At 39.3% G+C, this 64,377-nt stretch overlaps 11 protein-coding genes and 3 non-coding genes across 16 annotated transcripts; 4 read left to right on the forward strand and 10 right to left on the reverse strand.

Annotated features, from left to right (window-relative positions):
* Positions 1–20,555: 20,555 nt before the first annotated feature.
* Positions 20,556–27,512, reverse strand: LOC108051593 (splicing factor 3B subunit 3). Of its 2 annotated transcripts, XM_044457479.1 has the most exons (11): positions 27,398–27,512; positions 26,869–27,129; positions 25,779–26,144; positions 24,965–25,439; positions 24,519–24,853; positions 23,651–23,958; positions 21,504–23,478; positions 21,262–21,315; positions 21,029–21,063; positions 20,787–20,839; positions 20,556–20,723 (listed from the first exon to the last, which is right to left on the reverse strand). In XM_044457479.1, the coding sequence occupies exons 2-7, from the start codon at positions 27,092–27,094 to the stop codon at positions 21,505–21,507; spliced, it is 3,684 nt and encodes a 1,227-aa protein (XP_044313414.1). In that variant the 5' UTR covers positions 27,095–27,129; positions 27,398–27,512; the 3' UTR covers positions 20,556–20,723; positions 20,787–20,839; positions 21,029–21,063; positions 21,262–21,315; position 21,504. The 2 variants fall into 2 exon arrangements, with proteins under 2 accessions (XP_044313414.1, XP_016989228.1); XM_017133739.2 differs by lacking the exons at positions 20,556–20,723; positions 20,787–20,839; positions 21,029–21,063; positions 21,262–21,315; positions 21,504–23,478 and adding an exon at positions 24,235–24,339 and having other exon boundaries at positions 23,843–23,958.
* LOC123037354 lies at positions 20,909–20,984 on the reverse strand. The gene has a single exon (XR_006417464.1). It is a non-coding gene; the product is annotated as a small nucleolar RNA Me28S-Cm788 (small nucleolar RNA).
* LOC123037353 lies at positions 21,134–21,214 on the reverse strand. The gene has a single exon (XR_006417463.1). It is a non-coding gene; the product is annotated as a small nucleolar RNA Me28S-Gm3113 (small nucleolar RNA).
* Positions 21,386–21,466, reverse strand: LOC123037352. Its single transcript, XR_006417462.1, has one exon. It is a non-coding gene; the product is annotated as a small nucleolar RNA Me28S-Gm3113 (small nucleolar RNA).
* Positions 27,513–27,938: 426 nt separating the features above from the next.
* On the forward strand, positions 27,939–29,478 carry LOC108051584 (UPF0415 protein C7orf25 homolog). The gene is made up of 4 exons (XM_017133723.1): positions 27,939–28,171; positions 28,228–28,554; positions 28,687–29,238; positions 29,310–29,478. The coding sequence occupies exons 1-4, from the start codon at positions 28,013–28,015 to the stop codon at positions 29,385–29,387; spliced, it is 1,116 nt and encodes a 371-aa protein (XP_016989212.1). The 5' UTR covers positions 27,939–28,012; the 3' UTR covers positions 29,388–29,478.
* A 169-nt stretch (positions 29,479–29,647) lies between these two features.
* Positions 29,648–30,688, forward strand: LOC108051609. The gene is made up of 2 exons (XM_017133755.2): positions 29,648–29,836; positions 29,901–30,688. The coding sequence occupies exons 1-2, from the start codon at positions 29,813–29,815 to the stop codon at positions 30,513–30,515; spliced, it is 639 nt and encodes a 212-aa protein (XP_016989244.1). The 5' UTR covers positions 29,648–29,812; the 3' UTR covers positions 30,516–30,688.
* LOC108051607 (protein DPCD) lies at positions 30,689–31,506 on the reverse strand. Its single transcript, XM_017133754.2, has one exon. The coding sequence runs from the start codon at positions 31,373–31,375 to the stop codon at positions 30,707–30,709; it is 669 nt and encodes a 222-aa protein (XP_016989243.1). The 5' UTR covers positions 31,376–31,506; the 3' UTR covers positions 30,689–30,706.
* A 344-nt stretch (positions 31,507–31,850) lies between these two features.
* LOC108051596 (B-cell receptor-associated protein 31) lies at positions 31,851–33,863 on the forward strand. Of its 2 annotated transcripts, none has more exons than XM_017133742.2 (3): positions 31,851–31,966; positions 32,062–32,623; positions 33,366–33,863. In XM_017133742.2, exons 2-3 carry the CDS (start codon positions 32,120–32,122, stop codon positions 33,546–33,548), a joined length of 687 nt encoding a protein of 228 aa, XP_016989231.1. In that variant the 5' UTR covers positions 31,851–31,966; positions 32,062–32,119; the 3' UTR covers positions 33,549–33,863. The 2 variants fall into 2 exon arrangements, with proteins under 2 accessions (XP_016989231.1, XP_044313420.1); XM_044457485.1 differs by lacking the exon at positions 33,366–33,863 and adding an exon at positions 33,218–33,296.
* Positions 33,864–34,052: 189 nt separating this feature from the next.
* On the reverse strand, positions 34,053–35,837 carry LOC108051595 (bifunctional peptidase and arginyl-hydroxylase JMJD5). The gene is made up of 2 exons (XM_017133741.2): positions 35,084–35,837; positions 34,053–35,033 (listed from the first exon to the last, which is right to left on the reverse strand). Exons 1-2 carry the CDS (start codon positions 35,354–35,356, stop codon positions 34,107–34,109), a joined length of 1,200 nt encoding a protein of 399 aa, XP_016989230.1. The 5' UTR covers positions 35,357–35,837; the 3' UTR covers positions 34,053–34,106.
* Positions 35,838–36,140: 303 nt separating this feature from the next.
* LOC108051597 (FGGY carbohydrate kinase domain-containing protein) lies at positions 36,141–39,636 on the forward strand. Its single transcript, XM_017133744.2, is given in 7 exon segments — positions 36,141–36,161; positions 37,052–37,276; positions 37,722–38,537; positions 38,539–38,739; positions 38,801–38,875; positions 39,135–39,353; positions 39,415–39,636. Coding segments are annotated over 6 exon segments (1,647 nt in total). The 5' UTR covers positions 36,141–36,161; positions 37,052–37,090; the 3' UTR covers positions 39,565–39,636.
* On the reverse strand, positions 39,562–41,429 carry LOC108051599 (mitochondrial E3 ubiquitin protein ligase 1). Its single transcript, XM_017133745.2, has 4 exons — positions 41,255–41,429; positions 40,616–41,199; positions 40,356–40,563; positions 39,562–39,807 (listed from the first exon to the last, which is right to left on the reverse strand). The coding sequence occupies exons 1-4, from the start codon at positions 41,357–41,359 to the stop codon at positions 39,688–39,690; spliced, it is 1,017 nt and encodes a 338-aa protein (XP_016989234.1). The 5' UTR covers positions 41,360–41,429; the 3' UTR covers positions 39,562–39,687.
* Positions 41,430–41,717: 288 nt separating this feature from the next.
* LOC108051586 (mitochondrial E3 ubiquitin protein ligase 1-like) lies at positions 41,718–43,152 on the reverse strand. The gene is made up of 4 exons (XM_017133725.2): positions 42,982–43,152; positions 42,357–42,928; positions 42,105–42,300; positions 41,718–41,985 (listed from the first exon to the last, which is right to left on the reverse strand). Exons 1-4 carry the CDS (start codon positions 43,084–43,086, stop codon positions 41,866–41,868), a joined length of 993 nt encoding a protein of 330 aa, XP_016989214.1. The 5' UTR covers positions 43,087–43,152; the 3' UTR covers positions 41,718–41,865.
* Positions 43,153–43,322: 170 nt separating this feature from the next.
* LOC108051585 (fork head domain-containing protein FD2) lies at positions 43,323–45,863 on the reverse strand. Its single transcript, XM_017133724.2, has 3 exons — positions 45,304–45,863; positions 43,886–44,141; positions 43,323–43,820 (listed from the first exon to the last, which is right to left on the reverse strand). The coding sequence occupies exons 1-3, from the start codon at positions 45,663–45,665 to the stop codon at positions 43,323–43,325; spliced, it is 1,116 nt and encodes a 371-aa protein (XP_016989213.2). The 5' UTR covers positions 45,666–45,863.
* A 15,456-nt stretch (positions 45,864–61,319) lies between these two features.
* Positions 61,320–63,692, reverse strand: LOC108051582 (MIT domain-containing protein 1). Its single transcript, XM_017133720.2, has 3 exons — positions 63,189–63,692; positions 62,561–62,766; positions 61,320–62,290 (listed from the first exon to the last, which is right to left on the reverse strand). Exons 1-3 carry the CDS (start codon positions 63,552–63,554, stop codon positions 62,137–62,139), a joined length of 726 nt encoding a protein of 241 aa, XP_016989209.1. The 5' UTR covers positions 63,555–63,692; the 3' UTR covers positions 61,320–62,136.
* Between the last annotated feature and the right edge of the window lie 685 nt (positions 63,693–64,377).

The raw sequence follows: 64,377 nt of genomic DNA on the forward strand, positions 1-64,377 counted from the left end.
ATCAGGCCCAGCTGACACTGAAAAATACTACATATACCCACGAATATAGCAGACCGATCGGCCACATCGGGGCATCGACTACAAGGCACGCACAGCAACACGAGAAACACAACATCGACATTGTTGACATCCGGAGCTGCTTTGTCGCATGACAATTAGAAAAGGTTCGGCCACCACAGACTTGGCCACAAAACGGCCGAACGCCCCCGCATTTTGTGGCTTGGGAGACCAGTTAAGACATTCACCAGTATCTCAGACAATCCTTGCTTACCAATCGCAAATCGCCAGACAGTCTCTGCGGCGAATGAACCCTACCTTTGGCTCTAAAACTCAATGCAAATCGATCGATATGCGAAAATGTTTTTACCACGGCCAACCGACAAGCTTGTGTACTTGCACATGCGAATCTGATTTCTCCAACTCCTTTTTTGGTGAATTTGGACACTGTTTAGATTATGCTATCCAGAATTAAATAGCCCTTTAAAAGTTTTTCGAAAAATGCAAATAGTAGAAATAGTTCGAACCTAATGAATTATAATATAATGCCTTTTTTTATTCAAGTCAAGATGACACCATTGTATTGCATTTTTGTATGATTAATGCGCGTTAACCAGTTTATTAATTATAATTTTTTTTAGGTCTTATCATCATCTGAGTGTAGGTTAGAGAGATGGTGTAATAATCGCTTTTCCAAGATGACCAAAAGATGCCATCTATATTGGGTGTTGTTCCGTTCTTATAATATACTCCATTGAGTGAACTGTAATTACACGATTTTTAGCATATATTTTTCCAATTAATTATGTTTAATGTATACCTCTTAGCACAGTGATAAAACCACCAACCGCCTAATCGAGTTGCGCAATTTTCTTCAGGATCAGTGTCATTATCCCTATCGAATGTCGAGAACTTCATTGGAATACTTCTTGTCAGTGAGTCTCCGGCTGTTCCATAAAAATTCCCCAACGATTTTAGATAATATGCTTCGGTCTCGTTGCCAATTTGAAAATTATCGTAATGTTCATAGCTAGTGGATCCATTAACATCCTTAAGATAAATGCGAAGTTCGTACTGTTGAGATTTAGTCAAAAAGTGCAATTTATCCAATCCGATGAAATATTCTCCTCTTATTTTTCCAAATCCATCTTTATATTCACTCCACGAACGATTAAACAATACACTTCCATCAAATCGTTTTTGGATGGTTAACCATCCACATTTATTGCACAAAGCTTTAAATGATACCGATTTAGGCAATTTAGATTGATACGTTTCTAGTGAGCTTTCCGTAGGGCAAGTGATATTGGGAATATATTTTGAAAGCCGATCTGTTAATACTTTAATTTGCGTATCCTTGTCTTTAATAATGTTAGCTTGCTCTTTGATTTGATCATCTTTGAATTTCATAATTAAATTCTTGTTAATTATTTTAGTCAGCAAATTTGTGTTAATCAATATTAAATTATTTGTTTTATTATTTTGTTTATCGTTGGTATCGGTTACATTTTTTAATTGATTAGGCTTCAGAACAGTTAAACTATATTTATTACACAGATTTTCAGCTGTAGGAGAAGACTCTACGCCAAGCGAAAGCCACATATAAATCACAATTACACTCAATTTCATCATGACGAAGATGTGAAATAAACAACAGTCGAATGCAAACTAAACTTATTTTATATGTTGAAATAAATATTTATTTGTTTTCGTAATTTCTCTCCCATAAATAATATTTTTTTTTTGCTAAATAAATAAATTTATAAATAAGTATAAACTCATTTAGATTAAGGGTGATTTAATTGTACATGGAAGTATGAATAGTTTTGAACTGCGTCACCGTTAATAGGGTCCGTTAAGTTTTTTTATGAGAACAATCTACTCAAATATTCGAAAAAACCGCAGGTCATTGAAAACAAAAGATTAAATTGCATGATTTTCCCTTCTAAAATAAGCTAAAGTAATAACCCCCTTGTTTGTTTGTCACAAATTTAGCAAATTAGAAAAATGAAAAGCCATTTTTATTTTATTATTTTCCCAAGTGCATACTATACTATATTATAAATCTTATATACATTCTACTTTTCATAAATATTTAATTTTTTTATATTTTTTAAGTTTATTTAATATCATAACAAGCTTACACTTATATTAATAAAATCTTTTTATAACACTCGATAATTTTATTCCCCCAATTGTTTTCTAGTTGCTAATTTAAGGATCTTCCCCTTCCTCAGCTCATCTTATCTCATTTGGCAATTAAGCAAACTGCACTTTTGCTGTTAAAATATTTGCCCACTCACAAGAACAACACACTTAAAATGTCCAAAATTTTGACAGCAACTCCCACCTTCACAGCCGCCCCCCTGCAAACAGGCACACGCATTTAACAAGAGCGCCAAATTAAGCCATAAATTTAGACGCCTTGGACCACCAGCCAAGTGGCAAAGTCAGATGCAAAAGGGGAATGGGGCTATATAGCTATATATGTAGAGCTCTACAGCTGGGGCCAATGCAAAAACAGCAATGCAGGGAGCCAGGTCCAAGTTATCTGCGGGCAAAACGCCTCTGCAAGTGTGTCTTTCTTGGGGATCTCGCATAACATCTGCAGCTGCGTTGGAGTTGCGGCTCGAATGGTCGTCTATGGGCCACCTCCCCTGAGTCATCATCATCCCACTCACTCTTGCCCGTTTAATACAAAAATTCAAATTTAATTAGTCTTCAAGTGAAGAAGTAATATTTATACAATCTGGTAAATTTCGCAGCTGCATCATCTACATCCAAGGAAGTGGGAAGTAAAATTGTGGAATGGGAATGAAATTGGAATGGGAATGAGAATGAGATTGAGAATCGCAAATGGAATGGGGACGACTGCTCAGATGACGACTCCTTGACTGAATGCCCAGCGTTGTTGATATAAAACTGTTGAACAGCAATTGGGTTGAACACTGATATATAATTCTTTGTCAAAAAAACCTCAATCTTGATATTTAGGAAAAGTTGAGGTTCTTTTGCTAAAACATAAACAAGGAGTAAGGATAAGAAGTGTACAAAAAATAGTCTTTAAAAGTTCTTCTGCCTATTATTTTTCTGTTCCCATGTTATCTGAAATTTTGATTTATTGTTGGTTTACCATGTTCTATTTTATCAGTTTATATTTTTCTTCGCAATCTTAATCAAATTTTCCCTCAGTGTTAACCACATGATTGGCCGTTTGTCCGACTGCAACTGCACACATCTGCATTCCAGACGAGTCAACGGCAAACGGCAGACACCGCCGCAGACTCGGCCTGTAAACGATAGATATTATGGTATAGCTGGATCCAAAGCCAGACCCAGACCATGTGGGATTATGACGCGCCGGCACTTAAGGAGGGGCGATGGCAGTGCTCAAGTCAATTGCAGTTTGTCTGCAGTCAAACGCAGCTGATGATGAGTTCTTCTGTGCAAGTTTGCGGCATCTCTACAGCATCGTCTCCACATCTCCAGCTCCATTGGGTTCTTGATTGGCTGCGAAGACGCCTCCGTTTGTCGTTTTCAGCAGTTCGCGACCCCGAGCATCGCGTGTGACATTTGCTGCCCCTGCAATTGCAACTGCAACTTGCAGATGCTGCTGCTGCTGCTGCACCACATTCATTAGCAGCCACTAAATGTTCGCTTAATCAATTCCCCCGCCATTCTGTCACAGCGTCTTTCCGGGTGCTGGCTTACAGGCGGAAAAACTTCTTTCAATCTCACCAGCAAAAACAAGTCACAGGATTATGAATCTTTAAATATGTTCCCAAAGATTAACTTATTATAAGGAAATCAAATTTACTTGAATATCAATTGTGTCAAAACAAAGCATTGAACCAATATAATATTTGGCAATTGTATCAAAAATTCAAAACAAATTAAGAAATATTGCTTATTTACTGCAATTTACTAGTTTTTAAAAGAAGATATAATTGCACACCAATTTTATGTGTATAACGTCAGGATCAAGAATTTTTAGAATTTGTTTATTTTCCCTCAGTGTGGAACTCAAGTGTCCCCCAGTTGGAGTTGGAACCCAAGTTAGACTCGAAGTCAGAAAGTCATAGTGGATGGCACTGTCTACAAATTGCCATTGGCGGAGCTTGTTGCAATCTTAAGTGAATTTATGTGGCAATCTGGTGGCGTCTCCGGCCTCCAATTTCTTGCTCACTGCCTGCCACAGTCCATGATGACTTCAATTAATCAGCTTAATGCGCTGCAAATGTTTGGGACTGAGATTTCAGGATGCAAGAGGATGTAGTTCTTGGGATTAATCTCAGGGGATAAACAGGATTCTAATTGGGATTTTCAACTTCCAAGCACTCTAAGTCTAATTGAAAATGTCTGTGTATTATTTTTTATTACAGTATTGGTTTAAAAATCTGATTTGAAAAATAATGACTTGTTATCCAATGAATTTCTATCTAAATGATTTATCGAAATAATTTTATCTTTGACCAGATTTGGTGTTTTTACTTAACTGTTTTGTAACTATATTAATAATTTGTAGTATACGTTAATATGGAAAGTTGCCTTTTTTTGTTCCTTAAATTTACAATTTTTTCGCAACCTTTGCCTACTGGCACATTAATCACCTGTTTGCTTTGTCTGCCCTAAAACCGAAAGTATCTCTCATAAGTATCTCGGTATGAAAGGTTATGTCAGATTGTGAAAGGTGTAAGGCCTCCAACACCAGCTGCAGGAATTATATGATTATATGGACTCCGCATGGCGGCAGCTGGCTGAAATAATTCGCCAAATACGCAAGCCGAGAAAACGAAAAAAGCAAACATAGTATATATTTGAAATATCGGTCGAATAGCCATATAAAGTCAGAGACAGCGCCGCCATATGCCGCTTTATATGGCGGTGGCAGGTCGGATCGGATCGGATCGCTACGGATCGTGGCCAACTGTTCGCCCAATGCTGACCATTTTGGCTTTGTTATTTATTTTTCCTTTTTTTTGCATTTTCTGCGACATCTACAGCCATTGACAACGCACTTGTCGTCGTTTGGGCGTGTTTTATGCACTTGTCGGCGCTCGTTGCACTAAACAGTTGCCTCAACATGGCCAACAAGTTTGTTAAATGTCAATTTTGTGTCAAAACGCATTTTAAATGCCCGAAAATTGCCGGGGCCTAAATTGTCGAAAATTCATTTGACACACAGCACACAGTTTTAGGGGCCCTGAAATCACACTGGCATTTTAAATTTAAGGCTCATAACGTCGGAAAAAGTGTCCCCAAGAGCACGCCCATTTCGAAGACCATGGTGTATCATAAAATATGACACGCGGGTTATATCAAGAAGCCATAAACAAAACTAAAATATTGGGCAACACTTGGTGGGCTATAACAAAAAATTTTACGTTTAATGAAGAAGAAGAATTTTCATATTCTCTGGGGATTTGAGAACTTGTGGTATATTTTTCTGAACACTTTTTATTTATATTAAAAAAGTAAAAAATATTATTTTCCCTAACTAAATATACACTTTTTTGTGTACATAAAAAATTAATAAAATGTAAACATATTTTATTTTTAGTTTTTTTACTTATGTTTTTATCTAAATAAAATTTTTTTTATAAAAATGAAAATAATGAACCGATTTTGCATTTTGGTTTTAAATGTAAGGTATAGGAATAAACAATCGAAAAAGCCCACTTAGGTGAGTGTATAAACAAGAGTTCTGTCTGCCTCGAAATAGATCACAACACGCGTTTTAACCCGTTGGCATCATTAGCAGCTCGTCGGGAAAGTCCCCGCCCACATTCCGCCCCCTCGGGGGAAGAAAGAGAACAGTGACATGTGGGTACCATTCGGGCAACCCCGATCTTCCAGAAATAGCGTGATAATCGCGGCACGCTCATCTGCCTTCTGCTGGATCTTGATTTCCACTTCCGATTTAACTGGAAATGCATAAAAATTTCCCTTTTTTTTGGGCCAGGCCATGTGTGTGGTTTTCCGCCCCAGCCGCCCCCCTTTTTTCTGAAAATTTCCGCTGTCATGTGTGCCAAATGTGCAGCTGCAAAGGGGAAAAATATAGAACCAATCGACTGGCTACCTTATGTTTGATTTCATAAATACACGATATTCTCTTCGAATCGGCGGCTGGGAAAAAAATGTGGTAACATGTAACAGATGCGCGCCATATTGCGGCTACGGATCACGGACTGTTTTTGGACTCCGGACAACGGACCCCGGATAGCAGACTACGACTACGGTTTGCCCACCATCGGCATTGTTTATGAACTGCATCCGCAGTCAATAAAACATATACATTTTGATACTTATTCGTATACAAACAGCCATTTACGGGCCTTTGATCAATTTTTCGTATACCAGGAGTCGGGTTCTCCGTTTTATTGATTAGTTGAGGTGGAAAATTATTTGATTGTGGCTCTGGTAACGGGAATAAAAAAAATTCTATTGTGATCTTCTAAAACATTTTGTTTTTTTATCTGGAAGATTCACTATCAACAAAAATTTGTTAATTTTAAAATACTTTACTGTGGAAGCTTACATTTAAACTGACCTTGTTAGAAAACTTTGTTAATATTAGGCGCCAGCCTAAGGTTATTCGCCGCAATTCAACAGCATCATTTACACTCTCTTCTTCTTAAATGCAATCAGTGGCGAATTGAGCATCGCCGATGTTGACATCAAAACACGGCAAAATGGAAAACACGAAAAAATGGAACACACAAAAAAATGGAACACATAAAAAAAATTAGAAAAAAAAGCGAAATGGAATTCACGGCGAATTGGCAGCCACGCCAATACACTCACAACCGCGCGACACCTGTGTGAATGTATTGGTGCAAGGAATCGAATTTAAAGCATTAAAATTACATTTTTTATTGATTGCACAGGTTGCACCCTTTAGATTTTGCGATTATTGACCGATTATGCTTTTTTTAAAGCAAAGAATTAAGCCGGAATGAAATGAATTTGCCATTTTCCAGGCTCACACACGTATTAAAGCGTGGACACGTAATTTATTCGGTAACTCGGAGTGTTAATTACTTTACATTGCAAAGATCACTTATTCAGAGGCTTATAAACTATTACCACTTTGATTTTAACACAATTTTTACTTTTTTTAATGTTTATTTCTTGAAAAACCATTAAAAGACGTGCTTAGACAAACACACACGTCCGGCGGTTGAAAAGCGATGCGAAGAAATGGCAAATGGCGGCGATTTGAGGGAAGTCGAGAGAAGGAAACGATGAGGATATAACGGAACTTTGGTGCGCTCCGGACTCACAAATGAAAGCGTGGGCACGTGCTTTATTCGGTAACTCGGACTGATTATTACTTTAAATTGCAAAGATCACTTATTTACTGGGGTTTAAACAATTACCACTTTGATTTTAACACAATTTTCACTTTTTTTTTTGTATAATTACCGAAAAACAATTAGAAAACCTGTTTAGACAAAAAGACGCGTCCGGCGATTGAAAAGCGATGCGAAGAAATGGCAAATGGCTGCGGAGATGATGAGAGGATATAGGATTTTCGAAAAGATCAAAAAGAGGCTTGTTTATATAACGGAATTAAATATAAATTTTAAATTATTATTTGCTGAGGCATAACTTTTTGAAACATAACTTTACAAATTAGAAAATTTCAATACTTGTTTAATAGTCACGCAGCTTTATTATATATGTAATTATTCTAGTTTATAGTTTTAACAACGAAAATTCAAATATGTACCAGATATTTTGAAAACATTTTGTAAATTCTAAGCCACGTTATTATCAACATTTAAAATTTGTTAAGTTCTAGCCATCAAAATTTGATGATCCCACACTTAAAGCCCTTGGTTTGAGTGTCCAACCATTACCACTAATAGCCTTAAAACTGCCTGTGACCCCTGGGACTTCACGATCTGCATCTGATGCCAATCCCCGAGCATGGCAAATCGATCCACTGATGGGCCAAAAGACCGCCAATCAGAGGTCTCCGGTCCAAGACCCCATTTCCCGTTCCCCACTCCCCATCCCCCGATTCCCTGCCACAAAGTGCGGCGCTTCAGGTTCAAAGAGAAGGACTTGGATCAAAGGAACCAGCGAAGCGAACTCAACTTCACCAAGACGAACGAGGCAGGGCCAAATACATTTCGATGGTCAGGGCAAAACCTTTCGAACTTTAACTAAACAGACAGAAAAACATAACTACAATCATTCAAAGTATTAAAGTTTTCTTATATTTTTATTAATCATAATGTTTTAGGCACCTTAAATATATCATTATTTGAGACATTCATTTGTTGCATTTTTAACTCCTAAAATAAAATTAATCCATGATAGTTCATGATTATAACTAATACCATTTGCCAGAAACAAGTATTTACAATAAAATTTTAAATATTTTTTATAGACATCTAGTTTGATTATTTAAACAGCTTTGGGGCAGAAATTAATTTCATTATATTTATACATTAGGGCACTCCAAATTTATACAAAATATACATACATATTAAAGTAAAATTAAATTAGTAATTAAATCACCATATTAAAGTTAAATATATAAACTAATAAAACTATTATAACTAATATTAATATTAATATTAAAATATTCACTGTGCTGCGATCATCTCTGGATTTGTGAGGGCGCTCAAGGGTCAAGGGGGCGTCCCACAGGGGCAGGGGGAATGGCAGCTGTGCTGACCTTGTTGAAACATCAAAACGATATTATTTCCATGCCGACGTTGTTTTTGGCCGACTCGCGATCTTTAATTTTCGCCTGCTCTTTTTTGCTTTTCGGTTTTTGGTTTTGAAAAATTGCACAAGTTAAAAACCATTTCATTGCATTTACAGGGTTTCACTTGCCTCCATCGGCGGTTGCGGTCCGCTGCCATTCGATTTGTTGTTGCCTGCCGCTTTTCATGTTGTTGTTGCTGCCTTGAGTTTCAGCCGCTGCATTGTGTAATTTATATGCGCCAGGCCAAAACGAAGGCGTTGGGCCGGCACTCTGAAAAATATTCCTTATAAAACAGGAAAATAATTTTTTTCCTATTAAAAATACTTTATAGTCCGCAGAATAACAGGAAAACTTAGGTATATTTCAATATACATTTAAAAAATATATGTTTTTTATTTAGTGATCATTGAAAATATAACAAAAAGTATTTTCATAGAATTTACAAATTTTTTTGGATTAAATGCTTAGAAACAATATTCAGAATACATTTATTTAAATTTTTTCAATTTATTTTTCAACTATTAATGTTCTTAATAAATATTGTTAAGGCTGTTTAGGATTTATTTTCTTAACAATATTATAGGTACATATATAAGTATATATATAATAAGTATTAATATTAATACCTTAAGCCAAAATTTGCGAACAAACTTTTTGATTGTTTTTTCCTAATTGCAATTAACAATGGAGGTATCTCTACCTCCCATCATGGATTTCCAATTTCTGCGAGTGTGCTGCACTGGCCATTGCTGCGGACGACTACGTGACCTCCAATTCGGGATCAGTTTCATGTGCGTTAAAGTGCACATGTTGCCCGTGTGCCCGTACCCGTGCCCGTGCCACTCCCCCCGCGATTCGGTGTGGTCCGCCTTTGATGGATGCCGCCTTCTACAGTGGGACACCCGAGCCAAGTGGAGGAAAAAACCAAGCCGATGCAAACTGAAACGAGCCAAAACACACGAACACAGTGCCGCCCAAAACTGTATTCATATGCTAATTTTGCTTAGCGTTAAGACACCGAAATATGGACAGTCCGCCGCACTTGTCGCTTTTCTGACGACTTGTGGCTTTTGCAGAGGGGTTTCGGGGGAACAAATATCCAATTAAAATGGCTCAACGCCGCGACAAATATTGACTTGCGGCTTTTCGGCTCTTTTATGTGGATGGCACTCCCTTCGACGGAACAAAAAGAGGGACAAATTGGAAGGGGCGATCGGTTGATTACTTTCATATGGAAATCGACTGACAGTCCGCCAATTGGGTGCCACAATCCAGAGCTTAAGATCTATAAATCTTCGATCTAGGTGGTGTGGGAACAACACGTGAGGTTAATTAATGACTCACAAAATAAATACCACATTGAAAACATTTTCAAAATTGTTCATTTATTGATTGGATTAATATGGTAACATTTTTAAATTGAATTATAATCAAGTGTAAGTAAATACTGTTTAATCCATAAATAAAATACATAATATAAAAATAAATTGTATCCCTATTTCTCCTATTTTTTGTACGTTTTTCAACAATGAAGAAAACGAAGCTGAAAATGTCTATACAAGCGTACAACTCTTTCAACCGCCGCTCGGAGGTCCACTAATTAAGTGTGGAATGTTACAGCAATCAGCCTGGTCTATTCAGTCCCCACAGTTGCCCCTCAAATCACTCGAGGTGGCCACAAATGGTCATTGAATGCGAGGGTCTTAATGAGGCCCCCAGCCAAACAAAAAAATTATATAAAAAACAAGAAAGGAAAGCTAACTTCGGACGGAGCCGAAGTTGATATACCCTTGCAGAATATTCTGTAAATTATATTCTTCAAAATTATTCATATGGTGTATTCTTAATACTCATAAAAAGTCCCTACTTCCTAACTTTAAAAACACCAAAGTTATGGCATTTCCAATCGTTCAGTTATATGGCAGCTATAGGATATAGTCGGCCGATCCTTATGAAATTTGGTAGGTCGGATTGATTGGCCAAAAATAAAACCCATAGAAAATCCCAACTTGATAACTTTACAAACACCAAAGTTATGGCATTTCCGATCGTTCAGTTATATGGCAGCTATATGATATAGTGGCCCGATCCGGCTCGTTCCGACTTATATACTACCTGCAATAGAAAGACAACTTTTGGGAAAGTTTCAAGCAGATAGCTTTAAAACTGAGGGACTAGTTTGCGTAGAAACGGACGGACGGACAGACGGACAGACGGACGGACAGACGGACAGACGGACAGACGGACAGACGGACATGGCTAGATCGACTCTCCTGGTGATGCTGATCAAGAATATATATACTTTATAGGGTCGGAAATGTCTCCTTCACTGCGTTGCAAACTTTTGACTGAAATTATAATACCCTCTGCAAGGGTATAAAAACAAAAGCTGGTCGAGCTCACATATCAACGCTCATGTGCGTGGACCCATGGACCACGTTGCGGGTGCGTAGATCCATAAAAAATATTACAGGCAAGCTTGCTTAAATAAGCCTTTAATTATTTATAGCCTATTATTTCATTAACTTAGTATTCGGCAAAAAAATTATTTCGGAATTTTTTTTACCGATTTAATGAGTGACAATAGATAACACAAGTTTGTAACGAGACTTTAACTGATACTCATATTTTACAATAGATTATTATAATATTGTTGAATTGATTTTAATGGATAATTCAAAGATTTTATTAGTATTTTTTAAACTCTCTGCAGAGTCTTTAAAATAAAGCACATCAAAACCTTATCAGTCTAAATTTCTGTAGAGCTCCAGTGACTTTGTATGAACTTATTTTCGGGTGAAACCCAAATCCGCCTTAGTGAGATTTAGCCTATCGGATTTCCACTGTACTGCAGGGGCTATAGACGAATGGGAGCCCAGCTGAGTGTGATTATCGTGGCCATTGTTGCCCTCCGGTTCAATGTGATCTCATGTTGATTGATTGCGCACACCTGTGTGAAAGACGAACTGACGAACTAAATTCGTTCGTTTTTGTTTCAATCTTTTTTTGTGTGTCTCCCAAAAAACCGATCTTGATGGATTGGATTGGTAGAGAAAGCTTGAGGCTTTCATCCCGGCCTTTGTGTTATGCAATTGTTAACACAGAAACAGGAAAAAAAAAACTATACCAAAGAGGGGCAGAAATAATTATTAGGGGCCAAAGCTAAACAAAAGCGTAGCGTTTTTGCTCTATTGCGCTTCGCTGACTTTTTGACGGACAGTTGGCGTAGTTGCTTTTTATTGTTACTACAGTAGCTGCCGGACATCGTGGAGCTGCATGGGTGGCTCTTTCCACCGATCCCAATCCAAAGCCATTGTTGCTGCGCCCTGCAATTTGTATGAATTTCAAATTTCTTCAACATTGAATATGAAAAAAAAACTCGGTGAAACGGCGGCAGCAAGAACAACAACAACAACTGGCAACGCAGTCAAGCAGTTTGAATGAATAATTTCCGCAGTCGTCGGTCGTCTTCCGCTGGGCCCCGTCTACAAAGATTCTGCCGAGCACTCAAAAAAAATATTTCCATATTTATAGAAAGCTCGGAACTACATTTTAAATCAGTTTTTAACTATTCAGCAGCTTGGAGAATACGTAATATCACCTTTGAATAATCAAAAGCAAGAAAAAAGTTAGATGAAATATTTGTATGCTGCCAATTATTATCTTTCCATATATAAAACTTAAAATTGTTTATTAAATATTCTATTATAGATGAAACTTAAATGATTTTATCCATCAGAAAATGTAATAATAGCTGTGTGCACTTTGGAACTCCGTTTTAAAGAAAAGTTAGGGTAATAATTGGGATTCTTTTTAAACCTATTCTATAAAAATCTATTCTTATACATTTTCATGTTTGTCAAAATTTAAAAACAATTTTCCCCAAGTGCATGGCTGCGGCTGTTTATCGTTGTTGGGTTCTCTGCGCCAAATGAAAATGAACACGTGCGTCCGGTTGCTGCGGCTCAGCTGCTGCTGTTGAAAATAAACACAAGTATGTGGATACTGTGCGGCATTCATGTGGACCCTGTGGCAGCAGCAGAAGCAGAAGCTCTAAAAACCATCCAGCAAATTTCACTTTATTGATGAGCACTGCACTTGAATTGCGGGGCCACCTAAGCAAACACAAGCGATTTGCAACGCTTGGCCGCACAACGAGGCGTATGCGCGATTTGGCATTAAACATTAGCATTAGCAACAGCTGTTCAATCCAAGCCAAACATCACAAAACTGGCACCACCTGGATTTCCAGCCCCATTGCGGTTCGCCTTGTGCGTTCAAGTCCACAATTTAAATGCTAAGTGGGCAAAAATGCGTTGGAGATGACATTCAAATTGCACTGAAGCAAAACCAAAAGTTGTAGTTTGGAACTGAAACACTTTTGAGAGAAAAAATGGCTGAAGAAAGTGAATATAAATTTCCATAAAAATTTGAGGATAGTGTCGATATCTACAAACGTATATACACAACGCTTTTCGAACTTTACCAGCCTTAATTTTAGAAAACTTTCGATATATACCGAACCCTTACCAGCTACTAAAAATAAATAAATAAATTGTTAAAACATTGCTTAAAGCTACACCAGCAAACGATGTTTAAATTACAGGTTAAATCATTTTACAATTTGAAGACCATAAACATAAACTTAAAACAAACCTTTTAAAGACTATGCCAGGCAATTCTTTGCTTTAATTTTTTACATATTTATTTGATATGCATGTGGAGAGACCCAGAAACACCAGTCAGTCAACTGTGCGAAGAGCAGAAGAGTTTCTGTATGTAGTAACATTTCATTCATTGTCCGACTGGCAACAATAAAACCATCGTACACTTGGCCGCAATGATAAAACCCCGACATCTGTAGGAAGTGGCTATTGCATGTATCGCACATAAATGACTGTACTCGGGGTACGATGGATGGGGTACGAGTACACTCATATCCAAAGACCCCGCCCCAAAAAGCCCCCATGTTGATTGCTCAGCGGAGCTTATCTCGAGCGAAGTGACCCCAAAAGTGCGATGGCAAAACAGCAACAAGGAGCGTTTTCGTCACGGACTCAACCCTGAATTTAATGGTTCACAGATTGCCATTTGCCATGGCCAAATTATCTGCATATTAAATTCAATTATTTAAGCATAAAAACAATGAAAAGGAATGCAGATGGTTTTATGATTACTATCCAAAAATATAAACTTTTCAGCATTGATAGTTTTTTTCCTTTTACATAATTAAAATCCAGAAAAACCAAACCCCATCATAAAATAGTTTAATTAAATTGGGTAGCCAACAAATAGAGCATTTTAAGCAAAATCTTGCACAATTCAGGAATTTTGGGAAAGGCAATTCCAAAATTGAAAAGCCAACTGGCCGCACATGTTGCTCAGCTGTTTGCAATTACTTTTTGGAAGTAGCAGCGACCACGACGTCAAAGATACAAATCAAAGACATTGCCACAATTGCGTAACGGCCGACACAACCCCATCTAGATACAAGATCTTCGGTTCTGGAACCCAGAAATGTGTGTTTCAGGTGGCAGGAAAATGCAGATGGACTGCGAATGGGGCTGCCATTCGCCGGAACTAAGCGACTTCCGCTCCACTCGAACAGCCGTTTACCTTCTGGGGATTTTCTGCAGCGATGCACTTAGCCAAAAGTGTTGTATAGTAAATCAAAATGAAAGTATAGGTCTTTTTAAGTCTTTTTTATTTTAGATTAGATGAGAGTTAGATTAGATTTTAAATAAATATATAAGGATATTTTGAAATATGAATATAATTGCATTTGAAAATATAAATATAAATATATAACTTCAGAGATATGTTTTCTAAAAAATGATATTTAACTGGAAATTTTGAATTGAAGTTTTGTGCTTTTCTGACCACTTTTAAAGTAATTTGTGCTTTTGAGTAATTCTTTCTTTAATAGTTCATAGTATTTTTTTCGGTGTAAAAGTGTGCGATCCTCATGCTCCAGATTGACAAACAACACGTGTGACTGATGGAGTGAGCGAGTGAGTGAGTGAGTGACTGGCTGGGCAAGTGAATGAATGAATGAATGAACGAACGGATGGAATGGACTGTGAGTGGAGTGGAGTGGCATGGAATGGGCGAAGTGTGCAGCGAGTGTGGGGCAATGGCAATCAATGTAATGTTTATGCCGACGCTGGGGCCTGGGATCCAAAGATCTGGGGACAGAAGACTGGCGACTCGAACCAGATTCAGATTCAGATTCAGGACCACAAATTGCTTTCAATTATGTTGCATGCGGCTGTGCTCCCGTTTTTATGCCTTATTGTTGACGTGTCTCCGTTGGCAAGTTTTTGCCCTCCTCCATTAACCATCCAGCGGATCCATCGGTTCCGTCCATCTGGGCCATGTTTCGTGTTCTGTGTTGATGATCTCCGTGTGCGACTGATCAAGTTGCCTCATGTATTTATCTTGCGACTGTGGCAACTGCACTCTCGACAGCACCATTATTGTCCCCATCATCGCCGCACTATGGTACTGAATGTCCTGAAAAGCTCACTAAATTTTATGGTAAAAAACTTTTCAATTTTTTACTGTAGATCAAAAATAGATAAACCAACAATACAGACCAAGGAATTTCACAACAAAATATGAATTTTAAATATATTCTTTTGGAGAAAAAAAAAACACGAATTTTGGAAAACTTAAAACAAAGATCAAAGATGAATTTGGATTTTATATTATGAAAGGTGCAAGATAAAAAATACATTCCTTCTTACTTATTTATAGAAACACAATACAATTTTTCTATTAATGTAAAATCAATTTTTATTTGTAAATTTAAGATCTTTCAAGGTAGTTTTTAGATAAGTTTTTATTTATATTTTACGCAAATAATTGCCACCTCATCCCCACTGTGCCGCACTCTTTGGTTAGTTCTTTTTTATGACTTGGATTTTAAGCATCGGTTTCAGCATTAAAATGTTCCATTATAGGACCACCTCCCCGATCCTCAACAAAACCGCAGCAAATTACTTGCGGAAGTGCGCCACGCCCACTAAAGTGCAGGTTTGACTCATCGAGGAGATGGAATCGGGATTTTGCGATTGAGTTACTCGGCACAGCGTCATCATCATTACCATTATCGTCCTCGTAGAGATCTTTTCCTTTGGCATATCAGGATCCTTCAGCTGCGTGCAAATTTGCGCTTTTAAAAACAAACTAAAGTGAAAATTATGTCAAACCTGTTGACCAGCCGGTCATCATTTGGATCTCGTTCTTGTTCTCGTTCTCGTTCTGGTTGTCCATCTGCATCTGAATCCAGAATCCGATCTTTCAGCATCCGACTGGAATTGAGTAATTTGCCGCAAAGACAATTAGATGCAACAGATTGTTGACTAAGTGACCGAAACGTTTACAGTTGAGATGGTCGGTGAAAGGAAGTCGAGCATTCGAGTTTGGACCCATGAAGATGTTTTTTGGCCCGGGGGCGAACAGTTGGACTCGTCGAAACGATGAGCCACTGACAGGCTGGGCATAAAATAGTCACTGAATAAATTGTGGACACTGAAAGAAACCGCTTCAAATAATAATTGACTTTAGCTAACGGTTGATAGTAAAGCAAATCTCTTTACGATAACTATAACAAGTTAAATTTATTAAAAACAAACATAAACAATATGAGCATGAAGGAAATGCATTTGAAATAAAGACATTAACCCATATACATAACATTTATATAAGGAAAGGAAGCCACTTTAATTTATAAAAGATTTTTATTAATTCTTTAAAGACATTTCATTCGAAATAAATAGAATTTATTATTTATCCAAGTGCAGTTTTTTCAGGAGAGAGTTCAACGGAGTTCAGTAGGCAACGAATGAAATGAAGATGCCACCGCAACGAGGAGACTCTGCGATTGGGCCCTCGTAGCATTTCATAATTTTCAGCCAATTATGCGAAATTGCCAGCGAAAACAAACAGACCTTGGGCCGAGTTAATGACATTGAATGGGGTCAGGTCCCAAGAACCACAAAAAGCCGCAAAAAGCTGAAACGACGGGTCTGAATCAGGGGAAAGATTGCTGACAGCAATCAACAGTTGTGGACTTGTGGACTTGGGAACGCTGCCGCAAGTGAGTGTCACTCTGCCTCGTCCCAAACCCACCTCATTTTCCCCCTTTGACAGTCAGCAGTTTATATGTTGCAAACGATCAGGTATTCAAATCCGACTACATAAAGACACTGCTATGATTAAGTAATATAATCAAATGGAAAAGTGTGGATACAAAAAAAATCTAATAAGCAATAGATTGTGAGTCTAAATAATCAAATGGAAAAGTATTTATTTATATTTATATTTAATGTAACATGTATTCAAAGTGGAACATTATAATAATGTATTTGTTTAAATAACTATAATATTTCCTGTAAATACAATAATTTACGTGAATGCCTTTAGTTTTCAGCTTCACAAATCCGCTATTGAAATTACATTGTGTGATCCACTTACCTTTTATCTCGACATTCACCATCTTTCACCTACTTTTCCTCCGTTGATCGCAGATTGCAGCTAATTCGTCTGCTCACTTCTTATCGCATTAATTGGCCACTGGTCGATTTATATATTGGATATACCCGCCGCGGGTTAGTGATCGCGATCACAGCCTCTCCCAATCCCAATCCCAATCCCGATCTCAACCCCGATCCCAACCCCAATCTCTCCCAACACGTGCACATCAAACTCTACGCTTTATAATTGGTTTGTCGAGCTGCCAGCAACCGGCTAAGTCTTAGTCTTAGCCTCGGATTCAGTCTGCAAAGCCCCAGCTCAAGCTCACATGTCTGAGTTAAGGCCGAAGAAAAGAAAAGCCAGGCCGAAGACAGGCACTGGGGAAAAATGTTGTATTTTAAGTTTATTATATGCTCATCGTATTTGACTTTACCTAAAACATATGTTTAATATCGGCATCGTAGGATCAGATTTAGCAATTGATTTTATAGTCAGAACATTGGAGTTATGGAAAAATAAACTAAATGAACATATTAAAAATAAATTAAAGGGATTATTAATATTTTTTAGCTTTTAAAGACAGTATATTTAGGATATTTTAGGTATGAAATCAAAAGGAATATTAAATATATTTTACCAGATATAATTTACTAGATATATTCTGTTCAAAGCAAAAATCAACTAATCTCTCTGTACCGATTGGAATATTTATTAAGCTAAAAAACAAAATTGGTAAGTAAAACTTAATTTAAAAAAAGCAATTGTCCGGACTTCTAAAGGTGTTTTATACAAATTTCTTTAATTTTTCGCCGGTGTTTTCAAAACCAACGTCAGTCGATGCTAAGTGAATTAAAATAATGCTGCTGCTGTTGGCTTTCGCCGATGATGATGATGTTGTTGGTGATGCTGATGAGGCCGGGCTCCGTCCCAGGAACTCCCCTTCGGATCCGCCAGCCTCGCTGATGATTCTATTTATTACACGGCAGGCAATTTGCAATTTTCCGCTGCGTTTTAATTATTTGCCATGCCCGTTAGTTTTAATAAAGTTGCTAACTGTGAAAAGACGTGACTGGCGAATGGGCATTTAATTCGCACTCGCAGCACACAGCGAAAGTGTGAGTCTAGCTGGTTCTTCCTCTGTTCCATCCATATTCAGTACCCACTATACACTATGCACTATCCACTATCCACCATCCACCATCCAGACTCCGGTCCAGACACCTGATTAAAATCTCGGCGTGTCCGGCAGAATTTCGCAGAAAATTCTTACACGCAAACGGTGGACAGCTGAAAAGTTGCAGCGTTAACACCCATTGCCTCGAAAAGTCCCCAGATCGTGGGGCATTTCGTGCGAAATTTTATCACGCAAGGCATTCGAGATGATAAGCATCTGCGGAGCCGGGAACCCTGCGAATGGGCCTCCGATTCCGAATCCGCGATCTTGGCAAGGAGATTGCGATCGACCCGAACTGATAGGAAACCAAAGCGCGATCCAAATGCACGCCCCACAACAAAGGATCAGTGATGTTATAGATATTAAAGGGGAGATTAATGTTTTGGAGGTAATTTATTTTCAATTATAATTTGGGATACCTAAACTAAAAAATTAAAAAAAAATATTCTCAATACAATGTGGGAAATTTTCATTCATGAACAACGTTTAGTTTTTACTTTTAAGGTTCAATGCCTTATACTTTGTCATTCAGAAGATATTGAATTAAATAAATATGTATTAATAATGTGTAATATCAACATCAGAAAGTTTGCAATAAATAAATAGTATATAAATATTTAATAATGAAATTACAATAAACGAAAATACTTAGGGGCATTGGTCCTGAAAAGTAAAAAAATAAAAAATTCTTATCATTTCAAATGAATTGGTCCAGAAAAGTAACAAATGAACAATATTCCTATCATTTCAAATGAATTATCTTTAAGTGCCAACTAAAATAAGTTATCCATATATCGACGGATAAGTAGCCAAACTGGCAACACTCAGAAAATCCGCAGCCTGGGGACGCCTTTGTCTTATCTCCAGCTGGGCATCTGCTCATCTCGCCCCATTCCACTCTGCTCAAGATCCCCATGTCCCCACTTCGCCCAGAAATCCCAGAAATGGCAACTGCTCCAAGGCGCCGCAGAAAGGGGCGTGGCAGGTGTTGCAGGGCTGGTTGTTTTCCGTTTTTTTTGTATTTTGGTCCGGGGGTGCCAAGTGTTTGCGCCAAGCGTTGATTGTCCTTATCGGAGACACAGATCGTTGGGCCAGTGGAACCAGAAAAGGCGGCGCGAGTTGCATGCGTAGATGTTGCCTAGAGATCTGAGATTGCACTTGCGTGCCAGTCGGGCAAAAAGCAGCCAAGGAAAAAAAGAGTAAAACCGAGAAAAACCAGTGCCAAGTGATGAATGTCCGTGTTATGCGATCTAATGATCTAGAAATGAAGTTAATAAATCGTTTAACCAGATGGCACCGCTCTGTTCGAGATCGGAAAAGAGGCTGCTTAGATGCTTCTGTGGATTCATCAAGACCCAGACATCAGAAGATCAGAGATGTCGGAATCTGAAAATGTAAATTTTCTGCTAAAAATAATTGGTTTTATTTTCTAAATGTCTGCATTCAGATTTTAAACTATAATTTTGGCTAGATATTTGCACTGCAATCATTAACTCCTCCGAAAACTGACTGAAGAAAGGAGATACTAAACTGCAAGTATTGGCTTATAAACATGACAGATTGATAGCCAAATTCGAAGTGGTAGACATGTTTATGTTAACTATTTCTGTTTTCGATGGCTTAAAAGGAGGGTGACCCAAAATTGTAATTTTAGAGTCCGTAATTTGATTCTCCAATAAACTCTGCGTTAAAATGCTGGTCAACATATTTATTGTTTTTTACATAAGTGGTTGCAGTAAGATTTACACTTTCGAAATAGAAAAAATCCCTTTAAGACACCGTATAATAAATGGCTAAATATCTCTAGTTAAAGTCTGATTTAGCTACGAAAAAGCCTACCGACCAACTCTGCCGCACTTGCCCCGTTTGGCAAGTGATCGACCACCGGGCCGAGCGACAATTTGCATAACTACTGTGCTTATGCCGCAAACATAACAAATTACAACGATTTTGCGTACATGCCGGGCGGATGGAAAACGAGGCGTTTAGCAAATATCTGCCTGTCCCATAACGGGACTCTCCAGAGCCGGGAAAATGAAGAGCAGTGCAAACAAGGCCGAGATATAATACACAAGACACATGATAATGGCCATAATAAGGCCGCAACAAGACAGGCCAACATCAACTGGAATTATGCAGTCTCGTCTCCGCAAACCCGACAACAAATCACCGCACATTCCTTGGTTCGTATTCTCATTTACTTTTTATTTAGAAATTGCTTAGTCTAAAGATGATTATATTACGATTGTGCGAATTGTGGAATTCGCACCGTGACTTATGCTAATATAAATAGGCGGCAGTCGAATAGTGGTTGATTGGTGATTTAATGTGCAATTAGTATAGATGTACTAACTGTAAAAGAAAACATTTTAAATTAGTTTTACTTTAAATCGGTTTATTTAATATGAAACTTACCCAATGAATGATTTAATTAAAATTAAACGCCACATACCCCAACGAAAGAAGATCTGAAATTGAACAAAGATTACAGATTAGTTGAAGTTTTAAATATTTTTAAACAAGCTTAAAAGTTGTTTATAAGCTCAGATACAAATTTACAATCAAATCATTTCATTAGTCTAACATATGTAAAGTAACATCATTGAGTTTTATTAACAAAAAACCGAATTAAATGTATTTATTTTTCTTTTTCTTACCTTCAGAGCAGCGTTTGATGGTTTTGTCAGCTTAACTATAAAGAAAACAGAACGAAAAAATATTAATAACATTTCACTTACTTTTTAAATTTTATGTTTGTAGTTTTAGATCAGTTAAATATAACTTTACACTAATCAAGATTTTTCATAGGTGTCCCAAGGTAAAATCGTAGATCATCATTTAAGTTTTTAATTTTGCAACTCAACTAATTTTATTTCAAATCTTAACTCACCTAATCCGAAAAGGATAGTTCCCATTGATCTTTTGAGTTTTCTTCTCATGGAATCTGAAATATGTAAAAATATTAAATTAGTTATAGTTTTCAAATATGTGAATAAAACAATAATTTCAAATTCATTATCAGTTATTCAAGTTTACACTAATCAAGGCATTTCATAGGTGTCCCAAGGTAAAATAGCTATGTCATCATAGAAACCCAACTGATAATTACATATATTCCCAATCCCAACTCACCTTAGAAGGCATATCGCGTGCGTATGTCCTCCAGCTTCTTGCAGATCTGATTTGGAGTGCGGAACATGTCTCCAGCGATACTCTTTTGTTTGGCTGCCTCAATGGACAGATACTGCTCGCAAAGATCGCCATCCAGGACGTTTTTCACTGGATAATACGAGCTCCTGTAGCTGAGATGATCCCGTCCGCAGAGAGGCGGATTCTCATTGCGCATATGCATCTCCAAGTGCTGGAAGAAGTCGTAGTCCTCGCGGCTGGTAAACGGAACAAAGGCGCCCACGGTGCCGCTTAATGTGGCATATATAAGGGCCTCCGATCCGCCGGGAATTAGAGTAGCTTTCTGCAGCGACATGATTATCTCGCCCACATGAAAGGAGCAAATGTTCTCCGACTTTTGCGATGCACCGGACAACAAGCCACGATCCCAAAGCGATTTAGTGCCAGTGGGATCCTCGTCCACATCATCGGTCACCGAGTGGGGCAGTCGCTGAATGCTCAGGTTGCCGAACTTATCAGCAATGGCTATGGTATCGTAATCCAGCAGAGTAGTGGCCGTAACCCAGCGCGGATGCGTGTCATCGGCGAATATAATCAACTGATTCTCCGCGCGACGATAGCGTAAGAAAAACACTGATTCCTGAACATCCGACACGTAAACACGATGACCCATCGCTTGTATATTGACAATCTGGTACGGAATGTGTTTGTTCTCGCACTTGCGCAGCATTTTCTTCTTGCCAAAGTCATAAATCCTCAGCATTCGTCCGCAGCCTGCCAGCAGTCGACCCTGGAAGCCACAAAGTGCCCCAGGAATCTCCTCAATCTCTGTGCGATGCATAAACTCCAGACTCGAGCAGGTGGGATCTATCTTGTAGATGTCTATGCAGCCGCCTTGGGAAATCCTCGGATTCAGCTGCAGATCCTTGGCGATTCCCACGGCCAGGTAATACCGACCATCGGCTGCTATGGAGAACTTCAGCATTGCCATCGACATAATGGCCTCGTTCTGGGTGAGCGGCACATTAAACATGGTCTGACCATGCATGGCATCCAGGCATCGGATTTGCGAGGCCCAAAGACCCAATCCCGCTTTGGGGGACGAGAAAACATCCTCGGGCAGGACTTCGTTGATAAAAGCATTGGCCATTTCACGAGCCAACTCGCGTTCCTCATCTCCCGCTGCACTGCGCATCTCCTCCGCCATTTGCTCCTTACGGGCACTCTTCGTATCCTCTGTATAAGCATTGTGATCTGTTTCAGCAATCAGCATGCGACCCGTATCCGGGTGGATTACGAAGGTTCGTGGAGTATACTGCAGGGGGAATGCCACTTGGTTGAAGACCGCTCCCAGTTTTTCCAGAGCCAAGATTCTCAAGGTATTGGTGGATATAGCCACAATACCTTCGCTGCACTGCTCGCTCGAGAAACCAGAAGCGTACTCTAGGGTTTCGTATGACAGAGGCGTCAAATGGAATCGGTTTTGATGGTAGTACGACAACCAGGTTCTACTGGACATGGCCAGCACTGCTTCGGCTCCCTGCATCTTAATTCGGAAGAGCTTTACTGGACGAGAGCCCAAGTACCGGGTCCTGGTATCAGCCAAATCTCCGGAAACTGGATCAAGCACAGTTCTCAGCAGGACTCCGTTGCTCAAGCCTATGTTAAGGTAAATGGTACCCTTGTTGTTGCCACTGCGCTGAGCGGGAGCATCTTCATCCACAGCTCCTTGGGTCGTACTCTCCGTATGACCCATTTCCACCAAGCAGAGGGATTCCGCTGGCGAAGGTAACGCTTGCATGGAGCAAGGAGTCAGGCAGTTGTTGGGGTCCAGCGACAGGATACGCACGGTATTATCGGCCAGACCAACGGCCAAGAACCACGATCGCTGCTCCCCATCTGGAACAGTTCCCAAAGCCATGCACATGATCTCTGCAGGCATTTCAGAGCGTTCGGTATACTCATTCAGTTCTCCAGTCTGCAAGGACGAAGATAATCCAATTAGTTCGATGCTTAGATAGAGGATAATGCTCTTTTATGAGTTAAAAGCTCAGCACTGCAGGACACATAGTGTCTCAACATGATTGTTCTTTTCGTGTTTTTGTCATCAGAGCAAAATACAATTGGTGGGTTTAGTTCAGAATGCTTACCGGATCCATTTCGAAGTAGACCAACTCCCTTCCCGACAAGGTGATGACCACCTGGCGCTGATTCACGGCACACTTGGTAATCGACTTTTTACCCGGGGCCTTCCACTCGTTCACACGTTTATCGGATCGGATATGACGAATACCGTCGGGATAAACCTGAACCAAGGCATCGTCGCCCAGGGCGGCACAACAAAGTGTGGGCGTGGTGCCCAGGAAACCACTGTCCGTTACTTCCTCTACGGTTTCGCCAATACTCAAAACCAGAGTGGCATTCACGAAGGATACGATGATATAGGCATCAAACTCGTCTAAAAGTAGGGGAACAAAATAAAACTTAAATCGTGAGAATAGAGTAAATATATAACCATTAAAAAAGTTTTGCCTATTTTTGGAGACATTGAATAATCAGTTTATCAAGTTGTAATCAATGGATAATTCAGCTGAAACACGGTTGATAAATATCGCATCATGTTCAATGTCCGACTGGCTTAAATATATTTTGTATTTTCCGTTTTATTTTTTTTTTAGGTTGTAGTAGTTGTAGTATCTGTTTGACTTATGAGCTGCATGAAATGTTGCCTTACCTATCGCTTCACAAAAGACAATTTAAATTTACACAAACGAGAGAAAATTCTCTATAATCGCTTGTCTTTTTCGATAGTTCACACATGACGTCTGTGTTTAAGCGCCTGAAATAAGAGAGAACTGGTGGTTGATAACTTGTGGGACTTGTTTGGAATCGTGTGTAAAGCTAGGTGTAATCTATATCTCGATCTGTATCAATGCACCAGTTGAGTTATTAGCCACGTTTCAATCTTAGTCTAATCTTAGCTTAGAAATCATGAATTTCGAGTAGCATTCGACTCACCATCAGCTCGTTTTTTCACAGTCCAAACCGCATTGGGATTACCGGGCAACTCGGAAACGGCCATCTCGGATACCTCCAAGCCATGGCGGAGAACTCGCAGAGTGGAGCGAGGTCCTCGTCCACAGAGGACGTACAACTGCGGCGTATCCTCGTTGGCAAGATCGGCCACCTGAGAGGTGATTATCGGGGCAAACGAGGGTAGCTCGTCTACCAAAACCAGGTTCTTCAGGGCTCGTGGCGCAAAGAAGAAGGTTTCACCCTCCTCCAAAGGCATGGCCGAGCTGAACTCCGGCTCATCATCGTCATCACCCAAGTGAGCAATTTGGTAAAGGTAGCTAAAAGTTAAAGAAATGCAATAATTAGTAATGGTTCTATAAATCACGAATGTAAGTAGAAAAGCAAAAGGCTTGTTTCTAAACCAATGTATTCCCAGACTAGACACTTACTGGTTGCCAAACTCGCTCGCCACGAAGAGAAAACCAGTCTTCAGCACACACATGGCAGTTGCTGGAGGAACTGTATCAAAGTACTTCAGCTTGATCTCGGACACCACATCATCGTCCGTTTCCAACGTGATCTTGAAGATGTCTCCCTGCTCCGTTTGCAGCAAAAAGAAGTACATGCTCTTGGTGCGATGTGTGGCGGAGCAGATGAAGATCATGCCCCTTTCGGGATCATCCAGATCGTTTCTCCTGCGTGGAATGGGACAGCGAATGTCGTGCTGATCGCCGAGATTCTTGTAGGTCAGATAGTTCTCCGAGCAGATGAGCACGCCCGAGGGGCCGTCGTTGCCTCCAGGCACGGAAACCAAAAAGTTGGCGTGCTCTTCCAAGGGTTCCGAGTATTTGCGAACCACGTGGTTCAAGCCTAGGTCCAACTCGTAAAAGGTTAGCGTTTGCTGAGTGCGCTGGGCGGCGTCACCTGGAATAAAGAGATGGGATGTTGTTTAGTTATGGATTACAATATTTAAGGTAAGTAAGAAAAACATACTATAAAAATACAAATTTAGATAATTTTAATAGTTTTTTAACATTAATATCATAATTAAAGAAACGAGATTTTAAAATAAAATTTGACTTTAAAAGTTTGTGGTGTGGGTCACAAATCAGTGAAGTGTGGCTAGGTATTTACAGCAACACCAATGGTTCAGTGATCGCAATTTATCTGGCACTTAAGTACAGACAGTGTTCGTGGTTGAATCCACTAAACCTGTGAATTAAAGCGCCTTCTAGGTGATAATTTAAAATAGATAATGCCCACCTGATGGATCCATGTCAGCCTCCTCGTAATCGATCTCCAGACAGGCGAACATGGGATTGTCGAAGCCCACATCCACGCCCACCATGTGATATGTCAGGGTATTCGATTTGTGGGCCTCCAAGGGCGAAGAGATCGTCAGACGAGCCTGTGTGTCTCGATTCATGATGTAGGCCAACTTCTGTTTCTCCACGGCGCCAATCATGACGGCTCTTCCCTTGGGATCAATGGCGAAGTACTGGCCGGGCACAATCCTCCGACAGCCCGACTTGCCAAAGGTCTCCTGATGTACTTTCTCCAGAGCATTTTTGGATGGTATATACTCAAGGATCACAATGCGACCCGAATCAGAACCAGCAACGATGTAATCTGGAAATCATAAAAAATATATTTGTTAGTAAGCACGTCTTTTTAAAACATAATATTTCTGTTGGTAATTTTTGGTGTTGTAACTCGAAGTTTCAATTCGCCATTCCGTTGAGTTGGTTTATGGCAAATGCGACGCCAAGTCTTTCGGTTTTTCTCGCACTTAGACGCGTTTATAAGGTCTTACTGGGGTCAACGAATACGGTGTTGCCTCAATAGGGATTTGTGCGGCTTCAAAATTATTCTTAAATAGTCTTATAATAGTATATATTATTTGGGTGAAACTTCCAATGGAATAGATTCAAAAATAGCTACAAAACCAAGGGATCTTTTTGTCTTTGAGTAAAATTTCAGATATTACTAAAAATAGGAAGGGTGAAAATACAGTTTTCGATCTCCCACGTGTTTTTCAGAATTCTAGTTTTCTTGGGGTCCCACGTGGGATTATTAATTACCAAACAAGTTTCTATATCGAAATGTTAAAAGATTAAAGTGTATAATATATCTTTATTAACTTTTAATTTTTATCTTAAGTGGGGGTATCAGGAGTTTTATATCTCAAGATTATATAGCCTTCTTAAAGATAAGTCCAAAAATAGAACCCTACCAAATTTTATATTTAACGTTAATTAATTTATTTATTAATTAATTAATTTATTTATTTCGATCAGAAGTTTCTCCCAAGTAATATGATATTATATGATATAACATTCTGCTAAAAGCTCACCTTTAGTTCCCCCGGTAAGACGAAAGGCCATCAATGCCCGGATGCATCCAAAGATCTCCGTGGAAAGGAGCGTGTGGACCTTTCCAGTATTGGAGTCTGGACGGAGGAGCTCCAGGGATTTGCCACGTGACAGGAGAACCTCCTGCTGCTTTCCGCCGGAGAAGTTTCCATGGACCGCGTGGGTCACTCCAGTCCCCTTTTGCAGGGTCAAATTGTACAGATACATAGTGTTATACTATACTTTTTCACTTTTGTCCAAAACTAGAAGAAAAGTACAGTTGAGGTTAGGTACAGTCGCCGACAAAAACCTCTTAAATATCTTTGCTTTGAATAGATTCAAATGTACTACTTTGAAAACCATGGCCACAGTATGGGTAATTCGTGTCGCCTAACGATGCTAGTAAGCAGCATTTTGTTTTTTAGTTTAGCACGCTTCAAATGCGACCAAAGCACAGACATTTCTGATTTCTGGAGATACTTCGTGCGGAAATACCACTAAATATGGATAGAATCTGGGAATTGGGCTTACCTTCAGCCGGTTTAATGGGTGAGTTGGCACATTTCACCAGCGATGTCTTTGGATTAGAATTTTCTTAATTACTCAGACGGCTTCATTTTTAGCATCTGCTCCGTTCGCCGACAAAAAGTAAAAGAATATATATATGTGAAAATAGAGGTGTGTTAATTCATTGGCCCATCGATAGTCGATGTTTTCTGTTCTCTTGCGATAGTATCGATATAGTTAAAATAATAAGGGGGCTACCTTTTTGAACATGCCATATATATGCAAAATATGGGTGGCAAATGGTTTTAGCTTCCTGTGAATAAACACAACAAAAAATAAAAAAATGTACCATTTTAAATTTTTGTAACGTTACCGAAATCAATAATACAATCAATTTTAAAAGCCCTTGTTTTTGGCGATACTATTATACCTATGCGATGAATGCCGAATATCGATAGTTAATCTTCAATGGCTTGTTTTCTCTAGTGTTTAGTGTGCCCACCTGCAGTAAAAAAGAAAATGTAGCTACTAGTGTTGGTAATTCCCCAATGTGCTGTCATTTCTGTTTACTGAACTGAAACAGCTGACAGTTGAAAACAATTATTTCGTGATTTTTGTAAATATTACTGAAATTTTTAAATGGAAGAACAAGAGGATCAAGAGAAGCTTTATGAAGAGGCGCACAAGAAAGTGCAATTGGGGGAGGAACTTAAAAAGGCGTTAATAGATTTTGAGGACCTTCCCGGAGTCAGTAAAGTCCAGAGAAAAATTCAACAGGAGCTTAAATTTCTAAATAAGGTTGGTTTTTTCTATCATTCGTTGAACTTCCACTTAATAACTGGTTTTACTTTAAGGTGATTACCACAAAATCCGTGAAAGAACACCATATAACGAGTAGTAACTTTGTCTACTATGATTTCCTGATTAAAACTCTGCGTTTGCAACAAGGAGTGGTGGACATTAATGCCGTATTCCGCCTGGAATCAAGGGATAACCCCCTGAGGGTCGATATAGTGGCTAATAACGGTCTAAAATGGGTCAAGGTGATAGCCAGGAACTCGAAATCCGTTGAGGATGCGGCCAGGGGATGTGTGAGCATCGGAGCAAGGAGTGTTTTGGATCAGGCCGAGGATTATCTGGAGGCCAGTGAACTTAGTTTTTGCATGTTCCAGAGACCCAGGGTAGGTAACCATTCTTTCTTTATTTTTCCCCCAAAAAAACATATTTTAAAGCCTATGTATAGAGTAATTCTATAATAATAATGCAAACTCTCATAAGTGATAATTAAAATTCAATGAATTTCTCCCTTTCAGATAGTGTTTTACTTTTCCAACAAAATCGAGGACTCTCTGCATGAAGAGCTCCTGGAAATGGGCGTGCAAACAGCATCTTTGGACTCACCCGATAGTGATTTGGATCAATATGCTACCACCTCGAATGAATTGAATCTGGATGTGACCACTTTACTGGCCTATGTGAGTGCCCTGACGAACGGATCTGCCAATTGGGTCTACAAGGAACCCCTTCTCACCGAACAAGCCGAAAGGGAGAGGGCTTCACCTCTAAAACCCCTTTTAGAGAAAATTCTAGAGGGAAAAACCTTAGTTTGCTGTCAACTAGCCTACGATGCCTTCCAAAGTATTCTAGATATTGTGGGTGGCGAGGGCGAAAGAACTCGAGCCGAGGAGCTTATGAAGAGGGTAACCATTTTCCCGGATGTGGAAGGCATACCCGAGGAATTCTCCCACATACGATTCACTGCCAATGTGAACGAGCGAAGTCTAAAAATCTTTAGTTTTGGAATGGCCAGACAAATTTTCACCGTGACTTCGAATAAGGCTTTTGTTAGATCAGCTAAAATGCAGGTATGTTTATTAAAACTATTGTATTACAGATCTTATGTTTTTGAACTATGAAATATTACTTTGTTTTACAGGGTATCAATGTGCCCGTGTTTGTCCATGCTTCTGTTGCACTTACCGAGGGAAAACAGGCCACAGGAAGACCGCTTTAAAAGACAATAAATGTTATCCACTTACATATATTTTATGTGATTTTTTTGAAAAACCTATTTAAAATGTTTAAATTTTAATGTTCCCTGCTTCTGAGGCGCAATAAATATTAATTTATTATATAATATATATTTTTTTAAATTAATTTTTCCATTTTGAATTTGATTACTTTCTCCCTAATTTGATCGATAATTTCATTAATCGATAGTTTGGTAAGAGTTGCCAGATCGCATGCTGAAAAAATATGTAAACAAAAGAGAAATTTGGGGAAATTGCGACTTCTGTAAAAGAATAGACATTTTAATGCTTTAAAATAAGAAGACAGCATCTTTGGGTACAAATTTAATAATATTTGTGTGGCTAACATTTTGAAAAACCGAAGTGCAAAGACGTTAACTTAAAACATAACGAGAAAACAGCTCAAATCATGGACTGCGCACCACTAAACTTGGTAAGAACTCAAAGAAAGGTCAAAGTTTTCCGGTGAAAAACTTAATTTTTGTATTTAATTAAAGGCCCATTTCCACGAGCGAAGATCGGAGCGTTTTATACGCAATCATCGCTACGAGGAGGCCATAAAAGCGCTGGAAACGTCCTTAATTTACATGCAGGATGCCCAAAAACGAGTGGCTTTACCAAAATCCAAGGAAGTTCTGGACACTTTGACTCTAGATTTCCAGCGAAAATTACGCCAAATTGAGATGAGAAAAACGCAGCATGGCTTGAATAAGTTGAAGGACTTTGCTCCTCTGAAAGAAACCAGTCCCATGTTGCCTCTACGTCCGGAAAATGGAGCAAGTGGAGCCGCCGGATCGGCGCAATCTGTGGCCAAGGCTATTGACAAAACAGTCCAGGATTTCGATGCCAAGTTTACTTCATCCTTGGTGTCAAAGGTGCCAAACAATTTGGCCAATTCAGAGCCCCAAATGGAGACGCTAAGAAAGAGTGATCCTGCGAGGAACGACGATGAAAGAGATCCCTATGATTACCGGCTGACGGGCAGCGACGATCTGGATCTGCCCTCTCTGGCTCCTTTGGAATTGCCCTCCTTCGATTATAGCCTGTTCACCAGCTCATCGGCTCCTTCGCTGGCCAGTTTTGCCGGCATGGCTGAGAGCTTCCAGAAATAGGATAATGTCTATTAAAAGACACAGATTTTGCCTAATTTCTATGTAATTCGGCAGATCTCTATAATACAGTGCCCTTTAGTTCAAATAGTATTACCCCCTAAATAATGGCTTTATTTCTAAACTTACTTGATCTGAATGACTGCAATAAAATTATAATTAATATTTGATTTTGATTTGTGGTTCTATGTTATTTATTTGGCCATTAGGCCCTTTAGCAGATCATCCATGTCCGTTTCTGTTTCGACATTTTTAAGTAGAAGCAAAACCTGCGCCTCCATTTCGCAGAGAATTGAGGGTTTTTTGTACGTTATAATCAGGGTGTTGAACTGGTGATGAATGGAGAGACTTTCCTGCGAGGGCTTAACTCCGCAGCGATCCAAATCTGGAACCGGGATGACCTTGTAATACTTCTTGTTCGAGGTGCGCACGATAATGGCACGCTTTTCGGGATCGGCGGTCACATTGTAGATATCCAGGGAGTAGGGCATATTACGAATGCGCCACTCGATATTCTTCTTCGTAATCCTTTTGGTTAGAAGCGGAGCGGTGTTGCTTTCCCGTAGAGTGAAATCCCCGCCGGCAAGGGAATCCCCATCCTCACCAGATCCTTGGGTTTTGTTTCCCGACCAATTCAGTTGACGGGGCTCTTCGCCCAGTTCGATTTCCCACTCCGATTCGCCCATTATCTTGTTGCTTTTGGATTTCCAGGCCCTGCGTTGTACGATTCCGGTTTCCATGTTGTACTCCTCGGCCATTTGTCTTCCCTCCGGGAATTTGTAGAGCACCTTGCGAGCATTGCCACTAATCATAGAGTTCTTTTCCGCCGACTGCAGGTAGTTTAGCCAGTTCTGGTAGGACATCTCGGTGCTTGCGGGGGATTACGTATATATTTCTCTGGGTATCGAAATAACAACTAAATCAGGGGGAGAATTTGATCGATGGCGCAAAGTTGAAAATTTCTTGAAAGCACATTTCGTCTGCAACCTGGCAACCCAGCTGACAGTTTGTTTACATCGCAGACAGGGCTGCCAACGATGTTGAGGATTTTTAAATATTTGATTTCATGTTTATTTAAAAAAAAAATTGTACTTCACCAAACGCTTTCTCTGTAATGGCATTTAATTTTTTAAAATTATTTTTAGCTATTTTTATTAAATTGCATACCAAAAAATAAAGAATTAAGTGTGATAAATAGCTAACAATATACATACAAAAATGAAAAAAAAATATTTCTAAGCAATATAATATCCACAGTCACAAGTCCACAGTCGAACAAAAAATTAGTAATTAATCTAGTTAATTTTCTGCCTATTTTTTTCCAGTAAATTCTTTTGCGAGGGTTGGCAGCCCCGGTTGTACACAAAAAAACAGAGTTGACGTGGCCGCCGCGGTGACTACATAAAATATTCGCATATTTCATCACGGCATCTATTTAATTATTGCTATTTAAAGTAAGCAGCCGCACGTACTCCGGCCGTAGTTTATAAATAGAACCCCGCGGAATCCGTAGAATTACCATCTAATTTGGGAATATTTTTCCTTGCAGACAGCAGACGAGAAAAGAGTGAAAGTCGAGAAAACGAATTAATTAATACCATTTTAAAATGAGTTTGGTGTGGACTTTGATCGCTGGATTTCTCTACGCAGAAATAGCCTTTGTCCTTCTGCTGGTCCTGCCCATAGCGAGTCCTTACCGATGGAACCGGCTCTTCAAATCGAAGTTTCTGGCCATGTTGGGCCAACAGGCGCACATATATTTCATCCTGATCCTGGGAGTTCTGATCTTGTTCCTGCTGGAGTCCATCCGCGAGATGCGAAAGTATTCCAACTTCGAGCAGACCGGTGAGGTCCACTTGAATGTGGAGATGCAGCACAGCATGAAGTTGTTCCGGGCCCAGAGGAACTTTTACATCTGCGGCTTCTCCGTCTTCCTCGTCTTGGTCATCCGCAAGTTGGTGACCTTGGTCTCGGCGCAGGCGAATCTTTTGGCCCAAAGTGAAGCCTCCCTGAAACAGGCCCAGAGTGCCACGGCAGCCGCCAGATCTTTGATGGAGGACAAGAAGACCGAGAAGGCCAAGGAAGCCGGCGAAGATACCACTCTTATCGAGGTAAGTTTGCCCATTTCCCGCCTGCATCCCCACATCCCCAAGAATGGAATGTCTAGAGAGCTAACACCTAAGACTTTGGAGTTACATTGGCTACTACCAGCTGTAAAAATATGGCAATGCATATAAGGTGTGGTCAAAAAATGGGGTAATCAGTAGAGAGAAAGTATGAGATGCAATCAAATTTTTATATGAATATGAATACATCTTAAAGTTTCATATAAACATCATGGTTGACTTGCTTTGGCTTTAATTTGTATCTTATAATATGAAAAGATTCATATGAATATTTCGGTCTTCTATCAATTGTTTTTAAAAATATATTTTAATTTCCAATCAAAAATGTACCACAATTTGAAAGTTCTATTACAATAGCTTAATCGTAAACTAAAAGCAGCTTGGAGACTGCACAGTTTTCACAGTTATTTTATACTTTTAAAACTCACTTTCATGTGAAAATGGTCATTGGATTATGACTATTATTTTGACCGCAGCTGAAAGTTTTGAAACCACACCCAAACACAAAAGTTGGGCCATGAAAAAAAAAACCGTAGCCACTACTCGAAAGTTAAAATCTCTTGTTAACTCTTTAAACAGCTGTCAAGATTGCGGAGACGTGTGCAAGGACTCACCGCCCGAGTGTCCTAAGTATCCCCATCTACAGTCCCCACCTCATTACCATTCCCACACACACTCGAACCGAACAGAAACCCAATCGAAACTCAAACCGAACTCGTTTTTGCAGCTCAACAAGCTGCGCGAACGCGTCCAGTCGCTCACCTCCGATCTGAATCGCGAGAAGAAGGACAAGGAGGCGGTTAAGTCCCAGGCGGAGAGCCTGAACCGCGAGTACGACCGACTCACCGAGGAGTACAGCAAGCTGCAGAAGCAGATCACCATCGGCGGAGCCGGAAACAAGGATGATTAAGCCCTCGAAGAGCGATGTCCAACATTTAAATAACGATAAGACTTATGAACATGGCGGTGGGGCAGCGAAAGCAGGCACATTTAAAAAGATTATAAACGATTTGAAATCGATAAACGAGCACACACATCTTAATGTTAATCCTCATATACACACACCCACACCCATTGATAACGAATGGGGCTTATTGATAGTGGTCTCTCTTTGCGTTCGTTTTGCCTAAAATTCTTTGTATTTAATTCCTATGTGTTAAGTTTTGTTTGCCACAGTAACACACCCAACAAGCGTCGTGGCTATTAAAAGAACAACCATAAAGTACTCCTCCAGTTTTGGTAGATTCGATGATTCACAATTGGGCTATAGTCCACATCATGTCTGATTAGTATCGCTGGAATATTCATTTCAATGACGTCAAAGGGGAACCTGTTTGTCCAGCTGGCGATCAAAAGTCGATGAATTGCACATTTTTAGTTTAAAATTACAAAGAATGAGAATTGTAGCAGATAGTTATGATTGCCTGTTGCTTCAAAACTTTAATGCATAACAATTAGATAGAAGCTATCATTCCCACCAGAAACTTACAGAAAAGCTAGGAGCTTCTGATCTCACATAGTGCCACCATTTTGGAGGCATGTACAAACAGTCTCCTGGTTGAAGGAGCAACTCGTAGAACTTGACTTTTTCCAGCAGAGGATAGGAATCCAAATCCAAATGGGCGGCATCTATCTGAGAGGTATTACTCAAGAACTCGCTTTCATGAGGATATAGGTTATCTGTGTCTGAAGGAGCGGCTAATATAATCCGTTTGGCACCGAAAACTTGACACAGCAGATTATGTTTTGGATCGTAGTGCATGGGTGAAATGGTTCCCGCTGGTCCCAGCCAGGCTTTTATGTCCACAGCCTCCGGAGGATTCTCTTTACTTATAGAACAGTAATCTGGGATGGAAATATCCTTTTTTAAAGCAGGTATCTGGGAGAAAAGTTCGTGCTGCGCGAGGTACTCAATCTCCTGGTTGGTTTTATTTGTATCCCCTCCAAATTGCCTGCTCAGGAAATCGCGAATCTTCACCAGCTGCTGCGACCACTCATCGCTGGCATAGTTGGACCCTATTTCTATGGGCACCGTACGATTCCCCGCCACTTGGAGAAGGTAATTAAGATTCATCCATTTATCCAGAGCAGGCCAATGTTGGATAGTGTTTAAAAGCAGTGTGGGTTGTCCTGCTTGAAAGCACTTTGTCTGAAATTCCTCTAAACTGGGAGCTTCTAGTTGGGGTATATCACAGGTACAGGATATTCGGGTTAAGGGTTCCAAAATGGGCAGAGTTACGGAATCTCTATCTCCTCCCTTATCCAGATAATCCATTAAGGCCGCTTTTAGTTCAGTCCAATCATCCATGCATCCCAAGAGCTGTGCCTCATCCAGGATCCCACTGCATAGCTCTTTTTGAGCAGGACTCGTGCTCTCTAGGAGTAGGAAAAAAATCTAAGAAATTCTGTTTTTAGTTGGAATAATTCTTGTTATATAAATCGTACCTTGAAATAACAAGCCAAGGCATATATCTTCCTTGTAATCAAAGGAACTTGGCTAAAATGTCCTGTGTGAATGCGTTCCCAATTTCTGTCCACCAGGGCACATACAAGGTATCTGGATTCCTCTGCCTGGGAATCTCCTCTAGATTGCAGGTTTTCCATGTGATCAGTGGCTCTTTTGAGTATATAGCGTGCCTCGACTTCATCCTGGATCACATTTTCTATATCCTTCCAACGGGGAAGCAGTTTCGTCAGCAACAAAAACTCAGATTCCATGTAATTTTAAAGAAGTCTTATTTGTTTACTGCTTTGTTTACATCGCCGTTGAGTTGCCAGATCTATTTAATTACTTTTATATCGATAAGAATTTAATAAAGCTTAATCGATGTTTAACGCTTTTTTAAAAATATATTTATTTCATGCAAGGAATATATTTAGGCGGAATAAAATGGTATTTTTTCATAATTTCTCTATGTCTTAATCTATAAATAAAATTATTATGCTTTTTTATAATATATATTTTATTACTTATAGTTATGTTGTTTTAAACGCACACTAGTAAATTCGCTGCTTATCTCTGATAATGATTGAATAATAGTTGATATTTCAAGTGAGATGGTGTGGGTTAGGTATAGATAATACATATCTATAAATCTTGTTTATCAATTTTAAAAATTACATGTTTACTAATAGCGTTATCAGTTTTGTAAGCGACCTTGATTGGCCTTTTTGTTTTATGATAATACAAATTTGTATGCTTTTAATAAAATGCAATATGATGTTAAGTAGGTTTATTTTTGTGAATTCATGACATTATTTAAACAAAAATGCAACAGTAAGTATTTATTTCATCGCTTTGATAAGAAGTTATCTTAAGTATTCTTAATTGATTTATTTCCTATAAATTAAATCCTCAAACAGAGGAGGTAAAGGAGGTTTTTAAAGCTAGTTATTTTAAATCAACATCGGCTGTTAAATTTGAATATTGAATTGAATTCGAAGTAGAAGTAGATAATAACGAGATTCAGAGGGCTTTGAATTAGTGGCTGAGAGCAACTCGTCGAGACTGGTTCTGCGACAGGTGACGGAATAAAATAAAAGCAGAATCAATTGTTTGTGTTCTCGCGTTGATAAACAACCTGCGCATATGTACAAGTAAAGCAAAATATTGTTCAAATAATCGGAAACAATCAGGTGTGCCTTTTTTAGTAATACGTGTTTGTTTTTACTAAGCAATCAAACGCCCGTGCTTTCTATGTAAAAATTTGACATTATATATTCCCTTTTTTTAATTTAAATGTTTTTAAGATTAATAAAATGTGCCAAATTGTACGTGCAAAACAAAGTTGTTTATCAAAAAACACAATTGATGGTAAATGTTTTGGGTTGATAAGGCGAAATCATCAGTCGATCGGTTAACAAACCAATAAATAAATTGGAACATAAAAAGTTTATGTGTCATGTGTAGTATAGGCTACTAAGTTATTGTTGAAAGCAAGAGTTAAATAATATAAGTTTGCGACAAATCAATTGAAATCCAAATAAGTCAGAGAATTAAATGAGTGTATTTGTCAGTAGCCAACTAAAATAAACCCCAATTAAGTGAATGAAGTAATCTAGTGAGAACAAAATAAAGTTGGGCTTTTATAAACGTTCAAAATCATATTGAAATAAAGTCAATATATCCAGTAAAATCAGTATAATGATCAGTAATGATAAATAGCCTGCCCATATTTACAAGCAGCCGAACCCTACTGAACTCATAAGTAATAGTAATCTAGTGAGATCTTTACAAACCGGTACTTGTGCTAATTTAAACGATTTCTGGGTCCGCTGGGCGTTCGCATATCAGGTTGCTTATCAGTTTGAATCCGACGCTCGACGACTTCGCACGGTTTTGGTTTGGGTTTCGTTTTCGTTTTGGGATTCGGTTTTTTGCATTGAGTCAATAACATTTATTTGACCGCCAAGGTGATTAGAGGCGTCTGTGAGGGAGGCAGCGACTTGGAAATGTCATCCGGACCGTACTTTGTGGGCGTGGATGTGGGAACGGGCAGTGCGAGGGCGGCGCTGGTGGCCTCCGATGGGCGTGTCCTGGAGCAGGCGGTGCAGGCCATCAAAACCTGGAACCCGGAGCCGGACTACTACAACCAATCCTCCGACAATATCTGGCAATCCATCTGCCAGGTGGTGAAGGTAAGACTCCAGCACTCAGAAAATCATTTCAAGATCGATCTTAGTAGTTTTTAATAAGACTAATCACTAGATCTCAAAACAGTATTTAAAATATAATTAAAAATAAATGTTAACAAAATTTTAAGTAGAATCGAGGATTTCAAAAAGAAGAATCAACATTGAAAATACATTTTTTTAAGATAATACAAATTTATAATGATTTAATTAAATAAAATATAAAGATTGTATTAGTAAAATCTACCGAATAATTCAGAAAAGAGTATCAAAAAAATATAACAAATATAATAGATAAGTAATTTTGGACAATTAGAAATCATTATAAATAATAATCTATAGACAGACATCAACATAAAAATGATCTTATAATTTTTTTCTGTGCGATAACCTCTGTCGTTCGGCGACGTTTCTCGCGGAGATTAGATTAACCCAATTGCTGGTTTTACAGAAAGTCATTGCCGGCGTCGATAAGTCAGAAGTCAAGGGCATTGGCTTCGATGCCACTTGCTCCTTGGTGGTTCTGGGTCCCCAGGGATCGCCGCTGACTGTGAGCAAGTCCGGTGAGGCGGAGCAGAACGTAATCCTTTGGATGGACCATCGAGCGGAGCAGGAGACGCAGGAGATAAATGCCTTCAAGAATCCCCTACTGAAGTATGTGGGCGGCCAGGTTTCCCTGGAGATGGAGGTGCCCAAATTGCTCTGGCTGAAGAGGAATCTTTCCAAGACCTTTGCCAATATATGGAGGGTCTTTGATCTGCCCGACTTTTTGACCTGGCGAGCCACTGGTGTGGATACCCGGTCGCTTTGCTCCGTGGTTTGCAAGTGGAACTACGATGCAGCGAATGGGAGCTGGAACAAGGAGTTCCTCGAGCAGGCGGACCTGGAGGAGCTGATCCAGAATAACTTTGAGAAACTGGGCAGTGATGTCCAGCCGCCGGGCAGAAAAGTGGGCAAAGGACTCACCGCAAAAGCTGCCGGGGAACTGGGCTTGTCCATAAGCACTGTTGTCAGCACTTCCTTGATAGATGCCCATGCCGGCGCCTTGGGAATGTTTGGCTGCCGTTCTAAGGATTCCAAGGGAGACGACGATGTCCAGGGTAAAATGGCACTGATTGCCGGCACATCCACCTGCCACATGAGCATCACCAGAAAGGCCTGTTTTGCCCAGGGCGTTTGGGGCCCCTACCAGGATGCCATTATACCGGGATATTTCCTCAACGAAGGTGGTCAGAGTATTGCAGGCCATCTCCTGGATCACGTCCTCAAAGTCCCATGAATCCTACGCTGAACTGAAATCGAAACTGGGCGAGGATAAGTTCATCTATCAGCATCTCAATAAGTTACTGCCGGAATTGGCAGCTGCCCGGGGATTCGATCAACTGAGCTGTCTCACCCAGGATGTCCATGTCTGGCCGGATTTGCATGGCAATCGCTCGCCCATCGCCGATCCCACGCTGCGAGGAGTGGTAAGATGATTACTCCTTACTTATTTGGTTCATCAGCTAACCCAGAAATCATTTCTTTAAGATCACTGGCTTGGACATGACGCGTGGAACTGAATCTCTGGCCATTAAGTACTTGGCTTTCGTACAAGCTCTGGCTGTAAGTTAAAGTCTTTTATACAAAACTAGACCTATATCTAGAATTACATAGAGTTCTTTTTTTTTGTTTGATGATATTAACAAGCACATTGTTTAACCTACAATTATTTATAGGTCTTCTGTTATAAATATAGATTCTCACATTAAAAATTAAAGCAAACAAATTATAAACGCGAACGCTTAAGCTCATTTGCTTTTCTTAGTGATTTTTCTTTTACACTTGTGTACATAAACAATCGTTGATTTTTATTCGTTTTTAGTATGGCACCCGTCACATTATCGATAACCTGTATCAGTACGGCAGAGCACCCTTCCAAACGCTCCTTTTCTGCGGTGGACTGGCCAAGAATCCTTTGTACGTGCAATGCCATGCGGATATTTGCAATCTGCCCGGCTTGATTCCAGACGAACAGGAAATGGTGCTGGTGGGAGCTGCTGCTCTGGGAGCGGCTGCATCGGGACATTTTGACAGCTTGGAGGTGGGCTTAAGATATAATCCTAACATCTAACTGGTTGATAACCCACTTTTTGTGCCTTTAGAGCGCCTCGAAAGCCATGGGTGGCACTGGCCAACTGGTGAAGCCAAACCCGGAAACCTTGGAGTTCCACAACCGCAAATACAAGGTGTTCCTACAGCTGCTGGAGAACCAACGCCAATACAGGAGCATTATGCAGGGAGACACAAAATAACTTAAACTGTTCGTTGTCAAGACTTTAAATAATTTTAAAATAAATGCCGCACATGAGCATTGTAACAAAAAATGGGTTGGCGCACACAGGTACAAGGTGATCTTGTTGGCATTGGGCTGTTTTCTAGGCGATGAAGGCGGCCGCCTTGGAGACGATATTACCACGACACACGGGGCAGGTGATAGAGATTTTCTGGGCGCAGTCCTCGCAGAGACAGACATGACCACACGGCAGTAGGATGATCTGAAAGGAAATAAGTGGTTATAAGCTATTAAAACGATATAGCAGTGGTCTTAAATTTATTTTTTTACAAATTTTTTTATGGTCTGGAAATTGTCCAAGCTAATCAACAATGTGGAAATTTTTGTATTATCTTGAACATTAAAAACGATACTTCACTAGAAGGCATTTACGATACCTGATTAATAAACTTATCAAAAACTGATTAAACCTTATATTTCTGTCACTAAACTATAATGATAAAATTTCAAATTATTCAATCTAAATCACTCGCATTCAATAAAAAGGATTTTTATCTTAAATTTAAAGGCTACAAATAAATACATACATTTGAGGTATATAATTTAGCTTCGATAAAATTTTTATAAAATTATACTATTAAGTCAAATAATATCGAATCTAGGCTATAATTTTGTTACATAACCTGTCTTTACAATTATTTTTAATTTTCATAAAATTTACTGAAAAGTTGATTGATTTCTGAATTTTGTAATGATATTTCATGGAATCCGTAAATTCATAAAGGAAGTAGTTAATCTAATTACAATCACCTCTTTCGGATTGGTGGAGCAGACCACGCATAGCTGATCCTGAGACAAAGTGTGGGGTCGACTCCTCGCCCGTCGTTCCCTTCGCTCAGTCTCCAGGCGATTGCGTATTTTGGCCTCTTCCCGCTCCTGTTTCCTCCTCCGATAGATCTTCTTGGCAATGAAACCAATCAGGACAACGGAAATGGTGCTACAAACCACCAGCTTCAGTCTGTAAAGGAGTTTTGGTTAGAAACTGTATTCCGCAAAGAAGTATTACCCACATTGAGGCTGCCTTGGCATCTTCGAACCGCTTGATGAGCGTGGATTTGGTGGCGGTGGTCAGGAAGAGAGGTCCCTCCTGCGAGGGCTGCATCCTCAGGGTGTTACCATCCAATTCCAGCTCCCCAATGGCGGTAAGGAAGCTTCCCTCCCGGAGAACCTCCTCCGTGGTTTGCAAGCCCCTCTGGCGAACGCCAGAGAAGAAGCCAAAAACGTGGTCGAAAAGGGACAGACTGGAGGGCTCATAGTTATCATAGACCATGTCCACATCCAACACGGCTGCACTCAGGGCATCCACAATCTCCACTCCATGCTGTTGATTGCGCAACTCGAAGGGCATCTCATTGGCGGATTCGTGGAGCAGTTTGTGGTGCTCCGTCCAGAAGCCGGCGAATCCCCGCGTGATTCTGTGCTCGTGGAGCTTGACAATCTGGAGGACCCCACTGACACTGGGCACCAGGGAGCTCCTCAGGGGAACTCCAATGGGGGTTACTGTTCCCCGGATCACCGCATAGGGTATCTTCTTGTCGTGCTGCTGCTCCACCACCGATTTCAGCTGCCCATCGATGTTATATTGCGGCGCGGTCTGCAAAATAAGCCATTGGATAAGTGGGCACACACCACATATCAAGTATACGCACCTTTAGCACTTGGGCGGTGCGTTTGTAGGTCACATACTCCCGCGCGCATAGACCCAATATTAGCAAATCCACGCCCAGTGCAATTGATTCGTGTAAAAATTCCATATTATGATTTGTTATTATTTTTTTTTTTCACCTACAGAACATATGTTGTTTTAGTGTTGCTGTGTTTTCATTTGCGCTACTTGGAAGTGATAACGCGTTCCCAACACTGTTTTGCCGACCGTTATTTGGGGAACTAGTTCATATCATTTTGAAATATTTACATGATATTAATCCTGTATCGAAAAATGGAATTTGAAATCCCAAGAAGTTTTATTTTATGTGAGAAATAAAATTAAATTGCAGAAGACTACTTTCTTAATAAATTTATATTTCAAATCTAGTTATTTACTATAAATATACATTATTTATATATATTAGTTTAACAAAAATTCTGCAGTTTAAAATAAAAATATGAACGCCTATCTACCATATTTATTTATTTTTTCAAATAAATTACACTCACTTGTACAACATTTTAAATGATTTTGTACTGAAGGCCGCACATGAGCATTAAGATATTAAGTAAAATCAGGTTCAAGGTGATCTTGTTAATACTCTGCTGATTTCTAGACGATGAAAGCAGCTGCTTTGGATACAATTTTACCACGACACACGGGACAGGTATTGCTGATTTTCTGGGAGCAATCCTCGCAAAGGCAGACATGACCACATGGCAGTAGGATGATCTAATGGAAAGAAAAATTTGTATCTATTGAATAAACTACCAAGGCAATTATTAAAATCAGTCTTCTGAGTTATCATTTGATCACGATTCGGTAAGTTTACAAAAAGATCTGAAACCTACTTCTTTGGGATTGGAGGAGCACACTACGCATAGCTGATCCTGGCTCAAAATGACAGGACGATCCATTCTGCGTTCCGTTTCCAGGCGATTGTGTATCTCGGCCTCCTCGATCTTCTTGTTGCGCCTCTTGTATATCTTCCTTACAACATAAGCAATCAGGATGACGGAGATGGTACTGCACACCAATAGCTTGAGACTGGAAAGAATTAGTGTACAGTAAATACATATACAGAACATACTCAAGCCACCCACATATTCTCTCTATTGGCTTCCTCTAATCGTTTAATAATCATGAATTTCGTGGCTGTTGTTAGAAGAAGAGGTCCTTTCTGCGAAGGCTGCATTCGTAGGGTATTGCCATTCAATTCCAGTTCTCCAATTGCGGTGAGCAGTCTTCCGTCCTTCAAAAGATCCTCAGTGGTTGGGAATCCCCTCTCAAGAGATCCGGAGAAAAACCCACATATGTAATCAAAAATAGAAAGAGTGGAACGTTCGTAGTTATCATAGACCATGTCCACATCCAAAAAAGACGTTTTCATGGCATCCACAATTTCCACTCCGTTTTGTTGATTTCGCAATTCAAAGGGCATTTCGTTTGGGGATTCATGTATCAAATTGTGGTTTTCCCTCCATAATCCAGCGATTCCCCGGATAATCCTGTGCTCATGCAGCTTAACTATTTGAAGAACTCCATTTAAAGAACCCTGGAGTGGATCTCCAATGGGGGTTACTGTTCCCCGAATTACCGCATATGGTACCTTCTTTCCAGGTTGCTTCTCCACCACCGATTTTAGCTGCCCATCGATGTTATACTGTGGTGCTGCCTGTTGAACACAGCATTGTAATGTATTTAATACAAAATATTAAGTATACGCACCTTTAGCACCCGGAATGTTCGTTTGCAGTTCACATATTCGCGGACACAAAATCCTAGTAATACTAGATCTATTCCAACTGCAACACAGTCATTAAACCACTCCATGTTTTGATTTTTATTCTTTTGCGGTAATAATGCTTTTTCAATTTTGTAATAATTTTGACGCCCATTTAATGGGTTACTGGGTTATCTGTAAAGATATCCCAACATATATGGTTATAAAATACAAAGTCAATGCAATTTTCTAATGTTTTTATTTTAATTTTAATCACTGTTTTGTATTTAAAACAAAGTCATTTATTAGGTATTATTTTAAAAAGCTAAGAGAAATTGTGCATATTTCATGGCTTGCCAATTATATTGTCGATGGTGAATAGTGTAGTCTTTGATCGGTTGTTTGCCACTGTGGATGAGTTGGTTGAAGAAGTAGCCACCAGATCCTGGATGCCTCGAAAAGAATCCTTGATGATTGGCGCACCCGAGGAATTGGTTTCCCGACGACTAAGTGGCGGAGTAAAGGCACTCGGTGAATGTAGATCCTCGTGCAGGGAACTACTATCCATGGGATTCTGGGCTGTTCTACTGGAACTGGAGGAGGCATCCACATCATCTGGGGACTCTCTGATCTCGGAGAGCGATGGACTTGGTAAGGCTCGAATCCCTCTGGCTTCATTGTTAAACAGACCATTAAATCCTAGAGATACGGACAAATACTGCCTGTGCAGATCGGTAATCCTATCCGAGTAATTGGGTCTCTCGTTGCAGAAGATGTCGAAATCATTGGTCGGTTCGCTGGGTAAACGCATCTCAGCGGTAGTATTGCCGCAATCATTGGAATCCTAAAAGGAAATATATTTTATAAAAATATATATACCTATTTTATAGTGCTTAATAGTCTCATTACCTTTCCGGAATCCCTTTCGTAGCGACTTGAGTTGGCGCAGTGTCGTTGTCGGCGGGTCCTTCGCCGTCGGTAGTTTCCCTGCTCGAACATATCCGATGCCGAGGAGTCCAGCATCCAGTAGCTTCCCTTGCCAGCACTATCGTTATCCTCGATCGTGTTCTTATCCCGGGGGACCTTCACGAAGCAATCATTCAGGGACAAATTGTGCCGAATTGAGTTCTGCCAGCCTTGTTTGTTCTCCCTATAATATGGGAATCTAAAAAAGAAAAGTTTTTATAGTTCTCTCAATATAATAATCTTAAAAAATCTTAAAAAAATATATATATTTATAGTGGGTTAGGCTATAAATGTAATCAATATTTTTGGAGATTTTTAATACAAGTAAACTAAATGGCGATGTAAAGATAAAAGATATTATATTTACATCGCCATTTAGTTTATTTCAACCAAACAAATTTTAAAACCATACAAATAAAAATGTGTTTGTTAACCAATCGAAAAAAATTAAACGGATATGGTGGGTAAATATAAGGAACAATACTTTAATTAGCTATTTTATAGTTATACCAATGAGTCCGTAAATAAATATTATATCTTGTAAATATTTACTTTTTTAAATAAAATAAAAATAGAAACCTTAGAATTTAACACATTATTTTGTATATACATAACAATTAAAAACATTTTTTGTATTGTTACACATCATATTAGCCAATGTCTATATTTTCCATTTAGTTTGTTTAAACAAAACGATTTGGAAAAGCAATAAAAATAATATTTGTTTATGTTGATAAAGAAATCGGAAAAAATTTAGTTTATAAACACATGAAGTCATTGTTCTCTTTCTTGTATTTTCAATTATTAGCGCTTCATTTTAAATATTTGCCCGCCATTTTCAAGAAAATGTGTTTATATAGGGAAAGAATACACAGAAGAATGTATAACATATAAGAAGGTATATCTATATCAAGATATACATAATTTTAAAATATGACCACTTAAAAGCAATGGAACCATTTTTTAATGGAACAAATATATGATCAAGTAATCCTTGTGATATTTATATATTTTACACATTTAAAGAAATAAATTTATGTTCAATATTTCAATGACTTAATCCCAGTTTTGGCAAATGTTGCGACAACTGTTTTGAAATGCGTATTGGGATAAAATCTTTTTCAGTTAAAATAGATATTCGGAATGCTGCGATTGTTTATTTTGGCATTTGATTTAGTCAAGACTGCCATCTAAATTAACTTGATTTTCGTCATGGGGACTACGAAAATCCAAAACATTGAAGTATAGATTTTTGAGAAATTAACAAAGACCAAAAACCAAACATCTTAAAAAACAAATAATAAGTAATTATCTATTACTTAGATTTTTAAACATTAAAATGAAGATTGATATAAGCTTACTTGTCCATTATAAACTTGTAGATTCCACTTAGAGTCAATCGCTGGCTGGGAGCACTACTTATTGCCATAGCGATAAGAGCAATGTAGGAAAACGGAGGCTTTTCCGGTCTATGGGAGTTATGCAGAAAGGATATGGGCAAACCCCAGATATTGTTGTGCAGGGCCAGGAAGTTATCAATTCCCTGGTAATAAAATGCTGGAGAAAATGATCCGCACATCAGACTCTCCATTCCGACGGCATTTGGACCCAATGGATTGGGGGATACTTGGGCTCTCAGGTATTCGGGATTTGAGAGCAGGGAATTAACAAGCTCCTCATTATCCGGCAGTCCCGATCCATTGGCATAGCAAGATGGTAACATTTTGGTATAGTATTCCTTTGTATTTTATATCGGATTGTATATTTAAGGATTTATTTATTTCCAAATATTTTATCTATGTTTCACTCCACTGCACTTAATTTTGCTTTGCTTTCACTGGATCCAAGTTTCTCGGAAAGATATAACATCCGAAGTTATGGATGGTACGTGCGCGACTATTTGACTTTTCGTTGCGTCAGCCAAGAAGTCCGATCGACTAATGAATGGACTCGGATACGCAGATCACTTGTAATGCCTCATCCAGTACTCGTGTGCATGTGTTCTTGGGGAGAGCAGCGTATTGGTCTATAAATACAGAGGTATACAAACACCCTCAACAAAAGATCCACACATGTTTGACTTCTCAGAGAGAGAAACATTTTTTTCTTGGGAAAACATATATCTTAGATATATATTTTAAAAACCCCTCCATGAAGCTTTGTATTCTTTTGAGGAAATGTAACTATTTTCCTTTAATATAATGATGATTCCAATTTATTTTGATTTGTTTATTTGTCTTATTCAAGTTTACGTATTAAATTATTAAAATATTTACTAATGACATTATCTCTAATTAAATATCCTAGATAATTATATTACTTTTCCAGTTATCCCCGAAATATAAACGATATTTTTGAGGGGGCGTTGCTTACAAATATATTCTCCACTCTTTCCATGTTTATTTATGTCCATATGCTCAGAGCGATGTTCGATTTTCATTTGCCTGTGTTTTTCAAAATGGGCGGAGCCAAGATCTCTTTTGGATGTATGTGTGAATGCTTGAGAGTGCCCAATGTGTTTTGAATAATATGTAAATTTGATTTTTCAACAAATGAAAATCGAGCAAAGTTTACACATGAATTACAGGCATTTGAAACGAAATTTTGTAGCTCATCTTATAAATTTTAAAAGTTTTTTATACAACTAAAACATTGGGAAACCGTGAAAAATTGTTGCCGTAATATAACATATAATAAAATAAAATTACTCGCATAAGTTTGTTTTAAATTATTTTTTATACACCTTACTGTATCAAATCATGATATATACAATAGAAGATTATATTAAAAACATAATAATTCTTCTTTTCTCATTAAGGACACCATATATTTATTTATTTCTGCAAAAACTTTCTGCTACTCAGCATTGAATTTTCAAAAGAATTCAAAAATTTTAAGCATCCTAAATAAAAGCTAATAAAAAGTTAAGATAACTCTTCTGTTCAATTGGTTTGTAAACATTATTAACGTAAAAGAGTTCCAAGAAACACTTCGCTTAAATATTGTGCCGGATAACAGCTGCCAAAGATAATGCCAGAAGGTTTATCTTCTTGCAGTTCCTTGACATTGCTATCTCGTAGAATTTAACTTCCGATTTTTACGACTTTTCCGAGCGAAAGAAAGCAAGAGTAAACGGTGCAGTCAAGTACGCAATTTTCTCAAAGCAACCAAAGTCTTGGTCTATATCTTAAAAGGTCGTAAAATAATTGTGTATACATTTCAAACAGGACTACGATCGATTTTTACGATCGTTCCGTTCTCAAGTAGAAAGCAGAGATCATTTGAAAGAAATAAAAACATTGAACGCAAATCGAAAATCGAAAATACCAAATACCGAAGCAATTGAAGTTGAGATATTCACATGTGTGGAAGAAGATGCCACAAAGGATTCTTCACGCTCTCTCCCGATTTATTCAAATTTTACGATCGCTTACCGCTGGTAAAAATGGGTCATAAAACAATGGGTTATCCTCCGGCCTCTGATCCTCTGATTTCTCTGATGGCCACACATTCTGGAGATGTCGCTGCTTATTTTTAGACCTATGCTGGGAATAGTATTGGAAACAAATATTGTGTTTTTTATGGCTCAGCCTGGTTTGGTTTTGGTCTAGAACTCAATACTTATGTTTTTCGGTCTGAAACAATGTTTTCCTTTGGGTTCCCTATTCTTTTTGACGTATCTGTCGCACTAAGCCATAAAACGCCTCGGATCTTGTTTGTTTAGTTGCCGCTCCCGACCGCAACTTAATCGCCGTCTGTAATTGCATAGTTATTGTTTAGTGCGTGACTACCGATGTTGTTGTTCCCGTTGTCATCGCTTGATTTATGCTCTGAGTTCCCTGTTTTCATCCAAGACACACATGAATAAAAATGCAGTAGAACTTCGATACTTCAAACTAAGTTTTCCCTTTTAGTTTAGTTCAGGAGCATTTGTTCGACATATTTTTGTTTTATATTAAAGTTTTAAATCATATTAAAAGTTTTCCTTTTAAGAAGATTTTATAATTTACAATTTAAACTAGTGCATTATATTTATTTTGAATATTATTTTTATAATAAATTAAGTATCTCTGTTTTATTTTTATCTTAAGATGTAGGTACAATAAAGTGTTTTAATTTGCCATTCGAGTTTTGCATTTGTAATGAAGCACAGTTAACATTTTTTAAGTGAGTTTTAGGCTACTCAAGTACAGAAGTACAGGCTACTTCTTAATCTCTTTTAGAAAGTTTCACTGTATCAACTTCGAGTTAAGGCACACTTGAAGAAATATGCACTGTGGCTTTCAGTCGTCACCTTGTCAAGTTTTGATTTAATCACTCGACACTCGGTGTTCCAGAGATCAAAGACAACAAATCATCGATCAGCGGGATTTGTGGCTGTGCTCAACGAGCGGTGATTTGTCAAAATTCGATGGGGTGTACATGCCCCATGAGTTGCCCGTTTATCGGGGGGCATTAACAACTAGTGGGGCCTATTTATAGGCGCCGTAAAATGCAGCACGGACTATTATGAGACGAGGGTGCCGTGTTTGACAACAAATAGCGAGGACCGCAGAGCAGCTCCCTTCGTTCCACATCATTGACAGCAAATTATCCACATTACCTGAATTGTCAGGACCGCTCGGTGCCCATTAGCCATTACGGCGGTGTGAACGTGACCTTTGCCGGCCATTAAATGGCACACTCAGCGTCCCGGAATCGGAAATTTATGCGATTCTTGACACTAGTTGCTCCGGGTGCTCCATCCTCCATCCTCCATCCAACATCCAACATCCAACATCCAGCATCCTCGATGATAATGATGACTTTCGGAACGCCAAGAAGATTTCTGAAATGAAATGCGTGAGCAATAAACTGGTTGTTGACCTGTGACGACGGGAGTTTCCCTCGGTTTTCCCCGTCTTATTGGTTGGTAACAGGTGTTGGACACTCGAGTAATCGCCGCCATTTCGAATCAGCTCCTTGGCCAAAAGGGTTGGTGTTAATTAATGGCGGGTTTGGAGTCGATAGCGGTTAGCGAAAACCATAATTTATTTAGCCATTGAGTTTGCTGGCAACTGCAATTGATTTGTGTTGCGGAAACTTGTGTTGCTTCTATCGTTTTTGTTTTGGCCAAAGGAGTCAAAGGTAATTGCCTGACTTGTCCTTTGAAATCATTGAATAAATAAGCTAGTTTTTAAAAAATAATGATTTTGTTAATACAAATTAATACCTGATGTTTTATTTGACAGAGTTTCACTAAATATGAAAATTCCATTTAGTCTTTAATTATTTCTGTAATTTGTTTTTAATTAATTTCTTTTCCCCAACATCAAAACATATTACTTTTATTTATTTATATTATTCACTTTATGCAATTGTATACCTTTTTTTTTGTTCTTTATATTTATGGATATGGTTTCTATGTTTCTGAGTAAATCTTTTAGATGCATATACCTTTGGTGAAATATCTAAATTTTATAGACTTATTCTAAAACCAAATCTTGAATAAGATACAGAGTACAAAGTTTTAAGCTTTTAAAGCGTAGCTGCCTTTAATTCACTTAAAACTTGAATCATTCGCTGCGTTTTCCCTCTGACAGCACCTCATTTGCACTTGAAAAACCTATAAATTGAGTGATAACTTCGCCTTTCCCGCTATTTGGCATCTTCAAAAAGAGCAATCTATACACAAATCGGAATCGAGTGGCCCCCAAACCACGGGATTCTCATGGATTATTATTTCGTATTACTCATATTGATTTCCAGCCGCAAGAAAAGTTTTTCACGGTGGGAAGGGGGGGGGGGTGGAGGGCGAAAAAGGAGCTGAGCTGGGCGGATGTGTTCGGAAAAACATAAACCAAGCACTCACATTGATTGCTTTCCCCGGCCGAAATGAATCAAGTGGAAATGTGAATGAATTTCGCACGTTTTAAGTGCCAAATTATCGGCTACTCAACCGGCCAACGAAAAGGAATATCAAACAGTTTTGCTGCACAGGTTTAAAAACAATAAACTTTCAACAGCAACAGCAACAGCAGCAATGGATGTTTGTTTATTTGTTTAAATTTAGAATATCGACCACATTAAAATAGCAACAATAGCTTCGAAAAGCCTCTCAAGTGGCCGGCGGGTAATTAAAAGAGATTTCCAAGATGTATTACGGGCGAAAGCCCCATTTTCCCCGGTATTTTCAGTGTTTTCGGGTTCCCAGTGTTGTTATGATATTTCGTTGGGGTTGACCCCGCGGGTAATTTGCACTTCAAAGCGGGCCCCATGCAATCTGTTTATGCCATCAAGTGGGCCAGCTGGTGGCCCCCAAAAGATCTATGGCATTTATGAGTAAGTGCGGGCTGGGGATTCCTCGAGTTCGAGTGCCATGTGCTAATGAGCCGGCGATTCCCCAGATTCCGCGCCCCTTCCCATAATCACCTCACATTATCCCGGGCGTTAAGTGAAATAACCTGTGGCAAGTCTGTCTACGCACCTGACACGATGCCAATGGGCATCCGTTCCTATTCCGATTCCGATGCCGACTCATATTCTGATTTGGGGGCCATCATCGATCCTTGTCGCCGGCATAAAGCAGCTGTCAAATCTCCAGTTGACAGCCACTTTCATTTCGATGCATTATTAAAATACAGGCACTGGCAACATCCTGACAACTCCCCAAGGATCTGCACTGCACGAAAACGAACTGGTACAGGTTTGGGTTTTCTATTTAAGGATTCAATATCCATTTAGTTCTGGTAACCGAATAATTTGTATGTTCAGCTTATTGCGTTTTTTAAATTTGTTCATTTGTTTTATTATGCAAACTTTAAACAAATAAAAACGGATTTTTACTTCATTGACCACTCCCCAGAGAACTGCACTGCCAGAAAATGCAATCCGATTGTAGATTTTTTTTTTTAACAATTTAAATGTTACTTTTATTATTTATTTAACAGGAATTAATTGTTTTATACCTTTAAGGTTTTAAAAAGTTGTGTTTGCCTATTTCCGTTTTAAATGTTTGTATGTTTTTATTATTCATACAAATTTTATTGGTTCCTTAATTTCAATTTGTATATATTATATAAATGTAAGTTAAATTTAAACAATAATTTTGTCTGTTTAAAAGAGAAAGAGTGCCGTTAGATCGGCGGCGTGTTCTCCTTCCTCTCTTCTTCATTAGTTCGTCGCCATTTTTGCCAGTTCTTCGCCGTGCTTTGAGTGACGGTCGAATTTTTTTCCAAGCGCGGTTTTAAATAGTTTTTATTTCATTAAACAGTGCTAAAAGTTCCAACTAGTGTTAAAAATAATAAGGAAGTCATTTTTAGTCACCGATGATCAAGTGATCTTGTAAATTTATGTAATTAACGACTTTAGCGAAGTGAAAATAATGTTAATGTTAATGTTGTTAATGTGTGTGTGTGCTGGCGTTCGCTTATTCGCCATGTTTTCCATTAATTTCCAACAATCATTTATGATGCTCAATTCGCCGCGTTTAAGAAGAAGAATGGGCGAATTTCGTTTAGGGCCTTTAAAGATATCCAGTTTTATATACAACATAAAAGTAAGGTAAGTTATTATATGTGGCTTTGCGACATATACAACAACTTCAATAAAAAAATATAATGCAACTAAGCAAATAAGTTATTTGGGTTCGCCACCAGTTGACCAGATAGTTAATTTGTAGCTTTATGATATTATTCTCACCTTGTTCTTAAACACAAAGAGGCACTTCTCTCCTAAAGGTGTGAGTCTTAATGAACACGTCAGCGCCTCAAATCCCAAAAAGAGAGTCAATAGCTTCAAATTAAATAGTATCACGAATAATGAGTCCTATCTTTTATCTCCATTTATTGCACGAATACTTCCTGTATTTGAAGATGAGAAGAATTTTCCAATGCTCTTCTTTCAGTAGGTTTTTTAATTGTATTAAAAATCATTAAGTTACAAGAGTTTCTACTATTTTTTTCAGTGCACCTTGCAACGCTCTCATGCCTCATTTTTGAGGCAGCCAGGTGAGCTGGGGCAACAACAAAAGCCAGGGCCCGTCGCAGACATCTTGGCGACTGTCGGAGCCAAACGCTTGTTTATTTTTCATGGGAAAATCAGCCAACAAGGGGCAGGTGGGGTGGAAAATTCTCTGTTGCTGCTGCACTTGTTTGTATGTAAATACAAGTAGGCAAAACTTCATGCGGTGCCCATATACCCGCACTCCCATCCATATTCCGTATTCCCCGTTCGGTATTCGGAGTCCGGAACACACGCATCGCGCAACAAAGGCACGTGTAAACAAGCGGAGCTGATTTCCCTTTCCCTCGAAGTCCCCACACTGTAAACCCACACTCCCCACAAGTGACGATGTAACCACGAATGCGTTGGCACTTGTTGCCACATCGAAGTTTCAATACCCTCCGGGCGATCGAAGGGCTAAGAAAAACAAACTTTCCACGGGAGATTCAATTTTGAAACAGAACTTGGCCTAAACTGATAAGATCAAAGCTCTATCCACTTTCACCAGCTTTAAAGGGTTCAAAAAACCAGATTAGAGGAAAGCAAGGAATACTAGTCAATAACAATATATTTTTCTGAAAGCACGTTTTTGTTTAGCAAGTTTATTTAATATTTAATTATAAATTAAATAATATATACATATTACTTTGTCTTCCTTCCGTGCACTTTTAAATTAAGAATGTTCTTTGACAACAGCTGAAGTATATTTTTGACAACCAGCTAGTAGACAATGTTTCAAGCTTAGATCGCTTGAGGACGTTTTTACAAAAGCGAACTAACATAAAATGCAGTTAGTGAAACTGCCTGACTCCAAAAGTTTGTAATTTGCGAGCGACCTTTGCGCCAAATAGTTAGTATTGACCCCCATTCGGTATCAGTTTTTTCCGCCTGCAAAGTCAAAGTAAACGGAGTGGGGAATGCCAGAGTTCACCACAAAACTGTTCGCACCCGCTGGCGAAGAGTGCATAATAAAAAGGGAATCCTACGTATGAATATTTTTTATATACGAATGCAGGCCGTCAAGGCGTGGCGCGGCAGACAGAGTGGCGTCAAAAGTTGCCCGAGTTTTCGGGATGGGGGGGTTTTCTGGGGGCTGTGTACGTGCAACGTCGGGAAAGGGGGAACTAGATGTTATGAAAACAACGCCAGCCAAAAACCACTTGGCACGGGCCGCACCTCGTTGTAGACCCAATGGTAAATGGTCGACAGTTTGATATGCGGTTTGGCAGAGCCAGCAAAATATCAGTTTGAACGGAACCAAAACCGTAACCCCAGTGCAAGGAAGGAGCCTCTGAATTAATTTTCCATGGCCGAGTTTTCGGAGAAAATGTGGGTGGTCTTCGGCTGGGCGGAGGGTAAAAATGGAACTCGTCAAATGTTTACAAGCAAATATGCCACATCATCAGAGGAACTAAAAATTCGGACGTACGAGTATGGATCTCTCTCCCGGAATCCGTAGATGTATTCTTCTGTGGTTAAGCCGCGAAAATCGGGGGAACAATAAGTTGGAATTCGCTTTGATCTTTTCGCACTTTTAAATGTTTGAGAAATCTTTGTAGAAGGCATGAATCGGATTTCGGAGAACCAATAAAAAATTAATGGCAGCTCCCGTCTGTTGTTGTTCTTGTTGTTACTGTTGCCTCTGTTTTCTTCGGCTGTTATTTGTTTTTTAAATTTTCTGTTTGATAAAGCGCACCACAAACAAAAATGGGTGGCGAAAATAAATCCTCCTTACCCTCCCCGTCCCAAAAAAACGAGAAGAAATAAATACGTGTGAGGGCGCAGAGATGTGCAACTAGTTCAGTGGAAAACCAGCAAATGGCCTCCACCCATTTTCCATTTTCCCCAACTTACCTCTCCGTCTCCCTGATTTACATTTGATTCGATTGGAAGGCGGAAATCTTCGGCAATTGCAGATTAATGCCCTGACAGCTGCCTCCTGGCGAGAGTCCTGTCTTTCCTACACTCGGACAAAAATTGACAAATATTATGTCCAAACAATGTATCCCCGCCGTTAAAAAGTGAAAAAGATTTTTTTAGTCATTAAATGGTTTTTTTTAATCTTTTAATTATGTGTTTTTAACACTTTAACAATAAAATATATACAAAACGTTGAGCTTAAACTAAAATGTAATTAAAGTTAATTGTTTTAAAAATAGTATCGAAGATGGTGAAATGGTGTTCCTTTTAAATATATTAAAAGTATTTTTCTTAGTGCCGCTGTCGTTCCTGGCTCTTCTCAGGTGTCAGGATACTTTGCGCTGATTAGATAAACATTTTGGGAAAATGTGTTAAGCCTTGTTTGGCTTTTGTTTTCGGCTGGCGGAGTAGGTTGGCCGATTGCCTTTAAAGCCAACTTTGTGCGGGCCAGCAGAGCGCTGCGCAAATGGCATTTTTATTGAGCCATTAAAATTTTCGCTTTGCCTTCGATGCCTGGTCCTGTATATCCCGTATACCTATCCGGGAAGGGGATCCCGTAAGATGGCCATATCTGGCGGCCAGGACGATTTGTCCCCCGGCTCCCCACCAACATTTTGATTAACGTGCTACTGATGCTCGTTTGCTGCGTTGTTTTTTGGGTTTTTTTTATATATTTTATTTGCCCGCAAAAATCCCACCTAAGGGGATAAAGTTGTGAAATATTTTGGGATTTGCGCGACTTAGGAGTTGTCCCATTTCCATTCCCGTTCCCATTCCTTGGTGCTCTAGGTGATTAGGCAGCAATCCATATTTCTTGCGGCCAGCAATGGCCAACCAACTGCTACCGTTTTCTATATTTTATTTTCTATTCCGCTAAAGATTTATGTACATATTTGCCTTGTTGGTTGGCTTTGGGTTTGGGAATTTGCCTCATTAGCTGCAGCCCTCCGCAATTTCCACCTTTTCACCTGGGGGCGTGTGCGTGTGCTTATCACATGAATGTCATTACGCACCTTTTGCCAACCCCACTTTGGCCATAACTTTTTGCCCCCTTCCTTCTGAAGAACAGAGGGAAAGTGCGAATGCGAATCCGAATGGGAATACGTGAGTTCTGCAAGTTATGTGCGCGTAAGTGAATGAAATTACCGTAAGGCATTTAACCAATGCAAGAAAGACGCCTGGAATAGATACATAAATGACAATGCCGCAAAGCGTTTAAAGATCCCGCATAAAAATGCTGCCTGGGTTTGGGATTGCCAGGCGTTCAAATCCACCAACCCACTGCCATCATCCCCCTTCAACTGACTGGTTGTCTTTTCACTCTGGAGAAGGCGCGCTTATCGTTTTGACAGGAATATCTGCGCTTTCTAAATGCCGACTCCGTCGTTTATGACGCTGACTGCTGCGCTTACGATTGAGTCTGAAAACCCCACCCCACCCCCAACTCCCCCACCCCGTTTCGCCCCCCGATTTTAGCTATCCTGAGGAACCTTCTTTTGTCGCCGTAAAAACGTGCTGTGCCTGGTTGTTACTTTAATGGCTTTTACTCCCCACGAATCCCGGAGTCGTCAGGCGAATTATGGAAGCTGCCGTCGCCGACATTGCCAGCTCCATCGCTATCGTCATCGCTGCTATTCGAGCACTGAGAAAATCTAGGCTGAGTTGGGGTATAATTAGGTAGGATACGTCTTTAACAAAACAATGATGTCATTTCAAATCAAATAATTTAACCTTAAGTTAGAGACTAAATAAGAAGTCGAATTAAACCAAGTCACCAAATCATATTTAGAATTTCATACCATTTTTCGTATTAGAGATCATTGAATTTTTTTATTGCATCAATTCTCAATATATATATTAAGGTTTTATTTTGAAATCTGGTAGAGAAAGTTGGCATAAGCTTAAATAGCTTGATAACACAAACTCGCTTTCTCAATATGTAAGCGATTAGGAATCTAGGAATGACATTGGAAAGGTACAGTTTTCTAAAATGGAAATTTAAGAGGTATACCATTTTAAAATCGGATTTTGATATGATTTATCACTGTAAGATAGTCTCAGAAACCCACTAATCAATACCTTTGCTATAATTCCATTTAATTATACTTCAAATTTGAATTTCAATTATGATTTTTAATAGGGTAATCCTTTTTTTTCACCGTGCATAGCATCCTCATCTCTTGGCTTTCGGTGGCTTTGTTTTTCAGCACTTTCGCGTGCCTGCGTGTGTATTTAATAGTCTGTGGTTTGACATTGACTGCCTGGCCTTATATACACACAAAGAACCATATACAAATGTACATAAAGTGCAGGGCATTAAGGCCGCTCAAGTTGTAATCTGGGTGAAAGGGCTGGCGCCGATGTCGTGCCAGGATCTGGATCTACCTGCTCCAGCCCTATCTATATGGCCACCTCTTCCTTCCCGACCTCCAGAGCTCCACCGATTCGATTATCGTGTCAAATTTTAATTACTCAAATTACAACTTGGCATTTTATGCCCGCGACTTACTTCCTCTAATGCTCACTGAATCTCAGAATTTCCCCTACTTTTCCCATTTACCATTTCTCCAGCGAGTTGTCAACGCTGTCACAATGTCTCCTGGTCATTAAACATCCGGCACTGAGGAGGCGTAGATTTGTGGCGAAATTTTAAAGCCTGCTAAATAAGTGAAATAATTGACCCGAGGTGAATTCCTGGCTAGGAATGTGGCCTGGATTTGGTGAAAGGGAAACAGTAGCTTAGGGAGAACTTAAAGCGAGCGTGTAATAAAAAATCTAATAAGTATGCTATAAAAAAAAGAACTTAGTTAAGAGGTTGTTCCTTAAACAGCTAAGAATATTGGATGTAAATTTAATTGAGCTTTTGATTAAAAACCCAACATGGAGGTTTAAATAGAAAATAATTTAAACATATATTTTATTGTTAAATATATTTTATTTAAGCCAATTTTTTAACAAATATTAACATTTTTGTGTACCATGTTTACAATTGGCTTGTGGCTATATAACACATACAAAATATCATTATATCGTATTAAATTCATAAATATTTTTCTTATCTGCGTTTTTGCATTGAAGGCTGGCAGCGGACCCTTTTCGAGTTCATCAATTCGCAGGCGAATTTGACACGCATTTCGGTCTATTAACCAAAGAAAACCATACCAAAAAGGATTTTCAAGGCAACCAGTAGCCAGTGGCTGCCAAAAAATATCTCTGGCCATCTATCTTTGGTTTAAAATCGCTAAAAAACGTGACGAGGGGTGAGATGAGAGTGGGGTGGTCGAAGGGAAGGGAGGATCAGGCAGATAGCCCAAGGATATGAAGCGACTTAGGCCGCGTTAGTCCTTTAATATGCCAAGATTGACGTCGATTATGCATTAATAGGACACGCACTATAAATAACGCGCCTTTGGCCCTAGCGAAGTCCTGTCGTGACGTCTATGGGCCTAATGAAGGCTTTTTTCAGCATACGTTCCACGTAGTCGCCCGGGGGAGCGAGTGAAAAAGAGGCTGCCAGGGAACAACACTCAGAGAAAAAATTGAACAATGATATGAAATATATTTTTAACCCATCTGCTAGAAGAAAATATTTTACGAAATGTATTTACAATTGATATTTCTGCAATTATTAAAGAGTACGAGGGACAATTGAATCAGCAATGAACACCTAAGTAAAAAAGTTTAAAGTGAATAATTATTTAGAAATAAATATTAAATATTTTTGTAGCATTACTTACAAGATGTTCATATATGAATTTACCTTGAAGCAAAAAATAACCATATTTAAAGCAACCTCTCACTCAAGTTAAAATATTTTGAATGTACTTTAATGTCTCAGTTATTTTTAACAAATTCAAGAATCCATTTGATTAATTCAATTTTATCATTCGTGAATGTTACATGCTTTAATTACAAAGTACCTAATGATTGAAAGTACATTAAATGAATCCTCCTCTCACTTCCGTGCTAATTTTCTACACCGGTTTTTTCGATTTCCGGAGGACGTTGTTCCCTTTCGACATTTTTTAGCAGTGCAGTAGGCGTCACCACCCATTTCGAATTTTGCGCTGACATTGATTGATTATAAATCGGCATACATTGCAAATCCAAAGAGAGGACAATAACTGCCTCGGCTGCTCCTGCTGCCAATGTTGTTGGTTGTCCTTTGTGTTGCTGCTGTTGTTGCTCCTTGTGTTGCTGCTGCGGTTGCCTTTGTTTGGTCTGTGACAGCTTTTAATCTGGCACGAGGCACAGCAGCAACACCAACTGCTCGACAGCAACAATAGCTGGGAGCAGCAACAATGGCCATTCCTAAAGTGCCTGGGACGACGACTGTGTGGCATATTTGAAAATCACTTTAGTTCATATTTCGGACGCACAGCCTGGGACCTCAGCCAGTTGTCATTGCGTTCTCCTAATGCCTGTCCAAAGCGTTAATGATGCGGTTGCTGGTCAACCGCAGCAGTCGCCGCAGCAGCAGCAGCAGCATCAGCAGCAACTAGCAACACCCACCGAAAGCCACCCAAAAAGGGCACCCATCTCACTTTCCCCGCTCTTGTCCTTCACGCAATTTACATAATGGTCGGCTCCTGATGCAGGAGAGATGCTTTCAACAACAATAACAACGCCAGCAATAGCAATAGCAGTAGCAACAACAGCAACAGCAACACCAACAAGCAACATCAACAGCAACGGCAACAACAACAAAAACCGTTGATGGCACGTTTTTGATTTCAATTGCTATTGCCAGTAGTTTCACTTGACTTTATGTGCTCCTGCGTCTCATCCCCTAGCCAATGCACTCAGAAAACTAAATATGAGTGAATATAAATCATAAATTTGGTAAAACTTTAAGCCTCAGGGAAAACATAAGTGATTATTGAAATGTTATGAAGATAGATTGGATAAAAATAATGTTTGTTTATTTCAGTAATATATTTAGATTGATTTATAAATATTATCAGGAAGAAGCTAATTGATAAATATGTAGGAAGTACAATGTAAGGGTAGAATAAAAAATAAAAAATAAAGATACTATAATAAAATTTAAATGTTACAAAGGAATTTTTTCTTACATTTTGTACTTAGTTAAGAAAAGAATTTGAAGCGTTAGTAGTCAACCCCTTTCTAATTAATTTACCAAAAAGCTAGTGAGCTTTTCTCTGAGTGCAGCCATCTTTCTCCTTGGGTTCTCTTCGTTTCTGATGTCTGGCCTATATAGGTTGCTTGGCGCCATTTTATGTACGTAGCAAAACAAAAGTTATGGCCCGATTTTCCCTATCGCCTATGTCGCTCGGCCCCACCCACTTTCTTCTTCTTTTTTTTTTGGGTTGGGGGCGTTCTGGTAACAAGTGGGACATTTGCCAGTTTGCCTGGCCGTTGTTATTGTCCTTGTTGTTGATGTTGCTGGCAGCAATAAAAACAAGCAAAAAATGTTGACGCCACCCTTTTTTTTTGGTGGTCCAAAGTTACGCATCTAATAGGAAATCGGCATAAGTATATGTGTACACAATGGAAATCCTAGTTTTCCTTATCCCAATCCCAAAAACCCAATGATAATTTTAAGCAAACGAGCGGAGGGCCTTGGTGAAAGTCAAAGTCAATTACGTGGCGCTCTCACAAATCTTTCCAGCTAGGACAATCGTGCTTTGGAGTTGGGGTTCTTGTTAGGCTTGGGGGGATGCTATGGCAAATTAATAGAGAACACACACGTAGGCAGGAGCTCACCCACACTCGCACACACATGGTCTCGTAAAATGTAATGTCATAAGTGCTGCGCTGAACCTAAAACATTCCGCTTAACGCAACCTTCTTCCCTGTCGCGACTCCATCTATTGCCCTCTTCCTTTCTTCATTCTGATAATGGCCAAGTGAGTATCCTTGCTTGCAGTATTAAGACTTTCATATACCCAGTGACAGGTTATCTTTTAAAATTCCGGGTAGTTTCCATTTTCTTTTTAAAAAACACCAAAGAAATGACTCCAAAGGAACAGTGAAAAGAAGCGATAGGTACCTACAGATATGTAACAATATTTACAGATTCTAAAATGTTTAGAACCTTATCAAATATATAGTTAACGGATTTTTTCACTGTCTGAGGAATATATCAATCTAAGAACTTAAAGAGACTTTCCAACATAAACTCTTTTAGTGACTCCCTGTGACTCATGCCGTAACTTCTGACGGACAGTGGCTACATTTTTAGTTACTTTATATAACAACATTTGAAGTTAATTTACAACATATGTTTATATAAAGGAGATTATATATTAGAATGGGTCAAAAACGGCTTTTAAAAATTATAAAAGCCGTTGATGAGGAAGATTAGAATTAAGTATCTGTGTGCTGGACCCTCTTCAGCAGATCCCGTTCCCACAAGTCCCCAAATTCGACATACCTTTACGCCACCCAAAACACCGGGTACAAAAAGTGGCTTCAACTTGGGCATCTCTTTTTCGGTGGGGCGGAGTAAAATATTCGGATTAGTTATGCTGTTGGTCTGCCCCAGGCAATGTCTGCTCGACTTCCTCGCCCCTCAGAGCAGAGTGGTGGGTTTTGTGTGCCCTTTGTGTCCTCGCACTCGACCAGGACGAAGATGGAGTCCTGGACCCGGACTATAACTAATTCCATGGTTATGTATTGTAGTTTCCTGCGCTGCCGTCGCTGCATTCATTGCTCACAAATTGGCAGGCAGCGCTTGAGGCTTGTGCACTTGTGACCAAAGAGTCACTGGACCAGTGGACTCTGGGAAGTCTCAGAACTCAACGAACTGTTGCTCGCCGAGGGGAATCCGGAATCTTTTTAGCCCGGCTCTGTTGTTCAGTCAGTTAGTGGCTTATTTGTAGGCAAACATTCTCCTCCGTGAGGCGAAGGCCCCGGGATCCATCTAGTTCATAGATTTATCTAAAATAAGTGAACCATCTAATTGTTCAATAAGTTCATCCTGGGCCCCGAGCAGCAGCTCTTGTTGCTTGTTTAGAATATCCAGGGAATGAATAGCCAGCTTAGGCAAATGGAATCCCCACTCCACATGCTCGCCCGCAGGCTCCGACCTCTAGACGTGCTTAAACCCAAAATTAGGGGTGGTTACAGTGGGTGTGGGTCCCTTGTGGGTGGTGGACTGCGGGGCGTGGGGTGTCTTCTCTGGCGGCCTTCTTACGGGCCATAAAATTTAAAAGCGAGCAAAGCATTTTAGCTCTGGTGCAATTTATTAGGCCGGCTCATCGCGCCGCATTTCGGGCCTTTGCGTAACAATTGCCTTCATCTGTTGATAAATCCCTGGCATGGCACCAAGTAAATTGAAAATATACCCCACCGCACACACGAGAAGGTGGCACATCGCTTCGACTTCTCCTCCGATTCCGATGTGCAGCCAACTGTGTCGCAGTTCTAATTATCCACGCACATGTCTACTGGCATTTGAACAGGCCAACTTCTTTAACTTTCACTTGGAGTTAAAGGGCAAAAATTGCAATTTCTTTTTAAAAATGTATTTCTTTTGGTTGGTTACTTATGATACGAGCTTTTAAAGTTACAATATAAAACTATTGAGACGCAACCGCCAAAGTACGATAATTAACTTAGTTGTTATTTTTAAATCTTGGAGGAAAGACATTTAATGTTATGACCGTTGCCTGTCTTTTTGTTATAAGAACCTTTCTATTATTTAAGAATATTTTTACATTTTACTAAAGTAAAGCAGAAAGAAACATTAGCTGTGTTGCTCTTTATAAGAAGTTCACAAATAGAGTAATGGAACAACAATCCCGTAAGTTTGCCAGCTAATTCTGTTCGAGTCGCATAAAAGTGCAAGGAAGTTCGACCTACAGACGTTCGACTGTATTCCCACCGAGCTGGAGACTGGGCTTTAAGCGAGCCCTGGGGACACGGACAGGAGCTGGTAAAGCAGGAGCTTCCGCTTCTGTCTTTTATGCAACTGCAATGGCCACCCGCTGGCTGCTTCAGTGGCAAGCGGCATTCAAAACAGCAGCCAGGACGGGCCGCCAGCTGTGCAGCTGCCTCCGCATCCGCAAGTGGCGTGAAAGTTATGAATTTTAAACATTTTCTGGCAGAGAACAGCGGAGAAAACGCCCCTCTGGCCACGTCCATATATTAGTTTCGGTGTCTTCGTGGCGTCTGCAGATTTATAGCAGCCCAGAATCTGCAATTGTGGGCGACTACTCCCTTTCTTCGTTTACAAAAAATTAAAAGAAATCTTTATAGAAGAGGCAAAAGAATTGAATGTATAAAAGAAGTTGTTTCACTTAAATCTAAACATTATTGTCTGTGCTTCAGGATGCTGCGCTGCTGTTGCGCCAAATATCCACATCCGTTTGGAGGCATTTTCGGAATTTGTAGTTGACCAGGCCAATGGAATACATGGGGTTGGCGGCCTTGTAAAAGTGCAGACCGCGTCCAATTTTGATTATGTAGCCATTGCTTAAGCTGCAAGCAAACGAAGAAGATAAGAAATTGTATATATACTTATGTTGCAGGGTAGATCGATATTTGTGGAAAACGAACAGGAACAAATTAGGCTCCATTATTTAAAATGTTGACCTATTCTGATATTTACTAATACTTTCAATTGGTTTTCTTTATATTTCCGAAACAACATAAGTGGGAAATATTATATATATACCCAACGATGTTTCTCTTATTTTTTCACAACGATCCACCCTTACATTTATATTTTTGCTGATTTAGCAAGCTTACTAGATTTTGCGATCGTGCAGCGTGTCTTCATATTTTATGGAGACGGTAATGTTTCTCCGCTCCAAATCTCCCTTTATTTGTCCAAGATTTGTTCTTTGTTGATCGGGGTTCTTCTGATCCTGATACTCTTTGGTGATCAGCCGAAAATACTTTAAGTTAGGGCAGTTGGTAACAGCTAGCTCCAAGAATCTCACAAGGTTTTGATACTGCAATAGATATAATATGATTTTTACTTTAGTAAATCGTTATCCAATACACATATTTATATCAATTTTGTCTTGGTCAATACTTTGCACTGATATGTGTCTATGCAGTCATACTTTGGTTTTGGTAATCGGGCTTTAAACACTCATATAATTTGATTTCCTGTTCTTATCTACTATATTCTTATCAAATTTATTGAGGTTATTGCAAGTACTTCATATATTTACAATAATATACTTGTTTTATTTGTTTAATTTGAGCTTTTGTAACAAAAACATATACATTTAACATTGGTATTATGATCGCTTTCTTCACCACTTTGATCATTTTAACGATCATTTTTAGACTTGTAACTTCAATAATTTCTTGATGATCCATTACTCTTTATCATTCCTATTTTGCTAGTCCCTTCCGAATCTCTCACCTGATAGTTCTGCGTCATATAGGGCTCTTCCAGCATAATCTCGACGGTCTTGTCATCCATATATTTTCCAAAGAGCTGGTCGTAATCGAAGCCCGTGTCGTTTTCATCGATGGAAACATGCGAGACCACCTCGCCGAGCATGAGTTTGCCATTGACCCGCGCTTTTATGGCGTCCGCTCGATCCATATACTCCTTGATCCTGGTCAGGAATCCCTTTCGCTTAGTTTCATCCGGTTCCCCGTTTACGAACTGCATAAGTTGAGCGATCCCCTCTGTGTAAAGAGTTTGGGCCTCCAGAATCCGTGCATTCTGGTCGCATTCTACAGCGCGTATGAGTAATTCCTTGGCTCGCAAAGCGTTGCTCATCTTGGCATCTCAGTGAGGAATGTTAAGTACTTCGAAATGTAATTATCGTACTTCTCAGAAGTCCTTTAATCGAGGATCGTTTACATTTAGTCTCGACATGCAATAAAAGAAGTCAACAAAGAAACCAGTCAGCTGTTGGTGTGACCGCAGCGTGAGAGTCTGAAAATTCCTAAAGAGCGGGATATCAGAGATATTTGGTATATACCTTGCATTATCTTTTGCCGACCGTTATTATTTGAATTTCTAGTGGACTTAACTTTTGATAAACCTTTTTCCATGGATAGTCATTGTTTTGTATTTGTGTGGGTGTATTTAATAAAAAATTATATTGGCTTAATATCGCTTTTTTCGTCTTTATCGAATTAATTTTTAATTTATTTCATTTTAAGATAATACCTTTAGTTTTCGTTAAATCTGTCATATATATGCCGATGCTAGCTTCAGTTCTCGTTTTTAAATTTGAAAACACAACTGGTAAATCAATGGAGTCTGAAACTCTTTTCCAATAAATTTTATATTTTTTTAGTGGATTATTCTTCAGCACTTTTGTACCTTTTGTTATATTTACTCTGGCAAACTTTTCAATTGCAACATGTGCAAATTAAAAACGTCCCAAATTTGCATATTTTCACTGTAGCTCTCAATGACGATCCCTTTATGGCTGTGTCGCTTACGAGCAATTACCTGGAATCGAAAACGAAAGCGTTTTATCGCCAGCCAACAGTCAGACATGCCAACATCGAGCCAAATTCAATTTCACTAAGCCAAATATTAATTTATTTGTGTTTTCATTTCTGGCCCGAACCGCCAGGTGACCAATGGA

Source organism: Drosophila rhopaloa, unplaced genomic scaffold (assembly GCF_018152115.1).
Source record: "Drosophila rhopaloa isolate 14029-0021.01 unplaced genomic scaffold, ASM1815211v1 contig_159, whole genome shotgun sequence".
NCBI classification, from domain to species: Eukaryota; Metazoa; Arthropoda; class Insecta; order Diptera; family Drosophilidae; genus Drosophila; species Drosophila rhopaloa.

What these genes read in the sequence shown, in the direction of transcription:
- LOC108051593 (XM_044457479.1), bottom strand. Translation starts at nt 27,094, where the DNA reads ATGTATCTGTACAATTTGACCCTGCAAAAGGGGACTGGAGTGACCCAC. An exon ending in GGCTGACATGGATCCATCAG is followed by an intron (nt 25,440 to 25,778) that starts GTGGGCATTATC and finishes TCTTTATTCCAG; the next exon opens with GTGACGCCGCCCAGCGCACT. An exon ending in TCTACTTCGAAATGGATCCG is followed by an intron (nt 23,479 to 23,650) that starts GTAAGCATTCTG and finishes TCGTCCTTGCAG; the next exon opens with ACTGGAGAACTGAATGAGTA.
- LOC108051585 (XM_017133724.2), bottom strand. Translation starts at nt 45,665, where the DNA reads ATGTTACCATCTTGCTATGCCAATGGATCGGGACTGCCGGATAATGAG. An exon ending in TACAAGTTTATAATGGACAA is followed by an intron (nt 44,142 to 45,303) that starts GTAAGCTTATAT and finishes TTTCTTTTTTAG; the next exon opens with ATTCCCATATTATAGGGAGA. An exon ending in ACGAAAGGGATTCCGGAAAG is followed by an intron (nt 43,821 to 43,885) that starts GTAATGAGACTA and finishes ATTTCCTTTTAG; the next exon opens with GATTCCAATGATTGCGGCAA.
- LOC108051596 (XM_017133742.2), top strand. Translation starts at nt 32,120, where the DNA reads ATGAGTTTGGTGTGGACTTTGATCGCTGGATTTCTCTACGCAGAAATA. An exon ending in AAGATACCACTCTTATCGAG is followed by an intron (nt 32,624 to 33,365) that starts GTAAGTTTGCCC and finishes TCGTTTTTGCAG; the next exon opens with CTCAACAAGCTGCGCGAACG.
- LOC108051595 (XM_017133741.2), bottom strand. Translation starts at nt 35,356, where the DNA reads ATGGAATCTGAGTTTTTGTTGCTGACGAAACTGCTTCCCCGTTGGAAG. An exon ending in CCTTGGCTTGTTATTTCAAG is followed by an intron (nt 35,034 to 35,083) that starts GTACGATTTATA and finishes AGAATTTCTTAG; the next exon opens with ATTTTTTTCCTACTCCTAGA.
- LOC108051586 (XM_017133725.2), bottom strand. Translation starts at nt 43,086, where the DNA reads ATGGAGTGGTTTAATGACTGTGTTGCAGTTGGAATAGATCTAGTATTA. An exon ending in GAACATTCCGGGTGCTAAAG is followed by an intron (nt 42,929 to 42,981) that starts GTGCGTATACTT and finishes TGTGTTCAACAG; the next exon opens with GCAGCACCACAGTATAACAT. An exon ending in GCTCCTCCAATCCCAAAGAA is followed by an intron (nt 41,986 to 42,104) that starts GTAGGTTTCAGA and finishes TCTTTCCATTAG; the next exon opens with ATCATCCTACTGCCATGTGG.
- LOC108051607 (XM_017133754.2), bottom strand. Translation starts at nt 31,375, where the DNA reads ATGTCCTACCAGAACTGGCTAAACTACCTGCAGTCGGCGGAAAAGAAC.
- LOC108051599 (XM_017133745.2), bottom strand. Translation starts at nt 41,359, where the DNA reads ATGGAATTTTTACACGAATCAATTGCACTGGGCGTGGATTTGCTAATA. An exon ending in GCACCGCCCAAGTGCTAAAG is followed by an intron (nt 41,200 to 41,254) that starts GTGCGTATACTT and finishes CTTATTTTGCAG; the next exon opens with ACCGCGCCGCAATATAACAT. An exon ending in GATGCCAAGGCAGCCTCAAT is followed by an intron (nt 40,564 to 40,615) that starts GTGGGTAATACT and finishes ACTCCTTTACAG; the next exon opens with ACTGAAGCTGGTGGTTTGTA.
- LOC108051584 (XM_017133723.1), top strand. Translation starts at nt 28,013, where the DNA reads ATGGAAGAACAAGAGGATCAAGAGAAGCTTTATGAAGAGGCGCACAAG. An exon ending in AGCTTAAATTTCTAAATAAG is followed by an intron (nt 28,172 to 28,227) that starts GTTGGTTTTTTC and finishes TTTTACTTTAAG; the next exon opens with GTGATTACCACAAAATCCGT. An exon ending in GCATGTTCCAGAGACCCAGG is followed by an intron (nt 28,555 to 28,686) that starts GTAGGTAACCAT and finishes TCTCCCTTTCAG; the next exon opens with ATAGTGTTTTACTTTTCCAA.
- LOC108051582 (XM_017133720.2), bottom strand. Translation starts at nt 63,554, where the DNA reads ATGAGCAACGCTTTGCGAGCCAAGGAATTACTCATACGCGCTGTAGAA. An exon ending in ATATGACGCAGAACTATCAG is followed by an intron (nt 62,767 to 63,188) that starts GTGAGAGATTCG and finishes TATCTATTGCAG; the next exon opens with TATCAAAACCTTGTGAGATT. An exon ending in CTGCACGATCGCAAAATCTA is followed by an intron (nt 62,291 to 62,560) that starts GTAAGCTTGCTA and finishes GTTTGCTTGCAG; the next exon opens with CTTAAGCAATGGCTACATAA.
- LOC108051609 (XM_017133755.2), top strand. Translation starts at nt 29,813, where the DNA reads ATGGACTGCGCACCACTAAACTTG. An exon ending in ACTGCGCACCACTAAACTTG is followed by an intron (nt 29,837 to 29,900) that starts GTAAGAACTCAA and finishes ATTTAATTAAAG; the next exon opens with GCCCATTTCCACGAGCGAAG.